The following is a 70,382-nucleotide window of genomic DNA, read 5'->3' as shown; positions in this document are numbered from 1 at the left end:
GTGCGGACAAGGGGTAAATGGTTAAAAAAAAACACTTTTTAAAGAGAGTCATGAGCAAATTTATCCGATATGGTAGATACAGCCGATCTGTGCTGATAGCAATCCAATACTGTATCGATTTCCAGGTTGACCGATACATGTTTCGATACCGTGCACTAAAACCATGAGCAAGGGCGTCATTTGCGCATTTTATGGGGGGTGGAGTGGTCATTTCACCCCATGTTTGTGGGTGTAGGATACACTCTTGTACAAAATTTATTTTTTCCAAACGTTTATTTGTGATTCGTAATATCATTTTTGCAAGCAACCATTGTTTTTTTTTATGAGAGCAAGCAACCATATTGTTATTATGGAATGGATCATATTAATGGTAAATTTGTCAAAAAATAAATAAATTAAAACTTTTTATTGAAATAGAAAGCAAAATCATCCTATATGACCTGATACTTATTAATATTGGCCGAGGTTGATACGGATCCTGATACCGAAATTAATAAGCATGACTATTATTAAAATAATAATAATAATAATAAAGAAACTTTCCTTATTTGCTATGAATTGAGTTTCCCATCATGAATGAAGAATCCTTTCACCAATGTCATCATTCTTGTTTGATTGAACTAAGGAGGAATGTTTCCAATTATATATGTACAACAACAAGGGTGGGAGTTTATTATGACCCAATAGTCCATTCACGATGTCATACCACTAAGGTTGAGGGGATTCTTCCTTCTCTATGAATGAAGGAAAACCTTACCTTTGTCTACCCACATCCTAATAGATATTCGTCACATGTCAAGTTGAATCTAATTGAAACTTTATGGATAGATAACCCAAAGGTCCCAATTACAATTAAATTGAGTAGATTAGGTGATAAAATAAAACTTTGAATAAAAAATAATGGCTGAATATGAATGCAAAAGACTATGGCATGATAAGGTGTATGTTTGAATATGAATTCAAAACTTAACATGAGATCACTCTCTGGGGTAGCACTTATTTTTTCCACATGGAAGGACAATGTGATAGTTTCAACCATATAGATATCTAGGGTATTATTTAGATTGGCCGCATGTCAAACATATATCTTTGCTCTCCTCAATTGTCCATGCACTCATATAGTAAACCTAGAATTTTCAATGCTTCATTTTTTCACTTGACAAATTTTATCTCGATCGAAAACTTGACATGTGAATAAAGAACTTTGCAGACTAGTTGTCCACAAAATTTCAAACCCAACCTAATCTACCACATGGGTCTATATTTGTAGTGGATTAGAGGCACCCTCTAGAATTCTTGGATAATATAAATCTTATCGAAAAACTATAAATCATGTATGCTATTTGTTTTGTTTTGTTTATTGTTGTTTGGGTCAATACTAAATCTAGAAATTAAAAAGAAGGCATACACCAATACCCAAGACTTCCACCATTGCGGGTCTGGGGAGGGTCATTATTGAGTTCAACTGCTAAATCTAGCAATTGAACTCACTAACTAAGCTAATTGACAGTTTGCATGCTCCTTGTCCCTCTTACATGGGGGCACCAATGTGCAATTGCACCTTGTGGTTTGGTCAAGTTTAATCTTTTTTTTTTTTGTGGGGGGGGGGGGGGGGTGGGTGGGGGCAAGATTTCATTAAGAGAAAAGGTTCGCGAAGAATCTCATGCGGCTAGAAAGAAGAGATCCTCTATTTAGGAGGATTGATGGTGGTTCACCAGCCATAACCGATAAAGGCAAAGGTTTGAGGCACAAGTGGGTAGAAGGTGAGGCTCGAAAATGAGCTCTCTTTGAGCATAACAAAAATAAACATGGTCAAAGTTATGTACAATGGAAAGGATATCTTGAATTATGGAGATTGTTGCCCAGTCGACCACCATATTAGAATTGTTCAATGCAGTGATCATAGATGCACAATCATTTTTTTTATAACAAGATATTTCAACCCAGGTTGTTGTAGGCAAAACTACGGTCCAAGGATCAAACCATGGTTCCGTAGGGAAACCAATTAGGGTATTGCATGCCCTGGGTTATCCCATGGTGTCTCATGGGTGCCCCATTTTAATTTTAGGGTTTTCCATGGTCGCCCATGGGAACGCTGGTGCATCCCTAATAGGGTTTCTCCTTCCCTCATGTGTCTCACGCAATTATTAGAACACATTAGGGACAGAGAAAATACATCTCTAGTCGTCACATGGCAAGAGGGATCCATCCCATACTTGAATGCGCAGCGGAAATAAATCGATTCGAGTTTCTTTCGCATCCCATAAATATTAAACAATTAAAACAGAAGGAATTAATAACGAATTGCTAACATGGTGAGCCTCAAGTGTTGCTCCTCCAATAGACAATGGTTCTTCCTCCAATGAGCACTCCAAGTAAATAGATCTGAACCTCTAAATGGCGCTACCAAGGTTCTTCAAGCCAATCCCATATGCTCTCAAATTCTTCAGCACAGATCTAGGGTTTCACAAAACCTAACTCTTAATTGCAGTAGAGAGGAAATAGAAGAAGAAGAAGAAGAGAGATCACAAGAGGGAGAGAGAGTGACCAAAACGCAGGAGAGAGGGGGCCAGGCTGAAACGCTGAGCACTGTCCCCCTCCTGCATTTTCTGGTCTTTATATAGAGCTAGGGTTTTAATTAATCCCTGGATGGATTACTTTAATCCCAGTGAGAGTCTGTCTTTCTCTCTCTCAGTTTGACAGTTCTATTTAAACTCAAAGTGCTTCTAAAAGGGGAAGAAGCAGAATCTAATATGGAAAGCATTAATTAGTTACTTTATTTAATATTTATGAATAATTATAATTAGCACCATATCCATTAATTAAATAAAGAACCAACTAAAATAGCAAATTCCAAATAACTCCCTATATGCTAACAATTTATCATATACAACCCCCCCACTAATCAACACCATCATTATAAAATCTAGGGCATGTACACATGTACTACCAAACCCCAATCCATAGTACATGTCCATATACGAGCGTCTGTGCATCTGATCAGATCCCGCAAAACTCGATAAAACAATTTGTTCAAATAATTATAAATAATCAATCATTTTATGTAAAATAGATTTTTTGCAAAAACCATTTCCAAAACGGCACTGGATCCAGATTTCGATCCAACCATACACAGACAGTCTCAATCTTGGTGTTCTCCAATCGGGCAATGGTGACCATGTTGGATAACTCCTTCACTCACAAAGTGTTCACGCATTCCCAGAACACCGGCTTTGACTCGCTTGAGTCTTAGTCATTGATGAACCAAAGAATGCGATCACACTTTGCAGTGATAGGGTTCCCTTAGGTACAGGGTGTCGGTGACACATGTCTATCCCTTCCTACATCTGGTAATAATACATGAGGGAATCGACAAAGTAGATTATTCGCCAATGCAGACATCAAACATGTGAGCACTCGCATTCGTACCCTGACATCACATGTCTAGGCATACCCAAGGCGACGATCATATGATAAGGGTGCCTAGCCCAAACCCTAGTCGTGACTACCATTTTAAGTAAAACTTAGGGACACATAATGCTCAAAAAATTTATATCACATGTGATAATATCAAACTAAAATGTATAAATGTTCAATACAAAGGTGAACCGGGTTGAACCAGACCGAGCAGGGTTTGATGGACGCACACTCGTCCAACAGTTGTGAGCAAGGAGGGCGTCTCTGATGGATTCCGCTTCCATGGAGGAAGGTGGGAAAAAACTGTCCGATACATATTTTGTTGCCAATAAAGAAACTCCAAATTTTATTTTTTTTACAACAAAACCTCTGCCTCCTAGAGATGTAGGTGAGGACCACGCTACGTTTGTGATTATCTTAACAAAATGGTATGAGATGATCGACGAAGGGGTTGTAGGAGGTGTGGGATGATTATTCACATTTTGTGATTGCAATGAGTAATGATTCGATTGTCTTCCATTACATGTTGAGATGCCACCAAAGTGTTGGTCCAAGAGGGGGTTGATGCAGTTGAATACTGCCCAGTTTTGTGTCTTCCAAATCTGCTACAAGAGTCCAAATAATGTCAACGAATTTAGGGAATTTCTTAGCAACTGACTTCAAGGAGGAGAACCAATTCTTGAAAATCATGACTATTGGCAGAGGATACATCAAAACGGAGGGGGAATGTAGCCAGCTTGATGCAACATGTGGCAAATGAATAATGTATAAGTGAACGTTTCATCACAACGAATACAAATATGGCATGCCCAAAATTGAGAGAGATGTGAAAATAAATTGGTGTTAACTGCCAGGAAGTTAGAAGTGCATCTCCAAATAAAAAGTTTCAACTTTGACATCAAGTCCAGCTTCCATAGTTTAGACTAGGAATTGTCCAGTATAGAGTGGCCTACATGGTGACTGTTCGAATATTTGGCTTGAAGTGTAATATAGTAGACTGATCGAACGTACACCGAATCTGCCTTTCTTCTGTGGGTGCCCACAACCAATTATCCTTAATAGAGTTTGTGCGCAAAGGGATTCTAAGAATCTCTTTACTTCCTGAGAGGAGAATAGAGATATGATAAAGGAGGTTCGCCAACATTTGTAGGTTGGGTAGATGAGTTCAGCAACCATTGTGGCTCCATTTGGACGTGAGCTGCTTGTGATTTTGCTCGCGAGTAGATACCCATCCCAACCTTTTGACGAAGGCCTTGAGATAAGAGCTATCTCCATTTCAGAAGGTTGTGCCAGTCCCATGAACTGTTGTAGCGGGCCTTTGGCCTCGAGGATGGAAGATGGGGACTATTTTCCCTCAAGAACCTTAGCCCATAATGTCCCAATGTTGCCCATCAGTCTCCATCATTGGCGTGATTGTAATCTTTAGTTAAAACATCCGAAGTCTTTGAAACCCAATCCACCTTCCTTTTTGCTTTTGCTTAGGTTTTCCCATTTGACCTAATAAACTCCTTTACTTTTACTATATTTTCACCAGAACTCATGACAAATTAAAGTTGGGAACGTGAAAATGGACATGGCGTATGTCGGCATACTATTTGCAACTGCTTTAATGAACATCTCTATGATTGCGGTTGATAGTAGACTTCCCCACCATCTTATGAGCTTTCCTTAGGATGCGTTTGGTTGGAGGATCCTTCGGAGATGGATTCAATGGAATCCGGATTCCCAAATTTTTTGAGTGTTTGGTTTTTGGGAATCCGGTTCCGTGTTGGATTCCAAGAATCCATGAAAATCCAATTTTTAATGTAAATTTGAGAATCCACAAGAATTCGCGCCCTTGAAGTGAATTCCAAATCGAGTCCAGGATTCTAGGCCTTCATATAAATGACATGGATTCTTGTGGACTCCAAAACTCGGGATTGAAACGAAGCACTCCATTACCAAAAAAAAAAAAAACGAAACACTCCCATCTCTCGATTGCTAGGGTTTGGTCTTCAGCGGCTCTTCTCGTTTCTTCTCCAAGGAACCGAAGACGATGCTAGTGTCTGCAACTCTCTTTCTCTGTCTGGTTTGGAACGAAGGTTCTTCATCCAAGCGCATTAACAACTAGTGTCTGCAACTCTCTTTCTCTCTTTGGTTTGAAACGAATATTCTTCAGCCATCTCGAAACGAAGACGAATCTGCAACTTCGAGAAATCACGACTCTCTTTCTCTCTCTGGTCTTCAGCCATCTCTTCTCCAAGGAACCGAAGACGATCTGCAACTCCAAGGAAGCGCAGGTTCGTTTCTGCTCTCTCCCTCTTTATCGTTCTCGTTTTTTGTCTCTGTGATGAAGCAAATCTGCAACTCCAACTGCAAGTTCTTCTCTGCTCTGTCCCTCTCTATCGTTCTCGTTTTTTGTCTGTGTCTCTCTCTCGGTGTCTATGTAGTTGGGTTTTAAAAAAAAAAATTGGAATTATTGATTGCTGACTAATTTTTTCCCCATTTCAGGTTCTACGAAGTTTAATATACTCATTTCTCACCAGTTCAGGTTAGTTCTCCATTATTTTCCCTTCTTCCTGACAGTACCCTGTTTTTACCCTTTTTTTTTAGCTATGTAATTCTTCCGTAACTTCTTATTTCCTTTTGCTTTTGAACCAAGAGCTTAAGTGCTACCTCTTGGTACCAATTCTCACTGAATCTGATAAAAAAAAGAGTCAGATTTAATCCTTTCATGTCTGTCGAACTAGTTGCTGTAGTTTACTTTAGTATACAATTTAGTGGATTAATGTTGAATCTATATTCTGTTCACAGTGAACATCCCTTTCATCTCAATCTTCTTGTCTTTTCTTTTATTTAAACAAGCTTCATTATTAGATTTAGTCTATTTTGCTTCCTAGTTGTTTTGATCGATTTCTCTAATGGTCAGAGAAGTGACAGAATGTGGTCTCAGATATTGATGCCAAATTAATCCGCTATTCTTTCCTGTAATCTGTCTTTTGTTTAATTGCTTCTACTTGTAGATCTTGAAACTTGATTAATTGCTCTCTCGGTGTCTATGTAGTTAGGAACCCAGTGTGAGGTATCCTTCTTGAATGCTTCTTTTTTGTTAGGGGTTCTGTTCCCATATCTTCTTGTTTTCTTTGTATTCGTCCGGCTGGGAATACCTTTAGCTCGCCAATATAATTGTGAATAGTTGGAAGAATTTAGAGAGAATAATCTTTTCCTCCACCTTTTCTCACCTTTTAAATAAAATCCCCTTAAAATGAATCACAAGGAATTTCAAAATGTTTATGTCCTCAAACATTTGGTTGTCTAGAAACATAGAATTTTCTATTACCCATTTATGTCTTGGGCATTCAGTTATTGACTGAGGTCATTTTATTGTTTAATTATTCACTATTTGTTTGTTAAGTGAAGATTCAATTCTTTGAACTTAGCCACATGTACTTACCCTATCGTCTAGTATGGGGCATATGACAAGTCCTGATTTTTTCATGGATTTTAACCCTATAAAAGCCTCTTGCATTTAGAAGCTGGCCAATCCCACTCAATTTTACAAGGGATGAGACCACTAGTATATGAGGCAATTGAAGTATAAAAGATTCAAAAGAATAAAAGTTTAATGCTAAGTAACCATAGGATCTAAACTTCATGACTTACAACCCTGCTCCTGCATGGAGATGAACACTTTCTAGTTCCTTACTCTGAGGTGTTCACCAATACAGACAATATCCTCCAACCTCATAATCATTTAATCCTCCAAAAGCCAAAGTCCATATGCATCTGGATGACAGAGATGACATAGCTATAATTGGACTGGCCTTTATGAAAAGACTAAGAGTACCAATCATGGATCTTAGAAATATAATAACATATCCACAGCTTCTTCCAGAGTTTCACACAAATCATGTCCCATATAATAACACACCCCTCATCAAGCCTTTTGCTGTTTTACAATCTAAACTACCAGCATCCTATAACCAAATCAGGGCACACCCAACGCATGAGGAGAACCACCAGAACCACCAGACTAGAAAACCCCCTTGCGGTTCTGGTTTTGAGGTGTAACAATGGTTTAGTTCTGGTTCTCCAAGTGTGGATTAGTTTAAGGCGTGTTTATCTTCTTTTTTTTTTTGTTAATTAGTTTCCTTGTAAAGGCTGGAATCCTTGCTATAAATTCCAATCCTTTTTCTATTCTGTTTTGGCAAATCCTAGTCAGTATAGGACACCTCCTATAGTTTGTGATTAGGAGAGGAGTTTTCCTGGTTTATGTCCTCAAACATTTGGTTGGGCTTGATCAGCCCCTACCGGGCAAAAAACTGGTTGGACTGATACATAATGTGGACAACAATACCCTACTTGTGCTGAGATTAAAATTTGAAGTTGGGTGTTGCCTTGTGATATAACCTAATTTATATCAAATAAATGAATAGTTTAGAACCATGGAGCAAGGCGCCACCAGTTTTTACAAACTAGTTTTAAAGGACACACTAAATGAGCCTCTTAGTACCCTCTTTGTACTGAAATTTTACTTGTTCTAACAATCTATTTTTGCTGATTTTTATAACCACTGATCAGAATTGATTGCTCGTATTGTTAATTCTGTACTCTGATTTCTATTTTGAGTAGTGAATTTACAGTTTTTTACCCCTCTCCTAGCTCCAATAGGATTAGATCTTAATTTCTGATCTGACCCTTGGACTGAGTTGAAGGAGTGCTCGCAAATACTCCTTGAGTACACTTAAAAGGCATTCTTTCACTTTCATCATTTTCTTATCCACTTCCACACATCAGGATTTCCTGCCCCAGGACCCAGTTCCTACTACAAGTAGGCATTTACCCTCATTTCCTCAAGATCAACTTTCTCCTCCACCATAGTTCACTTCACACTACAGGATGACCATACTATTGCTCTAGAAAGGTATACATTCTCTCATTATCACTGACCCGGTTGTAGATGCTGAGAAGACTTCACCTAAGAGATTAATACTTGCTCCATATGTCACCACATAACTTTACATTTGAACAATCTATTGGGACGCTGAGGAAACAGTTCAATTTGCTACACAATACCCAGAAAGGGTTTGTTACTGATTCAAAAATCAGAACACCATATTTGTGGAAATAAGCCTGAAGCCATCCATTTAAGCCTGAATCTGTTGCATTCTATTTGCAAGTGAGACAAGTATAGGAAACTAGGAAATAAGCCTGAAGCCATCCATTTAAGAAAGCTTTTTTGAGGTTCATTTTGCGGGAACTACCATCTCAAGCTCACCTTAACTCAAGATGCATTTTCCAAGCTCCACTTGATGGGTCTTTAGCTCAAATTGGTAGAGCGTTTGGAACATGCGCATGTTCCAGGGATGGTGGTTCGAATCCACCAAGGCCCTTTTTATTCAGCTGTTCATAGCATAGTCAGTTATGACACTAATCCACACAAGAACCCAAATTTAATGACATCTTTGAAATTCCACAAAAAATTTATATGTATGTACTTAAATTAAATGGATATGGATTTTTTACCATATGTAGAGAACTCTGTTGTTTGAAAATGCCCATACTATGAGTTTTGCTTTTTTAAAGTAACATAACACCAATTAGTGTTAATTTTGTAATTTTTATGGACACATGAAAAATTGGGAAAGACTTTCTTTTGAGAATTTTAATCCAATTTTTTTATTATATTATTTTTTATAAAGTCATATTAAATATATGCATATGTTGTATAACAAAACAAGGTTAAAATATTTTTCTAGACAAAATTCATGTAGAATCCAACTGACAGACTCAGGGTAACCAAACAGTCGTACATATGGATTCAGTCAGATTCCACTTGACAGAACCAGGGCAACCAAACAGTTTTTCAGCTGGATTCCACTTGACAGATTTTGGATAACCAAACAGGTTTTTTATCAGAATCCAAATCCACATGAACCAGATTCTTAAGAACCCGATCCAATTTAAGAATCCGACTCCTACGACACCTTCAACCAAATGCGTCCTTAGATTCTTTCCATAAGTGCGGAGAACAGTTGTCTTTTGCTTATAACAAAGCATGATGGAAGACCCAAGTATTTTCCATGTTGGGTAATGATTTTCAAACCTAGAGCCACTGCCACATTGTGTCGGAAAGAGGGGTTCATTCGTGGGTTGAAGAGAACAAGAACGAGTTAAAGAGAACACTTGATGATTTGTCCATGTGGAGTTTCTGACCCGAGGCTTGGCAGTAATAGAGATCAATTGCATGAGTGTGGTACTTTCAGTGATCCAAGTCCTAGAGAACAACATGCAGTCGGCGGCGAAAAAATATGAAATTCCTGAGGGCATTGCCTGCTGATGCTAAAACCTGAGATGATGTTGGATGATTTTCCTTGGAAGAGATAACTCGAGAATGCTTGTTAACATATGATGAAGAGGTAGGAGATGAGGGGGCAGCCTTGACTCAGCCCGCAGTGGGGATAACCTGTCCAACAGTCTTGCCATTAATTTGGGTTTTCTTTCATTGGATTTGATTTGTATATTTGACACCACCTTAAAGACCACTAGTAGCTTTTCACCCAAAAAAACAGACCACTATTAGCCGGCAGTGCATATCCATTATTTTCAGTTTGTCATTCCCCCCTTAAAATGCGTAAAAACACGTGCACATCTATGATCTATTCATCCCAAGAAAAACAAACGTCTTCGTTCTTTAAGCTGCAAGCACTGCTTAGTTAGCAGTCAAGTCTTTCACGAAAAGCATGAGCAGCGAAGGCCTGGGCAGAGACGACCGAATCAGATAGAGTCAAACCCACTCCCCAGAGGCCCAGACTACCAGAGCGGCAAGAGCCCGCTATAAATTTCACCTCAAATTTCAAACAGACCCTTTCAGCGCGCCCTTTCCTCATAACTTTACCTTATTAAATGCATTCCAATTTTGGAATTTTATCTCTCTCTCTCTCACAGTCATCCGCTTCAGACAATTACATCAGCACACCCTGTTCTTCTCGCTCCGACACTCTCTGATCGGAACGTTCGCTGAACCCGCTCTTCAGTTTTCCACTCTTAAAAGTCTTAAACATAGTAGTGAAGGGGTGCGCACGGTAACTCCAACGGCTCTCTCTACAGCTCAGCTTTTTCCAGGGCGAGATTCCGTATGAATCACACAGATCAGTTGCAGATATTGCCAGTAGATCTACTAGGGTTCTTCCGACTCCGAAGTTAGGGTTTTTGTTATCTTTTAAACGGTATTTTGTTTATTTGATTCAATGGCTTCTGAAACCCTAGAAGATAAGAAGCCCGACGAAGACGTGCCCGCCGAAGAGAAAGCAGTTGCTGAAGAAAGAGATGAAGAGAAAGGAACTTCTGAGACGGCGGAGAAGGATGTTTCCGAGGAGGAGAAAGTGAAAGAAGTAGAAGAGGAACAAGAGACTGTGGAGGAAGAGAAGAAGACTGATGAGGATGTAGAACCAAGCGAGAAGGCCAAAACAAGTCGAAAGCGCAGCTCGAAGAAAGGTGGTGGTGGTGGGGAGTTGAAGAAATCGGGGGAAGAATCAGCTCAGAAGCAGCCAAAAAAGAGGAATTTGATATCTAAGGAACCGGTCACACCTGTGGACAGACCTGCTCGAGAGAGGAAATCCGTTGAACGGTACTCGGCATTGTCTTCTGAAAAGGTTCCTGCAACTAAGGGGCTGTCAATTGAGAAGGTGTGGCGGTACTCACATAATGTTTACTTGAATCCGTTTCAATTCTCTTTGCCTTTCGGTTCACAATTTAGTTTTATGCTGAAACGGTATCGTATTTCGTATGTGGTGTCAGGGTCGTGGTACTCAGCTTAAAGATATTCCCAACGGTACATTTTTCTTTTTATCTTCTTCTTTCGTTTCCTTAGTTTAATCCCCGCTTATTTCATTCATCAATGTGTTTTCTCAACTCGAAGTCAGGTAATACAAATTTTGGTTAAACTGTAATTGTTAATTGGGACCCAGATGAAGAATGCTGCTACTATGTGTGATTAGTACTTATATATGATTTGCTGGAGGAAATTTCTCTTAGGTTTTATGTCTTCTCCCCTTGTTTTGCACAACCTATTGTACGTCTGAATTCTCTTTACAGGTATAAGGTGATGAAAAAAATGTACGAGTGGTGTTTCTAAAATGAATCCCCATCTCCCCAACACCTTTTTCCTGTGCGCTTCGTAAACTCTACTTTCTTTATGATGAACTTTAAAGGTGTGTTGGTTGCATGTCTTTTTGTTTTAATTATTCAATTTGTGGAACTAAAGCTCTGTTTTTTTTTTTCTTTTTAAAAATATTGTTGGATATAATCCTAGATATTTTTATCCCATAATATTTATTACACTCTTTTTAAGTATTGAAATTTAAAGGATTTCCTTGGTCTCCATGGAAGTCTTTTGGAAACCATTTTTGCTGCCACAACACAGTAACTTGGCCTTGCTCAATTTTACCTAAACAGCTATCTTCAAAATTCCTCCCCCTTCTTGTGAGCATTGAGTTATGGAATCCTCTTTACTGAATAAAAAAAAAGAGCAATGTGGAAAATATTTGTATTGATCTAAGAACATTGGTTTAACAAAGTTTTGAAGAAGGGGCTACATATCTGGACTGATTTTATATATATATATATATTTCCTTTTCTGGAACATGTTTATTAATAAATATACATTTTCACCGTTAATCCAATATGTTACCAAAAGACATGAAAAACTGTTATAGCTAATACCAACAAAATCACGAAAAGAAACAAGAACAAAGCAAAAGAACACAGAGATATAACGTGGTTCACACATCAGTATGCTGTGCTACATCCACGGGCGAAGACGAAGATGATTCACTATGCAAATTGGAGAAAAGATTACAATGGAACTCTCAAGAACACCCAAATCGATGCTGCTGCTCTCTCTTAGAAACCCTAGAACGAAAACCCCAAATCTTACTCTCATTTTTACAATAAAGCGGGTAAGGAACATAAATACTCCTCCATCGGATCCGGGTCGATCCATCGGGTCGGGTCGGGTCGAACCGTACCGCAGGGGCAAAGCCCCCGCACCCCCAACAAGATCAGTGATGGGCTCTGGGCTTGGGCCTATCAGCCCTTTGCTACTATCACAGATCTCAAAAAAAGTTCCATTCAGGTCACCACAAAAAATGTCGGAGCAGGTCATTCTTCGAAATGGGTCCAAGAATTTGAGACATACATAACAAATCTCCACCTTGGCTTGAATTCTCCTCTAACAAGCAAACACATAGCTGAAATCTTCATCCTCTCCAATAGCCCTTCCAAAAGGGCTCAACTAAAATGTGGCAAACTCCAATCAAGTTCAAGCAATGCTCGAACTTGATAGCACATAAAGGCTTTGTCAACATATCAGCTGGATTGTCTTCAGTACCAATCTTCAACACTTGAATATTGCCTTGAGCAACTATCTCTCTTACAAAATGATACCGAACATCAATGTGTTTCGTCCTCTCATGATACATCTGATCTCTAGTCAAGTGAATAGCACTTTGGCTATCATAGTGGACAACAGTCACATCATGAATCATGCTGAGCTCTCCCAACAAACCTCTAAGCCAAATAGCTTCGTTAACTGCCTCAGTCACTGCCATATACTCTGCTTCAGTAGTAGATAATGCAACTGTAGCCTGTAAAGTAGCTTTCCAACTAATTGCACATCCTCCAAGAGTAAATACATAACCTGTGAGTGATCTCCTCTTGTCAAGATCACCTGCATAATCTGAATCAACATAACCAGATAAGCTGTCACTATTCCTTCCAAACTCCAAGCAAACACCAGAGGTCCCCTTCAAATGTCTAAGTATCCATTTCACTGCTTCCCAGTGAGTTTTACCTGGACATGACAGGTACCTACTCACCACACTGACTGCCTGTGAAATGTCAGGACGTGTACAACACATAGCATACATAATGGAACCAACTGCACTAGAGTATGAAACATGTGACATGTACTTCACCTCTTCATCTGTCTGAGGTGATAGAGCAACTGAAAGTCTAAAATGAGATGCAATAGGAGTACTTATAGGTTTGGCATCTTTCATGCCAAAACACTCCAATACCTTCTGAATGTATTTCTGTTGAGATAGCCACAGATTCCCTGCTCTTCTATCCCGCTTAATTTCCATACCAAGAATCTTTCTTGCTGCCCCCAAATCCTTTATCTCAAATTCAAAATTTAACAGTTGCTTCAACCTATTAATCTCATTCATATCTTTGGCTGCAACCAACATATCATCAACATATAATAGCAAATATATGAATGAGCCATCAAAGAGTTCTCTGAAATATACACAACAGTCATGTTGGCACCTATTGTAACCAAAACTTGCCATAACAGAATCAAACCTCGTATACCACTGTCTGGGAGACTACTTCAAACCATAAAGAGACTTCTTCAATAAGCATACATGGTCCTCCTTACCCTCAGTAACAAAACCCTCAGGTTGATACATATAAATCTGTTCTTCCAATTCACCATGCAAGAATGCTGTTTTCACATCGAGTTGCTCCAACTCCAAATCATGCATGGCAACTAAAGCAAACAAGACACGAATAGAGCTATGCTTAACAACAGGTGAGAAAACATCATTAAAATCAACACCATATACCTGACTGTAGCCCTTTGCAACCAATCTTACTTTGTACTTAGCACCTTCAACACTTGAGGTAGATTCCTTCCTTTTGAAAACCCATTTGCAGCCAACAATTTTCTTCCCTCTTGGCGGCTTGACAAGCTCCCAATTCTGATTTTTATGAAGAGATTCAATCTCCTCATTCATGGCAATCGACCACTTTGTGGAATCAACTGAAGAAATAGCTTCTGAATATGTTGCAGGCTCACTATTTTCAATTGTATCTGCAACAGACAATGCATAAGCAACAATTTCAGCATGCCCATATTTTTGTGGTGGTCTAACATTCCTTTTTGGTCTATGCTTGGCAATGCTATACCGTTCTTCTTCTTGATCCCCTTGAGCTTCATCTTCTTCAGTGAAAGTAGGTAGCTGAACTGAAGAAGATTTTGATTTGTTTGAAGATGTTCCATCAATTTCAAACTCCACCTTCTCCCCAGAAATTTTCTGGCTTTCATCACACTGAATGTGAGTTTCTTTCCTAGGATGCAACATAGTAGACTCATCAAAAGTAACATCTCTGCTAACAAGAAATTTAGGAGACTTTGGATTAGGGCACCACAACCTGAATCCCTTCACTCCAGATCCATACCCAAGAAAAATACATTTCTTGGCCCTAGGTTCCAACTTCCCATCATTCACATGTACATAAGCAGGACATCCAAAAAACTTAAAATTTGAGTAGTCTACAGGCTTACCTGACCAGACCTCCTCTGGAGTCTTGCACTCAATAGCTGTACAAGGAGACCTATTCACCAACTACGTTGCTGTGTTTACTACTTCTGCCCAAAACTCCTTGCCCAATCCTGCATTTGACAACATACACCTTGCCTTTTCTAACAAGGTTTTGTTCATACGTTTTGCAACTCCATTTGCTGGGGTGTCTTCACAACTGTGTGGTGTCTTGCAATCCCTTCATTCTTGCAGAACTCATTGAAATCACCTTCATAGAATTCTAGGCCATTGTCGGTTCTCAACCTCTTAATTTGCTTCCCGGTCTGTTTCTCAAGCAAAATTTTCCACTGCTTAAAAGTAACAAATACTTCAATTTTGTGCTTCAAGAAATAGACCCAGACCTTCCTAGAAAAATCATCAATGAAAGTGAGCAAATATCTAGCACCGTTCCCCTTGGAGGGTCCCCAAAGATCTGAATGAATGTAGTCCAAAGTTCCCTTGGTCCTGTGAATAGCTGTATTGAAGCTGACCCTCTTCTGCTTCCCAAACACACAATGTTCACAGAACTCCATTTTACCTGTACTCTGACCACATAATAGACCTCTTTTACTCAATGATGCCATCCCTCTTTCACTCATATGACCTAATCTCATGTGCCATAAATTTGTAGTATCAGACTCAGACATAGATGATGAAGCTGCTGCAACTGAACCAGTGATGGTAGTACCCTGCAACACATACAGACTACCAATCTTCACTCCTTTCATCAACAAGAGAGCACCCTTACTGATCCTCATGACTCCACCTTCAGCTGTATATTTGCACTCATTTGAATCAAGAGTGCCTAAACTGATGAGGTTCTTCTTCAAGTCAGGAACATGCCTAACATTAGACAAGGTTCTGATAATGCCATCATGCATCTTAATTCTGACTGTCCCCTTTCCAACTGTTTTACAAGAAGCATTGTTGCCCATCAACACAACTCCACCTTGAACTGATTCATATGTGGAGAACCATTCACAGTTAAGACACATATGGTAGGAACACCCAGAATCAAGAATCCATTCATCATGTGATCTGATTTTATCATCAGTCACCAAAAGCATTTCAGAATCATTCTCATCTGCAGCAATACTAGCCTCTTCATAGCTTTCTTTCTTCTGTTGGTTTTGGGCACCACCACTTGCCTTTTGCTTATTTAAAAGCTTGTAGCATTCAGATTTAATGTGCCCCTTCTTCTTGCAGTAATTGCAAGACATTCTTATGCCTAGATTTTGATCTAGCCTTCTTGTCACTGTCTGAACCTCTTTCAGAAGTTCTCCCCCTAACCACCAAACCAACACCCTTTGATTTACTTGATGTCAACTCATCATCAATTTCCTGCTTGCTTAGCAGATTCGTTTTGACATCCTCAACAGAGATGGTCTCTCTACCATAAATCATGGTGTCCCTAAAACTCTTATATGATGGAGGCAGGGAACATAACAATAATAGAGCTAAATCTTCATCATCAATTTTTACATCTACTGCTTTCAAATCAGTAACAATAGAATTGAAATCAGAAATATGGGATTTAAGTGAACTACCTTCACCCATACGAAGGGTATACAAACGTTGCTTTAATCTCAGCCTATTGGTGAGGGATTTGGTGAGATACAGGTTCTCCAACTTCGACCACAACTCGGCAGCTTTCTTCTCTGAGAGAACTTCTTGCAAAACGTCATTTGAAAGACATAACTGGATAGCCGAAAGGGCTTTGATATCCATCTTGTTCCACTCCTCCTCAGACATAGTTGCAGGTTTCTTCGCCTTCCCAAGTAGGGCTTCCCTCAAGTCTTGCTGTGCAAGAATAGCCATCATCCGAACTTGCCATAAGCTGAAGCTAATGCTCCCATCGAACTTGTCTATCAAATTTCGTTGATGTAGGAGCCATGGATGCAGTGATCGAAGCAACCAAGAGCTCTGATACCAGTTTGTTATAGCTAACACCAACAAAATCACGAAAAGAAACAAGAACAAAGCAAAAGAACACAGAGATATAACGTGGTTCACACACCAGTATGGTGTGCTACATCCACGGGCGAAGACGAAGATGATTCACTATGCAAATTGGAGAAAAGATTACAATGGAACTCTCAAGAACACCTAAATCGGTGCTGCTGCTCTCTCTCAGAAACCGTAGAACGAAAACCCTAAATCTTACTCTCATTTTTACAATAAAGCGGGTAAGGAACATAAATACTCCTCCATCGGATCCGGGTCGATCCATCAGGTTGGGTTGAACCGTTCACCCCCGCACCCCCAACGAGATCAGTGAAGGGCTTTGCTACCATCACAGATCTCAGAAAAAGTTCCATTTGGGTCGCAACCAAAAATGTCGGAGCGGGTCATTCTTCGAAATGGATCCAAGAATTCGAGACATACATAACAAAAACTAAAAATAAGAAAGCCGAAAAATAGGTATTATGTAGTGTAAAGTCCTTTAACTATGTCAGTCAGAGCGATGAGATCCTGGTTCAGTCCTGACAACAGAATCAGAATCCTTACTAGATAAGATCGTAGGGAAGTGAGATCAGTAAATAAAAACAAGGGTGGTATCGATTGAGAGAATAGGGGAAAAAAGATGTGATAGATGGTAGAATCTCTCATTCACACCTCATGGTTTCTCACTTCACATAGGATTCTCTCCTAAACTGTTTCTCTTAGCTATTGGCAAAAACCAGAACCAAGATTTCATTCAAATTCTGTTGTTCCATTAACTTATAGGCAGCTCTTTATTTAGAATGGCTAGGGGGAGGGGTTCTAGACTCTTATGAGGACTTCCTCCTAGACTTTTTTCACCAATTAATGAACTTTATTGATGCAGTATCACTTGGCTGGTTGGACCAGCATGATAGGATTTCGAGACCCAAACCCAAACAGAACCGGTTTAATGGTTTTTGGTCCAATAAGGGTTGGAATTAGTTTATTTATTTAGGAGTTTATTTACTTTAGTCTTTTATTTAGAGTTGAGTACGTAGGAGTTAGAGTTAGAGTTTCATAGTCTAACTAGGAGTCATGTTATTTTCCCTTTATATACTTGCATGTAACCCAACAATGGGCATAGTGAATTGAATAGAAGTTTGAGTTTTACTCTTTGAGAATGTTTGATTGTGCGATGTCTTTTCCCTTTCCCTGCAACTATTTCCTTCTCTGAACAAACCCTAGGAGCTAAGGTATCCCGCAATAGGACAGGACCACAGGTTGTAACACCCTAATATGGACTTAGGACAAGGGCTGGAATTTGCACAACTTTACATTCAGCATGAGAAATAAATAATAGAATTTACCACCAACAATATATCACCATAAATCAAATGAATAATCACCACAAGCTTTAGGAAACAAATCTAGCAAATAATATGATTAGATCCAAAAAGCTAGATAAGAAGATTCAAGGCATTGCATTCAACTAATCCTTAAGCATGCATAACAGTCCACGGATTGATAAACCACCAATTAGAAGCACTAGGAATAATAATCAATATCTAGACAATGCAACCAATTAAAAATAGGTACTGTTTTGGAGCTGAAAAGGGAGGGAAGACCATGCAAGCATAAATATATAATTCTGTTTTAAGGTTAGGAAGCAGGGACATGTTGTAAGGGATTGAACTAGGGTTGGGATTCTCAAAATAAAAATCAGAGAATGGGCTGGGAAGGCTAACGATAGGTCTGGGATGGGAGACAGGGGTTTCGATTGAGATTTAAGTTGGGGACAAGGGCTTCATCAGCAGGGGAATGGAGGGAGTAATGTTTAATGGGGCTGGGGGTGCTTCGGTTACAAGGACAGGGGGGGGGGGGGGAAACAGGATTTTGGCAGCAGCAGGGGGGAAAAAAGGATTCACGACAGCAACAGGGGGGGGGAAAGGAGTTACGACAGCAGGGGAAAAAAAACAAGAAGAGAAAGGAGAGCCGTGGGGGAGGGAAGAGAAAGAAAGAGAGAGAGAGAATTACCTTGAGAGAGAGATAGAATCGTAGAAGGGGAGGGGGGACTGCTCTTGCCGCAAGTCTTTCTTCAATATTCATTCATTCATTAATCTCAATACGTTGGTCGTTGGTTACACATCTATTTATAGAACCCAAAAATAAAGACTCCTAATTACTTACTAAAACCAGGCTAACTAAAATAGAAACCCAATAAAACTAAAATTGGAAATTTCCCTACGTGTCTCATAACTACCTTAAAATATAAGATTACATAGTACTTTCCCAAATAAACTAAACTTCCTAAAATCCTACTAGATCCAAACACTCAAACTAGACCCGGTTCAATTGGGTTTGGGTCGGCCCGGTCCAAGATTGTCCTGCATCATTCTCCTACCGGCCCCTCCACCAATTTGGTATTAGAGACGAAGGATCCATCTCCTTCATTGTCAATCTCTCTCATCTCTTTCTCCTTCTTCCCAAACTTCCTTTACCACTACTGTTCTACGGTAACAGTAACCCCATCTCTTCTCCTTCTTTTTCTATTTTTTCCCATTGCTGTTCTACTGTTACAGCAGTCCCCATCTTCCCGCCGCAACCTCACTTTGTTCCCACACCAGAAAAAAAAAAGCTGCATATCACCCTCCACGGTCCCACCTCCCATCCCTCTCCTTCAGCCCCACTGAAACCCCTACCCCACCTTTTTCCTTCCCCTTCTATCTCGCTGTTATAGCGAAAAAAAAACCCACTACCTCAAGCCCCCTTCCCTTCTGCCATGACATACCCCCCTTCGCTTCCATAGAAACCCTTGCCCTCATGTTCCGCCAGAAACCAGAAAAAAGGAAGCAAGAAGAGAAGAATAGAACCAGAAACAGAAGAACAACATAAATTTGAGAAGAGAAGAAGAAAACAGGTAGCAAGAGACAGAATCTTAAAAAAAAAGAGACGGAAGAAGAATTTCAGAGGAAGAAGAATAAGTCGGACATACCTGGTCCATTCTCGCCTTGCAGTGCTCCTCGTCGGTCTTCAAGTCCTAGTCAAACTCCTCCAGCCGTTGTAGGAGTTGATCTCTTCCAGCGTCCTTCTCCAAGTTGGAATTCTTCCAGCGCCATTCTCACCTCTAGAGGTCGAATACGACTCAGACTACCAATTAGAAAGAAATTTTTTTAAAACACCATTTTTTTCATAACACCCCTCACTCATTAAGTTGTACTTATATCTCTTACATTTTTTTATTTTCCAGAATTACCCTTCTATATACTCTTTTCCTATTCCTATCTTGTTCCAAGTTTACCCTTTTCCATTCGTTATATTTTATTTTTTGGACTTCCATTAATTACAACTCTGCCATCACTGTATAAATTTCTACTTATTTACTGTTTTGCCATTACCCCTGTGAGTGTTTCTTCTTTAGCATAACCATGGTAGCCAACAGTGAACTTCCCCAATAGTTCAATTCTTATAAGGCTGAACCGATGCAAAATTTGATACTCTCACTGCTCTGTCAATTCCATTAAGACAATGATGGAATCTATGCAACTTATATTGATCAACTCCACTTACTTGGAAGACCCATCTTTGTTGAAGACTCCATTTATTCTCTTTCTTCTCCAGTAGCTCCATCTAGACCATTGAACCAACCCATCAACCGGTCTAGATAAAAGCCACCAAACCCAACAATCTCCACCTTGGCTTTTATCGTAGCCACCTTGAAGACTTGTTGAAAAAACATATTTAACCACGTCTTCACCCTGCACATCGCTAGTGCTAGTCCCTCGAATGGTTGAACACCCATCATTTTGGTCTCATGCTTCACCCAACACATCTCTAGTGCTAGTCCCTCGAATGGAGAACCCTCATTGTTTTTGGCCCATTCTTCATCCTACACATCTCTAGTGCTAGTACCTTGAATGGAGAACCTTCACCATTTTAGCCTCATTCTTCACTTGACACATCTCTAGTGTTAGTACCTTGAATGACCGAACCTTCATTAGACATGCCCCTGTAGTCCCTCGACCACCGTCTTCATTTCAAGGAGGCATCATTTTTCCTCGAACCATGTTGGAGGAGTGCCTAACGCACCTTTCCTATCCTATAACATACAACGTTCCCTTGGTGATCCAAGGAAACACCCTCCATTTTTTTTCTTCAAGAAATCTCCTCCACTACTCTCAACAACACCGTGCTTTCTCACCATCAACCCAATCCATCAACTCTATGGGATGTGAGAAACGCACAAAAACGGTACGTGCAAGATCAACCAAAAACACAAAAAAGAAACAAGCACATACACAAAGAAGAGAGAAGAGATTTACATGGTTCAGCAAAACCGCCTACATCCACGGATTGTGATCCAATTTTCACTATGAATCAAGAGAAGAGAAAATAGTACAACCTTTGCGATTTGACACCCGAACCCAAGCACCCATGTACACCCTTCTCTCATCTCTCATTTACTCTACATACCAACCTTGGCTTCTTGTTTAGTCCTTGTACACATGTTGCTCCCACATTGTACCCCTTGGACTCTCACTTGGATCAACACTTGAATCAACACTAGCCTCACTTTGGAAGACACCTCTCTCTTTTATAAGGCTCATCACAACTTAGTGGATTTCTCTCTCCTTAGAGAAAACCCACTCTCTCTCCTCTTCTACCTTGTTGAGCAAGACAATGATTTTCTCTCTCCTCAATGCTTGTTCAACAAGATTTGACTTTCTCTCTCCTCAGAGGAAGCCCACTCACTCTCTCTCCTCAATTCTTAATGTCTTCAACCAACAACCCACTTCTACTCTCTTGGAAGTTCCAACATTGTTGAAGACAAACTTTGTGATGAAGAGCGACCAGGCCATTAGACACTTAAGGGTATAACCTTTAATTAATAAGTCTGGAGAATTTTACAAATGACCATCGCATACGTTTTTGGGAGGTCTTGTAAGAAGGTTAAAGGACAGATTTAAAATGAATCTCAGGGATTTGTCGCCGCTGGATGGTGCAATATTTGTTTGTAAAAGAAAATAAAAATAAGGAAGAGGGGAAGAGAAGAGATAGCATGTGCCACAGTGGTGTCATGACTGTAGGTTTTCTGGTAATCACACTCAGGCATCGAAAGAATTAATTGATTCTTTATGCAACACCAAAATGGGGTATATAAGACCTTGTGATTCCTAACTAACTATGATTGTGCAGATAGAAATTCAGTAAAAAGCTGAAATGTTGGAAGTACCATGGCCATAATTTTCCCAAATCAGCTGCGATTGAAAGCATTTTGGTTTTGTTGGATATGTAATTGAAAAACCTTTAATATGAGATGAAATCCATGCAAATGAATCAGTTTTTGGGTCATTGTAAAATTTCTGTCTGTTTCGTTGCCCAAATATCGAAGCTTAGTAAAAGGTTGTTCTCACATGTTGGGGAAAGTAAGCTTAAGGATGGGAGTGGAAAAAAATTGTTTTCTGATTGTTGTTCGTTAGGCAACAGGAAGTAATGAAGTTATGGTATGTGAATAATCTGTCCAATTTACGCGTATCTTGCAACTACTCATCATTGTCAGTTAGGGAAACGTGCTGTTACAACGAATGTAGTGCACTTTAACTTTGCTTTGGTTTTTTTCCCCCCATTACTCTCGACACAACCAAATGGAACCTAAAGAGAAGTGCTGGATATAGTTTTGAAATTCAATTGGATCTTAGAAATGGGATAAAGACCAACTAGGATATAATAATTGGCAAACCGAAACTTAATATTATACTGAAATTTATCAGCCTCAAATCTTTTTTTTTTTTTTTTGGTAAAAATTTATCAGCCTCAAATCCGATGCTACATAAAACCAATAGACCCAAAATGCAAAAAATGCAGCTGTTACACCAAACTGGATTACAAAATCTGAAACCATTTGACCAACTAAACCACTGCCAGAGTGCCAGGTACATTTTCCCCCCCTTCTATTTGATGCTATGGAGGTGTCATTGTTGGGAGAGGCTCCTATTTGTCCATACAGCAAGAAATTGATTCCTATCTATGGTTATTGCTCTGTGTATTCTAACTCCTTAGGCTATTTATAGCCAGTGAGTCACCGTTGCCATTAGTTATTCAATGCTTTTACATTATATATAAAAATGGAGAGCAGCAAATTTGTCTTGGATACATATCAATTTAACTTGTAAAATGAAAGTTGTGTCATTATTTCATTCTTAGTGATTTGTTCTCTCTGTGCTTTGTTTCAAAGTTACCAGTTAGTGATGATGTTGTATTATGTTTAAAAGTAAATGAACTAAGTTACCAGTGAGATTATATTTTATTATGTTGAACAGTGGAACCATGGCATTGTAGCTCTTGGTAGTTGAGCACAATAAAGCAACTAGTTCAATATATTTTCTTTTTCGTAATTATGTGCTTTTTTTTTGGCCTATTAATTTTTTCACTTTAATAGCTTAAGCAATTTTTCTACTGCTCTTCAGTTAGACACCAGGAACCCTTATACTGATTGTATTCACTTTGACACCAGGGACAGTTATCTCCTTAAATGTATAGGCACTATCTGTTAGTCTTATTGGATTTTATCTTATCTTTCTTGTTACAGAAATGTGACCTGTTTGTGAGTCTCTCTGATATTGTGAACTGTTTCAGTGGCTTTCAAGTTGTCAAAGAGAAAACCTGATGAAAACCTGCAGTTGCTTCACACAATTCTTTTTGGAAAGAAAGCCAAGGTGAAGTTTCCTTTTGCTGGATTTCTATACCGATTGACCAAATCTGTTTTCAAATTTAGTTTGTCTTTATTGTACCTGTGTAGTTTATTTTCTTCATATTCAACGGAGTTAGTTTTTCAGTGCCCCTGTAATATTTAAAAGGTTGTGAAAACATGCATGCCTTGCAGGTGCACATTTTGAAGAGAAATATAGGCCAGTTTTCTGGCTATGTGTGGCTTCAGAATGAGGTATTTTCTTTAATCTTAGGTTCTCTTTGGTTTGATTTCAATTTTGCATTCAGGGGTTGATCTCAAATTTTTTGTCTGTTTGGTATGGTTTTTACACCCTGTTTATTGGAAATAGAAACCGAAATTCCGATTTTGAGATTTCTATTTCGTTGCTCTTTCTCTCTCTCTCTGCCCCTGCTCCACTGCTTCTCCTTCTTCCCTGAATGACACCTCACCTTTTGACCATTCTCGCAGGAGTTCTGTTTCCACCTTGCAAACCTGCCCCCACCCCTGCTTGCAAACCCCCTCCCTGCCTTGCCCTCTCCCACACCCCCACCCTGCCCCCTTCAAATCCACCCCACCCCTGTTTGCCAACCCCCTCCTTGCTCTGCCCTCTTCCCCCACCCTGCACCCTGCAAATCCGTCCCACCCCTGCTTGCAAACCCCACATCAAAGGAAGGATTCATAATCTGTAAACACTAAACAGAGAAGAGAAAAGGACAAGCACCACCCTTCTAGAGTGTCACTTCTCTATCTCATTGGACCTGCACAATTTCTTGGTCTATAATCAGATGAAAAACCAAAGCAAATCACTCCTTTTTTTTCGTGAGTTTCTTTTCCTTGTCAATCGTTACTGCAATGTGTAACCTGAGACCGGTACTTGAGCCACGACAGAATCCGTAGATTTCGTTGAACTTTGAGAGGCCCCAAAGAGGACTGTAAAGTTTGGATATAGAAAGCTTGAGTTCCTTCACCGTCTTCCCTGACATGTTGGTCAACACTGTCGAGTATCTGTTGTAGGTTCTTCCCTTTGAGGTCCATGAGGTTGTTGCCTTTTGCTTGATTGTTAATGGAACAGTTGGATTTGGTTTGGTAACAACAACCTTAGCCGGAGAAAGCCTGTGGATCATAGAACACATCCATGATTATCAAGGTTTCTCTCTCTCTCACACACACACTCACTCATTCCCACAGATGGGAAATAAATCGAAATCGTAATGCAGTAACCAAACAATTTTGATTTCTTGACCACAACCTATTCGGTGACTTATTTTTAGAACCAATCAAAATCCAACCAAAAAGAGCCTTCTTGTCAAAATCTTTTGCAATCACAGATATACTCATCAACGGATTTTTGGTAAGAAAGAAAGTGTTATGTAAATGAAATTGTAAATGAAATTTTGATGTATTTTCATGTTGAAACTGTTGAAGTGAGTGAGGGTCATAATTTTTTCTGCTTTATTGATTGACCATAATCTCCTCTGCAGGAAAAACAACGGACAAAAGTGAAAGAAAAGATTGACAAATTTATCAAAGAAAAATTGTTGGACTTCTGTGATGTGCTTGATATTCCAGTTTCCAAGGCCACTACAAGAAAGGTTGGTAACAATTTCTGATGTTCTCTATTGCCTTGCTGTTTATTATGCAAAACATTTATTTTATCTGGTTGAGCTATACTTTCAGGAAGAGCTGTCAGCAAAGTTATTGGAATTTTTGGAATCTCCACATGCTACTACCGAAGTCTTGCTTGCAGACAAGGAAGAGGTTTTACATTTGGCCTATGTTTTAATATTAGGTATAAGTTATACTTTTGATAATCTTATTTTTTTTACTTTCTTGCTATCTGTCACAGAAAGGTAAAAAACGAAAGAGGAAGGCGACTGCTGGTACAAGAGTAACATCTGGCAAAGCATCTGGACATGGATCAAACAAGGTTCCCTCTCCACCTTCACCCACCCCACCCCCCCCCCCCCCTTTCCAAAAAAAAAAAAGAGAAAAAAAAAGAAAAGAAAAGAGAAGTATCTTATTGTGGCTGCGGTGCTTGACTTCTTCTCTGTTATGTGTTAATGGAAACTAATATCCTTAAAAATTAATACTCTACCTGTAAGCTGTGGGATTCCAAGTACAACAGGACAAATTTAGGAAATAGGACACATGACAATATCAGAATAAGAAACCAGCAATCAAGAGAAGAAGAAGAGACTGAGGAAAGAAGAGAAGGGAGGCTGCTAGAGAGTCTAACAACCGATTTTTCTAATTATATTTATAGAAAACAGAGGTCAAAGATAGCTCTCCTATTCAGACTAGGAAAGAGCAAAAGAGAAAAGAAAGTAAACTAATAACTAAACCCAAAATCTTAGAACAACTAGGAAAGAAGAAATAAAGGAGAAAAACATAATCCACGATAGAGGGGCTCCCCCTATCATGCTATACATGATTACACCCATGGTTTAACAGGACAGATGAATATGGCAGAAAATAAGGATAGAAATTGTAAAAAATACTGAAATCACTTGGATTTGTTGACATCTGTTACTACTTTCTATTGATAAGAAGTGCCATATTGATAAGCTTTGTGTTGCAGAGATGAGGATGTTAAGATGGATGTGTGGAAAAACAAGGAAGGACAAAGTATAGAATGAACAGATTAGATTGGACTTGGGGGTAGCCCCGATCAATGACAAACTACGAGAGAGTCGTTTAAGGTGGTATGATCATATTCAACAGAGGCCGACGGATGCCCCAGTAAAGAGGAGTGATATGATTCCGATTGAAGGAGCTAAAAGAGCTAGGGGTAGACCTAAAATGACCATAGGAGAAGTGGTGAGGAAGGACATGCATAGGCTAGGGCTTGTCCCAAGTATGACCTCGGACAGAGCCTATTGGAGGGCAAGGATCCATGTTGCTAGCCCCATTTAGCTGAGATTCTCTTGATGGGCTGTGCTATGTCTATTTCCTCTTATTATCTTTCTTCTTTCATTGTTCATTTTTCTATTTATTTCCCATCTTTCATTTGTTTGTCCTTGTTTTTATTTTATATATATATATATATATAGTTAAAACTCTGTTTTCCCTACTTTGTTTTGCTTGGATCCATGTAGCCGACCCCATTAAGTTGGGATAAGGCTGAGTTTGTTGTTGCTGTTACTACTTTCTATTGCAACGTTTAAACTCACCTGAACTTGTTGAAATCTGTTCTATCGGTGTGTTGCCACTCATTCATCTCAACATTTTGATCTCAACTACATTCACTCTATTTCTATGTCTATTTATTTTCCAAATTTAGCTATAAAACATATAGATGTGAAAAATACATCGATGTTAAAAAAATTTAGAGTAGTCACATTTCTTTGCCTCAAGCATTTTTTGCTTGGAAATGACAATAATGCGGTCCTGTTGACTTGAACCGAGAATGGGAGAATGGCTTGAATGATCTATAAGATCAGTCAAGCTCTCTATTTATAGTAGTAAAAGAGATAACAAGGGAAAACACTATTCACGTGAACAGTGTCACATCCCTAATTACATTTCTACCCTTGCTCATAAATACATAAATAAAGAATAAATAAAACACCCAAAAGACCAGACTGGATTACATATTCCAACACTCCCCCGCAAGCTGGATTATACAAATAAGAGAAGAAAGAAAAACCAGCTTGAACTAAAAAGAAAAAAATAACTCCATAATAATGCTAATACTTCCCCTCAAGTTGGTGCATACAAGGTACTAATGCTCACCTTAACAAAATGGAAAGAAACTAAGTTGCAGTAGAATCCAGCTTGACAGAGATGAATGTAGCTCCCAAATAAACCTTCAAGAACTTTAAATATAGATCTTCAAAAAACTGGGCAGACTTGATCAACAAAAAAAGGTAGCTTTCACCAATCTTCTATAGCTATCCAGTGATGAATCTCTGACTGATAATCTTGAAGACAAGCAACTAGGGCAGCAAGCAGCGGAAACAAATGAATCAGGTAGCGGAAAAGATCAACCCAACTGTAGAACCTCATATAGGCAGGCAATAACCAAACATCTTCAATACTCTTCATCTCCCCCTTACAGCAAATTCAACCCAATAAAGAAGGATTCCCAATAGCAATGGTTGAAACACTGATCTTCTATGTTTTGCACCAAGTATTCCTGCACGTTCTGCTTCTACAATGTCTGTAGGTGTGCTGTACATAATCTCTCCCTCACGTGTAGTAGTACACGTGGACATAACAGAGATAATGTAAGAGATAAGGCAAAAATATAATATTCCAGAATTTTCCAAAAGGTGCTAAGGGAATGGAAAAGGAAGAAATGGCAATTTAAAGAATACCATTATCGTCCAAAGTCGTTATGGGTATATGCCAAAGGTATGTTAGGGGAGATGGTGAAGTGAAAAGAAAAGTTGTGGGATAATGAATTATGGAGAAAAATAATGCAACATAGAAATTGTCCACCATCTTCAAACGACCAAACAAACTCGGATGGAAACTCTTGCAGGGGACAAACACCGAACTCCAATATTCACATCTGATAAGTATACAGATCTAATTTGAAGTAAGGAAAGGCTCCAATCTTCAAGGCTTGATCAATCTTCAAACAAGGAAGAATAAGTGTGCAAAACTCCAATTTATAAACTCCCTCATGCTAAATAGAGCGGACGAAGATATCTGGACAGAATTGATGTAATAAACTTCAACAAAAAACTTGGATAAGATCTGAATTAGTAACACTGCTAGGAACAAGCTCCAAAGTAAGCCGGATATGAAGCAGTAGAAGAGCTTCGCACAACTGAATAGGTTCGTAGTTGCAACCAATAACCATGGAACAATGCTGTTGTAATCCCAAATAAGCTGATCTCCAAGGTAGTAAATTCGAGTCTTCAACAATGAAAGAAATTCGAACTCCAATAGTAGGATATTCAGACTCAATAATAGGGCAGCAGTAGTCCTCATAAAGGCAGCAGTAACATGTCAACCAGTCATGCTTACAGAAGCCAATCAATAGAGCAAGGTATGTAGTAAAGCTTGATAGAACCAGCAAGTATAAATTAATTAACCCAACAGATCCATAGGTAGTTGAAGCAGCAAGCCACATAAGAACACGTAAAAGAATAGGTTGATAAATGATGAAATCGAGCCATAAGTGTGAACCTGAATTTTTTTTCAAAATAAATCCATGAATGATGCTGAAATTTGGGTCGAGTACTCCTCTGATGGTTGCAAAACTCTCCTCAAAAAATCAGCAAGAGAGGACTGCCTTAACCCTTAGATCGATTATAGTCAGGGTTTTGTAAAAAACCTGAAAGTTGAGATCGATTGTAGGGAAAGGGGGCTTCATAAAAGAGATGATGATTTGTCAAAGATTGTTGATGGTGTGTAATAGATGCTGTCCAGAGCTGCTTGAATGGATCTCCAATACGAATAGCCAACATCTTTTTGTGATTGAGACTTGATCTTCAAGAGGGAGAAACACAAAAAAAATGCAGAAAAATAGGGCAACAACTATCACACGAAATAGAACTTCTTCAAGCCATGAATAGTTGAAGTAGGTTGCGTCTCTTGATGGTAGAAACACCTCCAAAAAACTCTAGCAGCAGCAAATAATCCTAACCCAAAAAATTGATTTGTGTCATGATTTTGTAAAACCTTGAAAATAAGGATCGATTGGGGTTAGGGGTCTTCAAACACTTGGAAAGAGGCCAATATTGAGGTCGAGTGGTCCTTGTAGATGAAGTAATCAGCCCTCCAAAAATCAGCAAAAGCTAAAACCTGTAACCCTAATTTCGATTGGAGTTAGGGTTTTAGCAGGTAACTAAATTAGCAGGTTAAGAAAGTTTTGCTGTAGAAACAAATCCAGCTATTAGAAAGGGTCCAAACTTAGGTCGAGTATGGCTTGTAGTAGTAGGGAATCACCCCCAAAAAATTAGCTGCATCTGAAAAGGGAAACCCTAAAATCGATTGGAGTCAGGGTTTTGAAAAACCCTGACAAGTTGAGATCGATTAGGGTAGGGGCTGAAAAGGTTAATGAAAGATGGAGAAATAGAAAAAAGGAAAGGAGGTCAATGGAATAGGGTAGGAAGGTGCTGGAAAAGAGAGCAAAGGGAGCTCCAATGGTGGAAGGTCAACCTTCAATAGTGATAGGAAGTTGATCTCTAAAAAATTCTGGAAAGCTCCAATGCACAAAGATGGTTCCAGCAGAATTTTAATGGAAAAAAAAGATTGATTGGAGGAGGGCAGCAACTAAATCATTGGTTAAGGTTTTTTACCTCATTAGTGCTGCCCCCTTACAAGGATGAGAAGAAGAAAACCAGAAGGAGGAGAAGCCGAGAAAGAGAGAAGAAGGAAGAAGTCTATTGGAGAGGAGTAGGGTTTTTTCCTCTTTTTCTAACCTAGACCAGACTAGCTCTGATGCCATGTTGACTTGAACCAAGAATGGGAGAATGGCTTGAATGATCTATAAGATCAGTCAAGCTCTCTATTTATAGTAGTAAAAGAAATAACAAGGGAAAATACTATTCACGACACTGTTCACGTGAGCAGTGTCACGTCCCTAATTACATTTCTACCTTTGCTCATAAATACATAAATAAAGAATAAATAAAACACCCAAAAGACCATAATACCCCCACGGTATTCTGGATTACATATTCCAACAGGTCCTATTGCTATTTTAGTTATGGAATTATTGACCTTGCTTAATTTTTATGCTCATGATCTTTTCCAAGGCCATATCAACTGCAGCTGACTGAAGCTCCGTTTATGCGAGAATCTTAATGGCCTGTTTCTGTGACATGAGATTATAGTTAGTAAGGCTCTATATGGCAACATTTCTGTGTTTTTTAAGTGTTTTTGGTTCGGCATAGTCTTATGTGTTTGTGTTTTTTGAGCGTTTCTGGGTCCTGAAATGCTATATGGTAACATTGAAAAAAAAGCGTTTTTGTAACCAAGAGAAAACAGAATCTGTATGGGTCACACTTGATAGAATCGTTTCTGTTGTCTACCCCCTTCTTTTTCTTCTTCCTACCACTCCACCCTTCCCTACCCCCTTCTTCTTCCTGCAATCCCATCCTCTGCTACAACACCACTCCCCTGCGCTACTCCCCTGAAATGGCATTTTCCGGCCTCCATGACAGGTTCAATTGATTCCCCACATCTAGGACACCCCTGCAATCCCTCCCGCCCCACCCCTTCCCTCCCTCCCCAAGCGTACAGATTCCAATTCAGAGTTCCGACCCGTCCAAAACATGACTCCACCTCCCTTTGTCCCTAGTCTTAGATCGGAACTAGATCCTCTTCTTGAACCCAACGCACCCCCTCCTCATTCTCGTGTCCATCTAATATGGGTTGTTCTGAGATATGAAGTGGGAGGAGAGAAGGACGGCGAAGATGACGACAAAGTAGTTAATGTCGGAGCATTGCTCGGGAGTGAAGATCTTCCACCCGTTCACGGATGCGTAGGCTCAGATCGGAACTAGATCCTCTTCTTGAACCCAACGCTTTCCAACAAGTCTAAGATTGCTTAAATCTGATTTATATTGAAGGAGTTATGTACCGGTCAAACTTAATTCGGTCTGCGCGAATGCTGTCAAACTCGTTCTGAATGAAAATATATTTTTGGACATCAAAACAAATGAATATTTTACCGCAATTTTGGTTTCTAGCAATGTTTTACCATATTAAGATTTATGGAATTTTTAGATTTGAGAAAAACCCCAGCATTAGAAAGTTGAAAATTGCACCTACCGCCGAAAATCCAGTTTTTGTTCTTGAATTGGGGGTTGACTTTTTTTTCCTTTTGGAATTTGATTTTTTAACTATTTTTATTGGATTCATATAGGGGGGTAATTGCTTATTTATGAATAATATCTTAAGTAAATGATATTATGCATAGATGAGTGTCTATCTTGTTTGTCTTGGTTCCTGGCATAGATAGGTGTCTGTATACCAAGATTTCCCAACAAGATCTCGAGATCTGGCACTCATATAAAGGACCTACATGGGCATTTTCCTAGGTCAAACCGAGATCTCGGCGAGATATTGACATTTTGAGAGTCGTAGGCAGTCTCGTCTCAGGATTTCGAAAAACCGAGAAACTCGGCGAGATCTCGTGAGTTCTCGAACTATGCTGTATTCTCTCCACTTGCCCAGTCTATTCATAATCTCAATGAAAATAAATAAAATAAGGAGATTCTACATTTTCAACTCTGCTCTAATTGTACTTCCAGTATAAAAGACTAACCTAATTATGATTGATCCGAGATTCAACTGAGCAACCAAGAAGTCCAGATTTATTGAAGATCTTCAATGTGGGGTGCTTAGTACAAAAACTATCTTGTGCTCACTCTAAATAATAAAACTGGGATCTTATATAAATGATATAATTTAGAGTTATTGAAAAATAAAAAAATATGATAAAGATGCTTTTGCGTCATTCTCTCTCTAAAAGCTGCATTTGCTCTTGCATCATTATCTCTCAACTTTAGAAATATGCTTTTCTTTAGAGATATGGTACTTATTTGTAAAATTGTTTTCCACATACAACATTACTTCATTGTGTATATTTATACTGTAGTTTTTCAGGTGGTTCTCTCTCGTGCTTGCTTGCTCACCTGCATTTCCTTCTGATGATATTGTTTTTCCCTTTACCTTTTGCTTTTCTACAATAGAAACGGAAACAAAGCCCTGAAACTACAAATAAAGAAAAGCATATCTCTAAAGTTGAGGAAGAAGTTGAGGATGAAGATGAATCTGGTTCTGCTGGCACTAGAGATGATCCTGATGAAGGTGATGACAGTGATAGGGTTCAGAAGGAAGAGAGTAGTGATGAGGGTGAGAGTGAATCAGAGAATGCCGAAGACAAAACAAATGAGCATATGGAAAGCGTAAAAGGCTCTATTAAGAACATCAAGGGCTCTGAGGCCAAGGCCAAGACCAAGACCAAAGCTACTCATGTCAAAATGAGAACACCAACAAAATCTGTAAAATCCTCTGCAAAATCTGTAAAAGGCTCTTCAACACCTTCTTTCAAAAAAGGTGCTGCTACTGATGATAGAGTTTCTGCTTCACCTACTAAATCCAAGGCATCAGCAATTAAAAAAGGGTCAGAGGATGACAAGAGAAGTGCAAAGCATAAGGGTACACCAGTGAAAGACAAATCAACAAGCAAAAAACAGCCACGCAAGTCTGGGGCAAAGGTTTCTGTGAAGGATCAAGGTATGTTATCATTTACCTTATACCCCCTCTGCCCCGGAGATTTTCTAAGGAAGATCTAAATGTGGACTTGATTGTACATATTGTTTATTCTCAGTTAACCGGGCACTGTTTTTATCCTTTGATATAGGTTGTGGGTTGTGCAGTGTGCACTTCTAATAAGTTTCAGCCGTTGGGTATTATAGTCTTTTAAGTTTGCAGATGTTTCACTTGCATAGATATCAAACGTTCATATTTCTCGTGGTGTTCAGAATTTTGCTTTTTGTAGCTTTTCTTGATTCAAATCAGCCTCAGCTGGGAAACAGCATTCAACCAATCACCTTGGATTTTCTCAATTCCATTCTGTTACAAGCTCTTATCTTTTAAGTTTAGTTTCTTTAAAGAACCACACAGTTGCTACCTGCTCTGTACCTGTCTTTGGTAATTATATGTTTTTGCCATTAGGAGCTGGTAAGGCTAGCAAGAAGGCGAAGGCTGAGCCAAGCAGAGGAGCAATGCATGCTGTAGTCAATGATATAATGAAAGAAGTGGATTTCAATACAGTGAGTAATATCCGATTCAGTATTATGTCTTCTGCTATTAATGGTTCTGTTGTTCATTAAATCCCTGTATCTCTTTTTGCAGGCAACCTTGTCAGATATTATCAGGCAACTAGGTATGATCCCCTTATTTTGCATATATCTGTTTTATGACGAAATTAATGTGCCCTAATTGATATTAAGGTTTTAATTGGTCTCTATCCTAGCTGCACCACTTGCAAACATGTAATTTTGTGCAGTTAATGTAAACTGAGTTGGGGTCAACATTTGTTTATGCATTGGGATTCGATCGGCCGTGGTTGATACTGAAACCTGATCAATACTGTATCGGTGATACCCGGACAGGGGAGGGCAAAATGGTCTGATCTGGCCTGATACAGCCGATACATTCCGGTAACACCGATACTGATACTGTACGCTAAAACCATGAGGGTCAGAGCCCATATGTATCATAAACTTGTGCGCCTGATTCATTTAATAGCTATTGTTTGTGCTCTTGAGTGGTTTGGTGTTTTTGTTTACCTCCCGTTGGTACTTACATAGGTCATAATCCACTTGTTTGGTTAGGAACCCACTTTGGTATGGATCTAATGCACAGAAAGGCAGAAGTGAAGGGTATAATTGAAGAAGTTATAAACAACATGACTGATGAGGAGGATGGTGAGGATGATGAGAATACTGAACAAGCTGAGGGTGAAGCTGATGATAAGGCAGACGAAGAAAATGACGACTAGCTCATTCAAATTAGGGGGAACCCTGGTGAGCATGTACTAATCTCATGGGGTAGTTTCTGAGCTTTCTAACTGGACCTTTATGGTTCATTTGAGGTACTTAGGTGATTGGTCTGCAGCCCTGCACAGGGGTTCTGGAGAAGGGGGGGGGGTTTAACATTAGTTTTCATAAGTCATAAAGATTTAGCCATTTCATCTGGATGTAGCTTATTCGGCTTGTGTACAATAGACCTGTATTTATGTTCTTCCAATACATTATCTTTAGCCTTATCTTGTCTCTCTTAGAAAATTTATCTTTAGCCTTATCTTGTCTCTTTTAGAAAATTGTTCTCCACTTGAAGTTTGCGTACTCAATACTTGGGTTGGCTGAAATGCATGGAATGATGGGACTGGGTTACCAGGGCGACTTTAATGGTGCCTTGACTTATTTCTATGAGGAGATAATGGAGGATTAATGTAGGGATATCTTTGGTCATACCGTCATGGGAAAGGTCCTCCCTTGGATTAATTACATCACTTTTTTTTTGGGTAACTGGATTACATAACAAAGTTTAGGTTCTTTCTCCTACACTTTGCATGGTCTAAATAAATGGAATCAGGATCTGGATAGGACATTGCCGATTTCGATCCGGTTCAGATCAAATCGACTTGGATCAAAACCTGGAATTGGTGTTGTGATTCTCTTTTAAGTTTTTTGTTTTTTTTTCCTCTACCAAGGATTAGACGAGCTGGATTGGCCGGAATTGCAATCAGCTTCTGCTGATCTGTTCCCCATGCTTGAAACCCCGACACTGTTAGGATTTTTATCTTGAATTTTCTATAGTTGAATAAAAAACTTTTACCTAAATTCTCCTGTGGGTTAAGACTTAAACTTTCTAAATTTATAGATGATAATATGCTCAGATGCCCAACAAAATTTGAATGTTAGCAGATCTGCAATGTGTCACATATTTGGGTATAAGGCCTCTCTACCATAGTTAGTAAGTTCGGGAATGCAATAACATGGGAACAGATATGTACGTCAGTCAAATGGACTGTATGGCAATAAGATTTTTCAAAAAATCCGGTGCAATAATACGATACGATAATAATATGGTACGTGTTTAATATGGTTGCTCTGTAAAAATCTGGGAGCAAAAATATGGACATATATTCATTATGCAACATATATGTACACCTAATAAACATAATAATAGCATTTACTGGTGTAACTAAATATATAGTTTGATTGGTAACTGAAGGGCCAGGGATTAGTTAGGTTGGGTTGGTTCATTTTGGAAAATGTCCAGCTTGAATACAGTTGGAGTTGCAATTACACCAATAGGTGGGATCAAAACTTCCAACCCACGTTCAATAAGAAAGATATCCGTCAAGGTGACATGGAAACAGTGTTTTAAAACCCAAAAACACTCCTCAACTTGAAACTCAGTTGTTTTTGGATCTTATAATTTCTCTGTTTCCATCTCTTTTTCTCTGTTGCTGTTTCCGTGAGTCTTCTGCATCGAGTTATTGTTTGTTTGTTACTGTTTTGAAATAAACAATAGAGGAACAAGAAGGACAGGACGATTAAACTCCTGGTCGAGACTTTAGAAGATCAATTAAAGCTGGGAAGAAGAGAAATTGATTAATCAGTTGGGTTATCACGTGTGATCTTTAAGTAGAATAATAAATCAAACCCCTAGCTTTGATCTTTCTTCTTCTCCATTATTATTACCTTTTTAAAAGGAAAATTTTCTTCTTCTTTGACTGATGACCGAGGTAGTGCGATGGAGATTGGTGGGTTGAGGACTTGAGGGTCTATTGTCTGACGTCAGTCGACTTTTGAAGATTTCTTGTGGACTCAACTGAAGAAGAGGCGAGGAGTGGATCCACATCCTCTACTTCCATAACTTGTACTTCCATCCTACTTCCACGGCTTCTTAACGTGCCACCTGTCTTTATGAGAATCCAACGGCCTACATTCAATTAATTCAATTTTTTTTGAAAATCTGATGAGACCCTCTTTGAACCGATTTAAACCCCCAAAACCAAACCCACTTCTAATCGAACCACTTTCACTCAATCTAAACTCATCTCCATTTCATTTGAACGAAAAGCCCTAAAAGTCTCTGCAACTCATCGCTCCATGAAAGCAACTCTGCAACTCATCGCAGCACATCCGGGAGAATCTCTCGATCGCTCGACACCGTCTCACTATTAAAATCGCAAGAGATGATGATTCAAGCTCTGTAGAGCCTCTTCATCTGCAACTCATCGCTCCATGAAACCGTCTCAGTTTTAATGGGTAGAGGCAGCAAAGTATCTTCATCCCTTTGAATTTTGCAGAGAGGGTTACAATATTATAACTGATAGAGTTCATATGTGGTTGAGCTTCTGCACAGGACTAATTTCTTCCCCTTTCTTTTCCTTTAAAAATATGACTTATTAACACAATTTTACACAGATCTCTTTGGTTCAGGGAAGTGAGGAAAGGGTATTAAATCTCAGAGAGACTTAACTGGTATTCTATTTTTGGATCAAATATTGAATGATGATGTAAAAATTGCATATGGACTTAACCGGTGTTCTGTTTTTGGATCAAACTAAACCATCTCAGTATTTTGGATCAAATCTCAGAGAGACTTAAATGATGTTCTGTTTTTGGAAACCAAGGTAGAACAAGGAAAGCGATGAGATTAAAACATAATCCAAGTCCACACTTAAACCAAAACCGCAATGCAGAGTTCTTTTGGAATTTGATTCACTAGGAAGAGAGAGAGCGAGAGAGAGAGAAAAGAAACCAATTATTATAGATTCGAGTGAAAGAAAGAAAGGGGTTAAAAAAGGAAAAAGAAAATGAAGCGAGGAAGAGGGGAGATGGTCTTCTCCAATGCGAAAGCCAAATTCGTAGAGCTTGGATGCAATAAAAAGGACTACAGAGTAGCAAGCAGAGCTCACTGAGTGGGTAAAGTGTGAGGGAAAAAAGATTCTCTATGAAAGGAATAAAGGAATTACAGAGAGAAAACTAGGTAGTAAACTAATCAAAGAGAGAAAGAAATGCAGTTTTGAGGGCAAAGACAAAGTTGGAAGACACAAAACAAACAAAGGAGAACCAATTACCAAAATTGTCTTAAACCTAAGTTTAAAGCTACGAAAACCGCTCAAAGTTGTAAAAAATACCAATAAAAAATGAGAATGTTTAGAAAGGGAAAAGAAATAATTTGAGAGGAGCAGAAACTAGAAAGAATTTGTCTCATGTTCTGGATTTATGTTTTGACAGAGGGAGACGAAGAGGGAGATTTGTGTTCTTTGTATTGGATTTTCTTTTCCATTTTTTTCATTGATTTTAGAGTAGTTGAATATCTCTCCTTTATACTTCTATACATAGTTTGAAGGCCGGAGTTGCTCTGAGTTTTGGGAAGAAGAGAAGAAGGGAGTGGAACCCCTACCGGATTTCGTTAGATCGCCACGGCTATGAACAATGAATCAGATTCTCTGAGTTTTTCGTATGAAGAGGAGACTTTCAGTTCGATGTTCTTTGGTCTGAGTTTTTCGGAAGAAGAAGAGGAAGTAGAAGGGTTTTCAAACGTCGGCCGAACTCTGCGAACTCACCTTCTTCCCAGATCGAGTAGCTTGGTTCATGGAAGAGGCTCTACAGAGCTTGAAGAGGAGAAGAATGGCTTTGAAAAGTCTGAGACGGTGCCATAGAAGAGGAGAAGAGGGGCTTTGAAACGTCAGCCGAACTCTGCAATCTCACCGGAATTGTTTTGAACAGCAACGGCAGTTTGATGTTCAAGGGAGAAGAAAGCAGCAATGGCGGTTTGATGTTCGTTTGAGAAGAAGGGTTTGAACAAAACGATGTAGAGGATATTAAGTTAGGGTTGTGGGCTGGGTTTGGTTTGATCTATAAGAACCGGTTGGGTTGGTTTGAGTGGGGTTTATGGTGGTTCAGACAGGGTTCAGGTGAAATTCAAAAAAATTTGAATTCATTCATTCCCAGCCATTGGATGCTCATAAAGACAGGTGGCACGCTGACAAGCCGTGGAAGTAGGATGGAAGTACAAGTAATCGAAGTAGAGGATGTGGATCCGACGAGGAGTTGGGCTACTGAGGTTCTCTTTTTTTTTTTCTTTTTTTTTCTGAAGAAGAGGCGAGGAGTAGAATAATAATTTTTTTTTTTTGAGTTGGCCACTGCAATCGCCGGCCTGAAGAACACAAGAAGAGGAAGAAGAGACAGAGAGGAATCGAGATTGAGAACTGAGAAGCAGCCGCTGGACGGCTGGAGTTTCTTTGATTTTCCGCTGGAAAAGACGAGGGTTGGGTTTGGTTTTGGTAAGTGGTAGATTTTAATTTTTTGTTTTATCTAACGGTTAGATCGAATTTAGTTTTTTTTTTTTTTTTTTTTTTTTTTTTAATATTTAAGTAAACGTATTACAACCTTATAATACGAGTATCATTTATGTATAATATGTTAGGTCTTTAAATCCGTGTATTTATTTGACTTTGAAATATTATATGTAATACGGTGCATTTTTCATTAAAATGTTTAGATATATGTATAATATATGTATAATACACGTATTTATTAACTATGCTCTCAACCATGGGGGGAATTATTATGTGGTTCCAAGTATAATGAAATTGAGGGGAAGCAAAACTCTCACAAGAAAATGGAAGCTTTTGCAATTAAACTTTTCTAGTAGTTATACAATCAATGTTAATATTGATTACTTTGTTGGGACTGTGGTTGGAGGATTAGAAGAAGAAGAAGAAGAAGTGAAGAGAAGCTTCATATTTTTGTTTTCATTTTACTATTGTTTTAATTTCATGTTTTTATCTTCACTTTATTTGCAACCACATGAAGCCTCTATGACCACTGGGGGTAGGGGCGGTAGGGTGCACTGGGTTTCATGGTGCTGTCATCGACAAACCAACATGATGTGCTGTTATTGAGTAGCCAACATGATCGTTTTGCCTTTGGGGCAGAATTTTGGGTTGACCTCTATACAATGCAGAGGTGGGTATCTTGAGTAATTGAGATGCCAGGCATACATCAGCCTTATATTAATGTCATAATAATTTTGTCATTTTATGATAATATATATATATATATATATATATATATATATATATATATATATATATATATATATTTGTTTGGGAGAAGTGTTTTCTGTGTGTGTGGGTGGCGTGGGGAAGGGAGCGTAGGGGTCACACATACAGTGGCATCTCGGGGGTGGGATTTTTGCCTTTCATTGTGGGTGGAATGGTCATTTTGTCCCCATTATGTCTGGGTATGGCCTGCACCCCAAAGAGAACATTTTTCTATATTTTTTTTTATGCCACCGGTGGAAAATGTTCTATGTAATCAGCACGGTGACGTGGAGATTTAACCCTTGAAGAAATTGATTTTTGGTATGGTATCAATTCCCAAGCTCGCCCGATTATGGTGGTTTTGACCTGATCAGCTTTTCATGTGGCTTAAATGATGGATAACGGAGGCCTAGTAAGTAAAATTCTACCTCATGATCATAACCAAGTTACATAGACAAGATAACAGGGTTTGTTCAACGAATTTAGACCCAATAAACTAATAAGTTTCAGGGTCTTTGGGTGGCTATGCTATATAATATGCTCCTATCCTGTGCATATGCAGCGTCAGACTCAAGGTGGCGTACTTTGATCGCCTTACCCTTGCCTAAGCGACTTGCCTGAGCAGGGGTAAGACAGTCAAAACGTGTTGCCTTGAGCCTGACGCTGCACATGCAGCCCGATTGCCCGAATACACATGATCTTTTTCGCCTTATGTAGGGCTTAGTCATTTAATAATAAAATTAAGGGAAGGGGTTTGCTAGTAGGTTGCGTGGCTCCTGACTAGTGTAGAGATCGATAGACCTAGGAACATGTGCATAGGCATCCAAGGGGAGGAGAGAAATGGGGTGGTGATATTATTGCCCCATGTGAGAGGGTTTACTTTTATCATTTCCCAAGGTTCTAATATAAGTCCTCTTTTAGACTCCAATAATGACCTTTTTTGGCAGGTTGGTACCTCCACTATATAGAGAAAAATTATAGGCCCCCTCTTTCATGATAGCCACATCCAATAGGCACAAGTCCAACCAACAAATTTGCCATTGTAAAGAGAAAAAACAGTCCACATGTAAAGTTGGGAGTAAATTCCGCATTTGACATGTTCCCAATTAAAGGAGCGAGTTTATCTCGAAGCCGCAATAAAGAAAATCTTTAACATTGGATGAGTGTCATGGAACAGTAGAAAATGTTTCGAACATCCAATAAATTGTAAGAGTACTAATGACATAGATGGGTGGGTGTTTCCTTCGTCGTTGATGAAGGAAAACTTCTCCATTCAAGATACCCCTCATTTCTTTCATTTTTGGTGATCCTTCATCTATTGGATCGCTTTGCCCTCATCAACCCTCCAAGTCCAAGTGCTTTCATGAAAGAAAAAAATTAGAAAAGAAGAATCCCTCCTACAAGTGTGGCTGAGATGGAGCGTATTGAAGCTGGCAATCTGGATTCTGGATCGATCCAGTTTCTCAGTTGACATACCACATGCATGGCCAAATCAATACAGTAAAACTGCAGTCCATATGTACAGCCAGACTTGTATCCTTTCTTGCTATAAATCCCATTTATTCTGCCTTGGGAACTTGCGTGGCCTACTTTTCCTTGCTTTTTGAAGTTCTGAAGGTGGCACAATCAGGCAATGAGAACACCGATTTTCTTCTTCTTTTTCTTTGAGTTCTTTCTTATCTTGTTTTTGTTTGTTGGGGTTTTGGGAAATGTGAAGACCCCAAAAAAAGGAAGTGAAAATAAAGACACCCATACCTAGAGCAAGTGACGAAGTGATCCAATTCCGGTTTTTATTTTTTCTTGTACAATTGAAGGCACTTCATTGCTCCAATTTATCGAACCATTGACCATCACCCACTGTAGGCAATGCCAGCTGCCTGCCTAATGGATTAATGGTGGAGAGGACTGACGACTGAGGGCATATCTACCCAGTGACCACATCTGCCGCCCTCCCACCCACCCACCCACCCACCCACATGTTCATCGGTGTGAGGACTAATTATCAACCGATGCAGGGATTAAAATCCTCTACAGTTTGGGTCTGAGAACTCGACATGTGGTGCCGAGTTCAAGAAAAACCAAAAAAAAATTGGGTCAATCGAGCTTGGCACTGTTGGATGAAGCATCTTTCATATGTTGAGTTCTCAGACCCGAACTGCAACGCACCGTAAGATGCCCGGACTTCAGAGGATTTTTTTGAAGTTAGCTTTAGTGTTTAAAAAATTAGAAAGTTATTAGTCGAATTGGGCGATCCAGATCAGAAATGGCCGTGACTCATTCGATCTTCTGAATATTTTGGAGCAATCGAATCTAGGATTTTTCGGACATGATTGTTGAATTTTCATAATCTGGGGGGCCAATTCTACTAGTGTTTGAGATCGATTCTGATCTGATTCATATCAAAATCAGCAAGTAGGGATTCGTTCGCCACTCGATTCCGAGCTTTAATAGAATTGGTCGAGTAGAATCGATTGGAATCAATTAGATTCTACCTTATACTAGAAATGCAATACGAATTGAACCCTTTGGATGGATCAGAATTGGGACTAGTCTTGGGATTGGGATCCTCTGTTGCTGCTTGCTCATGCGGTTGATGACCTCACACAAGCAGGACGTGGGTAGGGCGGTCATTTCACCCATGCCTGTGTGAGATTGCGGGCAGATGGTAGCAGAGGATCTAAATCCTCAGCGTTGGCCCATTTTGATTCAAATCGGCTGATCCTCTCCCGATTTTTGAACCCTGCCCTCTTGACCTCCAAATACATCAAATATGCTTGCCTGACCCCACCGGCTCATTTTTGGATCCGAATCTGATCTTGAATTTTAAACCCTCGCCCAAGAAATCCCAACATATATCAAGTGCATGTCTGTCAGAATTTCTGACTCAGAACTCTGACCCCAGCAGCTAGGGATGTTCAACTTCCATACCCACACTCGTTTAATCACACAAACAAATCACACGCAACAACATTAGTAACAGCAATTTAACCAAATTAATTAATAATTTCTTTTAAAAAGGAAAAAGGGAGAATGTAGGGAGAATGTTCTCCCTGCCACAGCGCAGCCTGCATCCATCCATGTACATGGGCAGCTTGTGCAGGGGAGTAGGGTGGTCATTGTGCCCACCCCCATGTGCCTGGGTGCAGGCTGTGCTGCGGCACAGAGAACAACATCCAAAATAAAAAATTAGAGAAATTAGAAGGATTAGTTCCTGTGTCACAAAGAATGATAATATTGATTTACATAAGACAAAAGATTATTATGATACTCATATGATTGTAAGCTACAAAGACAATGAGGTCTATCTACCCTCATGGTTACACAAGGCATGACTCTTTAAAGAAATAATCCACTCCATGAAAAGGTTGGATACACTGTCAGTGTACCATAAACTAGTGCCCACCGGCAGACGGCAGTAGCGTGTCTAGCTATCTCTCTCTTTCCTCTTTTGAAATGACCGTTTTGCCTCTCTTGTATGACACTCCTTCCTGCAGCTACTCACTAGTTCCTATCCCTTCTTTGTTTATTTAAAAAAAAAAAGAAAATACCAAATACACGAAACTCCCACCACTACGAAGCCTGGGGAATGTCATTATGTACACAGCCTTACCTGCTTTGATAGATAGACTATTTTTAAACTCAAATCCACGATCACTTGTCACAATGGAACAGGCTTAGTGTTGCACCAAGCCCTGACATCTTCAGATGAGAGAGGAATCTAAATCTTTAACCCTCCCACCGGGATCAGTCATCACATACAGTGGCTGATTAGTAACCCGGCCAATTGTTTGTTACCTCTGGTTCTACTGCTACCAGTCCACCACGGGGCGTTACATACATGGATTTATGTATCGGTATCCTATCGGTCATTTTTTTTTTATTTTTTTTGGGTAGAAATCCTATCGGTCATATCGATGGTGATCAATACCAATACGCCATCGATATATATATATCAGCTGATACAGTCAAAAATGGTGTTTTTAATTAAAATGACTTTTGTACCGGAATCCGCTCAATGTAGACCACTATGAACCGATCTGTATCGGTACTGTGAACTAAAAACTTGGTTCCATCTGTTCTTTTCATCATTACTGACTGTTTTTCTTCCATTACTCAGTAATACAACAGGACAGACGTGAGAAGAGCAACTTCAGCAAATTTGGGATGCCAACCACACCAACCATCAAACTCTCTCTCTCCAGTCTCCACCCCAGAATCAGATACTGCTTACGGGTGATGTTTTGGAACAGTCAACCATGGCAAGTAGCCAACTCCCACCAATAGGAGATTTGAAAAAAGCAAAATCTGCAAACAAAAAATTATGTTCAAAGCCATACCCAAACGGAGAGCTTGTATCATTTCTCTCTCCCTTCTCTTCCTTCAATTTCTTCCCCCAATAATTTTCTGTCGTTTTCATATTCTTAAACAAGAAGATTAACAATTTAGACCCAACTTAGCCATCCTTTGCTCTCTGTATATATAACTCCCTGAACCCCTTTCACGATAACAGCTACTGCAGGTTTCAGTTTCACACATGCATTTTTAAGAGACCATTTTTTTTCTTTCTGTCAGGTATCTTTCCTCTTGGGTTCTTTAGATTTCTCTTCTGCATTTCATCCTCATCTTCTCCCACAGCTTTTAAATTGCAATAAAACATTAACAACTCTGTGCTCTGTTTATGCTTGGGGTTCAGCATATTTACACATGGTTTGTCTTCTCAATCACATGTCTATCACATTTAAGTGCATTGAATAGAAGCTATTTTTTTCTTTCTCCTCTTGGGAAGAAATGAAAACGATCCACTTTTCTTTCTACCACTCCATAGTTGACAAATTCTTCCATCTGGTTAGCTAACTTTTCCAATATATTATTGCTTCTCTTCTTCTACATTACAGTCCCAGGTTCAGGTGATCAGGTCTCAGAGCTTGAAGAGAGTGTTTCAATGGAGATATCCAATGGGCATGTGATTGAACTTAGTGTCGAGCAAGGAGAGCCAATATTGGTTCCTCCAGCAGAGGAGACACAGAAGGGTTTGTACTTCTTGTCAAACCTTGACCAGAATATTGCAGTGATTGTTCGAACTATTTACTGCTTCAAGTCTGATGAGAAGGGGAATGAGCAAGCAGGTCAAGTCATCAAGGATGCCTTGGCAAAAGTTCTTGTTCACTACTACCCACTTGCAGGGAGGCTCACAATCAGTTCAGAGGGGAAGCTTATTGTGGATTGTACAGGGGAAGGTGCTGTTTTTGTTGATGCAAAGGCAAACTGTACTATGGATGAGATAGGGAACATCACAAAACCTGACCCAGTAACCCTAAGTAAGCTGGTTTATGACATTCCTGGTGCAAAGAACATACTTGAGATTCCTCCTTTAGTGGCTCAGGTTTGTAAATCCATCTTAAGTATTATTTTGCAGAAACAGATCTCCCATGGAAGATTTTTACTATAATATAGTGCATAACATGTTCAAGAGATGCATGTATTTAACAAAGTTGTGCATACAGGTGGGCTCTCCTATATGTACAACTTAATTCATATATTCATATGCTTGCTCAAAATATGTTAAAATCTCTTGATGGAAAACAACCAGATTTTGTTTTTGTATTGAATTTGAAATAAGAGTACCCTTCAAGCTTATGATGAAGCTAGACTTGGAAGAACTGTACTGATTATAGTTACTCTTTAGAAGGAGTTTCTTCCGAAATTTGACTCATGACAGAAGCAGAGGTATTTTGGTTTATTGAAGCATCAAGATTGTCCAGTCACTCATCTTTTGCACTCTTTAGTTTCTATGTAAGATATAAATTTTTTCATTCAAAATTTTCAAAAATATGGGAAATGAGATTTCATTCAGTACTCTTCCACCCCCCCCACTTTTTTTTTTTTTTTGTGGTTGTTTTTAAGCCCCTTGCTTGATTGCAGTGGGATCTTATAGATAACATCTTTATCTTCCAGGTGACTAAGTTCAAGTGTGGAGGATTTGTTCTTGGCCTATGTCTGAACCACTGTATGTTTGATGGGATTGGGGCTATGGAGTTTGTGAATTCATGGGGTGAAACTGCCAGAGGTTTGCAGCTAAGTGTTCCACCTTACCTTAACAGAAGCATCCTAAAAGCCCGGGACCTACCAAAGATAGAGTTTGCTCACCATGAATTTGCAGAAATAGAAGATATATCAAACACTGCCAACCTTTACCAGGAAGAAATGCTCTATAAGTCCTTCTCTTTTGACTCTGATAAACTTGAACAACTGAAGATGAATGTCATGAAAGAAGGAATTCTGGAGAAGTGCACTACTTTTGAAGCTCTCTCTGCATTTGTATGGAGAGCACGTAGCCAAGCACTAAAATTGAAGCCTGAACAACAGACAAAGCTTCTTTTTGCTGTGGATGGAAGGTCTAGATTTGATCCACCATTACCAAAGGGGTACTTTGGGAATGGAATTGTGTTAACAAATTCTCTATGCTGTGCAGGTGAGCTACTGGATAACCAACTATCATATACGGTTGGGTTAGTTCAGAAAGCAGTGCAGATGGTGAGTGATGGGTATATGAGATCAGCCATTGATTATTTTGAAATAACAAGAACTAGGCCTTCTTTGGCAGCTACCCTTTTGATAACTACCTGGTCTAGGCTCTCTTTCCACATCACAGATTTTGGATGGGGAGAACCTCTTCTATCAGGGCCTGTTGCACTGCCTGAGAAGGAAGTGATCTTGTTCCTATCTCATGGAAAAGAGAGGAAAGGCATAAATGTTCTACTTGGGTTGCCTGCCTCTGCTATGAAGATCTTCCAAGAAATTATGCAAATTTGATAAAAGATAACATTTGTCCTAGATTGTGTGTTTCTGGCCGAATAAATAACATTCCTGCGGCCACTTCTTGCACAGGTTCTGTTCAAAGAGGAGGAAGACACTCTACAGTAGTAATATGTATGGTTAAAACAAGAAGCAGATGTGTTTGTGGAAGTTTTAAGTTTCTTATGTGTTTCCTGTTTTCCCTAACAATGTGAAATTTCATTGTTGGGAGCTTTAAGTTGAACATCTGCAGGTTTATATAATAGTTCTGTATAAGATTAGTTTCATTGCCATATTTCAACTGTTTCAGTAAACTTGTAGTGTGTGTTCAGTTCAATAATTTATGGGGAGATCCATTTACATATTATATTTTGTTTTACTGTTATCACCCAAATTCTATTTGAGTTCAAAATCATGGTTGAAAGGGAAAACTAACCAAACCAAGTTTGATTTGGAAGAAATCAATGTATTACAATTGCAAGCTTATTTGTTTGCAAACTCTCATTGTTCGAACTCAAATCACATTCATTCTCCCTGTAGTGGTATTCATATAAGGGAAAAAGAACGCTAACCAGTCGTGTGGTTCCTGCACCTAGATACAGGACCGGACAAAATTACCACTCAGCCCCCAGTAAATAAAATATCCTATTCAGTCAAATGCTCCTGCATGCCTTCTTATTGGCTCCAGCACTAATGCAGGCACTACATCGCTATACAGCACAGTGATCTTGCCCTTCATATAAATTCTGCAATGGGCTTTAAAGCCCAGATTGTCTAAGCTCGGATGGGCTGGCTTCGGCTTTGGTTCAGATACATTGGGATTATATTTATTTATTTATTTTTTAACCCGAATATTACCTGGGATCCGGGGCAGCCCCCAAGATTTTATTAAACTGAACCAAAATTAATGATGACTACAATGGGGATTCTCGCCTAACCCCAAACCCAATCGAGGACAAAAAAAAAACCAGGATAAACAAAGCACTCGATCACTCAAAGAAAGAGCTCCCTCCCAAACCCAAACAAACACAGTTACATTCTTAACACTGGAAGACCACTAGCATCCTCATTAGAAATCCGCCGGAGATCCTGAGGTAAACTAGATTCTCCATGAAACAAAGAATCAGATGCTGACTCACAAGCCAGATTTGCTAGGTAATCCACTGTTCTATTGCCTTCACGGTATGTGAAAGAGATCATTGGTCTAAGAAAGTCAATCAGCTCCAACACTTCTTGAAACCAGCCCTATTAAAACGGGTTTATTTATGAAGCTTTACGCATTTGCCAATGCTTCTACACGTGAATTTGAATTTTTTTTGGGGGTGTTAATTGGACCTGGTTCGTGATGCCCACTCGGGGTTGCCTCCCCCTACCCACGAGAAGGAGAGAGAGAGAGCGACTCTCCCTCCCCTCTTTCCCACTCTAATTATGACTTCGCAAGGGTGGAGGCTTTGGATGTGGTTATATAAACCCTCTTAAAACCCTAAGGCCACATACAACAAAAGTTTGATTCTCTCCTGTCACTCTTGCTCTCCAAGTCTTTGTGTATTTTTGTGGGATTCCATCTTTTTCCAAGGATTTGTTGTGTGAAGTTCTCTGTGGAGAAGCCTTGTGAAGATTGTTCGTGGCAGTGGTGTTAGTAATCAAAACTTGGTTCTTGATCTCTTCCGCTGCCTTCCCATATCCGTTCAGGTAAAGATTCGAACTGTATCCATGGGATTATTAATTTGTTTACTTGGGGAATAGGTAAATCCAAGGAAAGTTGACCTCTTGACCTCTAATTGGTGGGGGGTGTTGGTCCTTACCACTGAGCCCCTCCTTGGGATTTTATTAGGCAATAAGAGGCAATTTAGACGGTGTAGATGCGAAGTGTACTCCTGATCATAGCACATTTTTTACCATATGACATGCAAATTAAGCAAATTTGAATTGTTGAATCTTGACAAGGCATCATGTACTCCTATGGATTTTAATCCTCTCCAATTCCTTAAAGTGTGCAGTGCGGCAGTGCTAGGAGGAGATGTCGACACCTTGCTGCTCGGACATCCAATGGTCCGAACTCATTGATATCCATCGTTGGATATCCGAGCTGCCAGGTGTCAACATCTCCACTTAGCACTACTACACTGCACACTTTTGAATTGGAGTGGATTATTTTCCGTACTTCTATACCCACTTTAGAGCTTAGTATAATTGTATGACCTATCTTGTATTGCATATTTTATGCTGTATTTTCAAACGTACAACGGTGCCTATCGTTTTCTTTAATTGGACTCAAACTTAATACATAAGTAAGAGGTGGGACTTACTGGTCACCAATTTTCAGACCCCACTTTTGACTCACCAGTACTAGACAAATTATGTCATTGGTACTTCATTAGGATGCAACTAGTTGGAGTTTGGATCACCTACATGTATGTGTATACTTCACGTATGGTTAGGTGACGTAGATTTTCTTTTTGAATAGGAAGACCAATCGTATCTTTCCTCTTACTGCTTTTTTTTTAATTTTTCTTGCTTGTTTTGGTAAGATATGATTAGTAATACCTAATTGGTAGATAATTAATATCATTAAAATGGAAAAACGGTTTTTGCGTGGCCCAAATGTTAATGTTTATCCTGCACTAGATAGAGAGGACATGGTCAATTTGACATGGTCAATTTAGTGTTATTTCAAATTTTGCCACCCATTGCCGTGGGTAGGTTCATGAATGTCTACTAGTAGTCATTACCATGCACTCTTCCAACTCCTGAAATTTTCAAACTCTATATTTGATTTGGTTTCAGGTTGGAGTTTTATCGAACGGTAATAAAACGAAATCAAACTAGCCGACCTAATACACCAGCCGAAATAAAAATTGAACCGATAAATAGCCGAGATCAGGCTAATGGTAACTTGGTAAGAAATAAAAAATAAATACAAAAAAAAGATATTCTCATCAATTTTCTTATGTATACACGTAAATTCGAAACCAAATTAGACAGAATCCGATAACAAATCCAATAAAAAATCGGATCAAAACCAAAAACAACCGAAATGATTTTTGATTTTGAATTGGACCAACACCGAATCAAACCGGTTCAGCCTGACCGAAACGACTACTTGACAGTTGACACAGACAGTCTTTATCCTTCCAAAGCATCATAATATGATCATAGCATGATTGATAGAGAATTGGAGATATGGTTCTTATACACACAGAGACATAACACAACACACACATAGGTTGATTACACTGTTGCACAAGTTTCCCACCAGACATGAATGATCGAAGAAAGTACACATATGCAGCCATATAGTAGGGCTTTGAAATCTGAAATAGTAACTAGGGCAAATCAAGAGTGAATGCCAACATTGGCTCTCTCTCTCTATCTCTTGATCTCAACACAAATCAATTATGTAGAATTCAGAAACATTTCATGGCTAACATCCGAGATGGACCGAGAAGGTGATAAGAAGCATACCCCTTGGCAACACTGCAACCTTACGGGCCTTCTCTCAGTCATTTCAGAAAACACTTTATAGAAGAGATCGACATCACAAGGAAGTGAAAGAGGGCCTTGGCTGCTGTAACCGTACTCGAGTTCTGCCTCTTCCAGAAGCATCTTGAAGAGCGGATGGTTGATATACTCTGTTTTGATCACGAAACGCTGTCTCTGCGGCCCAACATAGACCGTGAAGCATCCTTCTGGTGCAACTTGGCGTCTCTTGCTGCTGCGTTTGCTGCTATTGCTCTCGTCTGGGGAGTTGGCACTGCGTGGCCATGATCTACTCTTCGATATGGGCGTAGGTGACAATCTATTTCTATTGCCACGATTACCCATTGATCTGCATCGTTCCCATGTCTTGCAGATCAGACCTTTCCTCCCTCTGTTCTTCTCTGCTACTTCCATCTCTTTGATGAGACCACGAGTACTCAACAAGGTCGATGGATTTGAAAATATATGAACAAAGAGATCCAATTGACGACTGGAACTTCTTCAATTGGTGGGTATTAAAGATGAATAGAGAATAGAACTTCTAACCTCTGTCGTAGACCAAATGGAACATATTTTTGATCCTTGGTCTCATCGTGTTACTCATTTCTCTCCTGAAAACTTTGAATCAGAGCCTTGATTGTCGTTTCCAATAAGAGAAGCCAATCAGTAGTATAAGGGTAAGGAGAGATTTTTTTTCAAAAGATGTCTCAGACCCCATTGGGGAAACAGAAGAATATCACAATCCTGATGAAGAAGCTAAAACCACGAGAGGGAAAATATAAAGGGGGCACTAGCAGAAGAGAACCTCACGAGTTAAGCCCTCAAAGTCTGATCAATTGCGTCTTTAGCTGGGCAATATCTTCATAGACGAAGCCACAGTTATAAATCCATAGCTCACCTATTATGGTTGTCAGCCATCACGAACAAGTCGAGCTTATTTATCAATGAAGAAAAAAACAGAAAAGCCAAATTTTCTTACAATTATTCTCTATTTGTAAAATCCTTTCTCTCCTCGACATGAAGAGGCTAATTTCTGAGAATTCAACACCTGACGAAATGAACAATTATTCTTTATTTCCAGTTGTTGGATGGGACCCGAGAAGGTAGGGATCCAGATAGTCTGCGCTGCCCGGTCTGAGCGGCGCACAAATAGGGTGCAGCGCAATTACCGCCTTACCCCCGCTCAGGCAAGGTGCTCGAGCAAGGGTAAGGCGGTCATTGTAGCATGTCCTGTTTGTGCGTCGCTCAGGCTACTACGAACGGCACGTCGTAGAGGATCTGAATTCAGAAGGTAGTCAATGTGCTCATCTCTCCTAAATAATTTTTGTGATGGGAGAAGATTTTCTGAGTGGCCAGGGAAAGGTAGGCTCAAGGCTTTTAGTTCACGGGATATCAATACTAGGGGTGTAAATGAATAACTGAAATCCGTTTTTGAATTCGTGTCCGTATCCATTTAATACTATCTGAATCCGTCCGAAAGCTAAACGGATGCAGATATGGATAGGCCATAGCTATCCAAAAAGCTATATTTATATGTAAATGGATAAAATATCTGATCCGTATCCGTGTCTGTATCCGTTTAGCACTATCCGAATCCGTTCGAAAATCAATCGGATGCGGATGCGGATATAGCATTATCCGAGCCAAATTCGATCCGTTTACATCCCTAACTAATACCATACTGGATTCTGGATTTAGATCCTTTGCAGACATCGTTCTACGTGCAACTCCCAAATCGCCACCTTAGCATAAATGCCCATCCAATGGTTAGACATCGAGTACATAAAAAATGTGGTTCAAATATAATAAAAAAAACTCATATAAATATCGATAAGGATGGGCCACCAGTCTGTATAAAATCCACTTTTTTTTTTTTTATTTTAAAAAAACCTACATTTTGGATTGACTGATACTTGTAGGTGCCAAATCGGTATGGGTCACCATCGATGCTAATAGGGCTGATACAATATTGATATCTAAATCTATGGATAGGGATACGGTAGTACCCTCTCTTTCTCCATTCTTCACATGAACCGCCGCATCTTATTGGTTTGTTCCTATATGCCACTTGCTTAGAAAAGATAATACAAATATAAACACTAGTCTCTATCGTGGATGTAAGCAGCCTCTTTTTCTCTTTTAACGGGTTATCGATGTCTTGAACATTCGGTTTGTTGTTTTTGATGTATTCAAAGGATCTTGATCGATTAGAGTTCATTCCAAAATCTAGCATGCATGAACGACAGCGAGTGGGAAGCATTTAATAGAAAAACTTATATACTAAGTTCTCCTTCAATGGAAGAATTTCTTTTCCACTGATGATGTGACTTTGGCTATTTTCTTTTTATGTGAAAAAATGTATTTATAAACTTGAAAAACAAATATACAAGTACTATTTAAGATGATTAGCTCAAACTCTAAAAGCCAATGAGTGAGGAAAAAAGAGTCTATGATTGAATTGAATTCCAAATTACGATATCATTATTTTATGTTGAACTAATCAATGTCTGGCATTCAATTAAGTTTTGCATTGAGTTTTCCTCCACCCAATCCTTCACCATGGCAATTGGCACCGTTAGTTTGGATCATGTAATACAGAGCAAGAGTTAATGATAACACAAGAATTCAATCACGTAGTCATATCACCATAAAGATCTAGCAATAAAACTAGTCGATGACCTTATATCCTGAAAGCTATTTGCCACATGGCAACATGATGATCAAATTCAATGGACATACCATCCACATCATTATTAGTACATTGAGAAGTTTCTTCTTTATTTTTTTGGACATGAAACTGGGAAATATATTAAGAGAAGTTTTACTACAAATTGATTTCTCCATGTGCAACATGGAAAAATGGTTATAAACTCAATCTAGGCATCTTTGATCGAAGGGGTTAAAACTTTGAAGGACAAAAGTATAGCATATAAATAAATATAATGGATCATATTGGTTTTGAACTTGACTTGTGGCTAATCCTTGGGGACAGACCATGGCTCAAGATATTAGAATCGACACCAGAATTTGTCACCGTTGATTTCAATCCGAATTGGAAAGAATCGGACTGAATCAATCACAAAATACTTAGAATCACCTAAAAATCCATTACTGATATCGATCAGAAATTACATTTCCCTTTGTTTCCTATGTTACGAGATGGAGCATGAGATTTGTGAATGTTATATAAAGCTTTTTGTTATTTTTGCCGTAATTAACAATAATTATAGCTTATGTAGGCAGATCTCAATTCTCATAGACTTGTAATCACATATCTCAAATTCTTATAATTCTTGATTACCAAATATATTTTCTTTGATAATATTTACAACTCAGCATAACCTAACTACCAACCCTTAATCGCGACAAGTTTCATGATATTTTAGAGAATTAGTATTATAGCAATATACTAAAAAATAATTAATATTAGGGAAAATTTCACGGACACACCCCTAAAAGTATCTAATATCTCAGAAACTTATCATAATTGGTCAAAATGTCACAGTCACCTCAAACGTTAAGCACAGTTGGTACCCAAAGATGAAATATCCATTTTACCCCTTAGTTATTTAAATAAAAGAACAAAACTGTCATTTCATCTTCTTCCTTAAATATCCATTTTACCCCTTAGTTATTTAAATAAAAGGACAAAACTGTCATTTCGACTTCTTCCCTCTATGGCTTCGGCTCCGGCGATGCTCCCTCCACTGCCGATGTCATCTCTGTGAAACCTTCCCAATTTTGCGCTTCTTCGTTTGACCAAAGGTCTCTGCTTTTTCTTCTTCTTCTCCTCCCTATCTCTGTCATGACGAGAAGAGTTCTCTGCATTTCTTCGATCTCTCAGATGATTTTCTCATCTAGTTTTTCTCCCAAGCACATGAGTACCAGTTAGCAAAACATGCTGTACTGGAAATGATCCATCACTCGCACGGGTTCCCCAGATTCAACATGATGTCTCAACCGTTCAGTTAATATCTCTAAGACCCATTTGCGAGCTTGAGCAAAGGATTTAACCGGAGAAGGGTGGAGGATCTCGGAGGTGAGATTCGACGGATGAGTCGCCACAGAGGGCCATCGGGGGCGGAGTTGATGTTGTGTTGGTGCTATTGATGATGCGAATGGGATCCATGGCTGGTGGGCGGTCGGCAAAAGTAGCACCGTGCTTGATGGGCAAGGGAGTGGCTCGTGATGAAGATCGATGATCGTGAGGCGATTTGGAGGGTGAAGATGGGGCCATACTTAGTGGCGGAGGTTGCTGAGGAATTGCTCAATTTGTGAGGACAATGATCCCTGAAGCCAGAGGAGACTGCCGATTAAGGCTACTTTATTAGGCCCTGGTGGAAGAGAGAGATTTGTTTGGTTGGATTTGTTGTGAAAAACTAGTTCAACTAATAGTTTGAGGGTTGCACAGAGGCAGAACGAGAGGATGAGGACGAGCCAGAACTCCATTAATGGGGATTTTGGACTTTGGAGAGTAATCACTCTCAAAATAAGTGGGCCAAGTGGCTGAACCGGTAAGGGCGAAATGGATATTGAAGGTGCGGTTGGTAGAGTAATCACCCTCTTCTAAGTTCTACCTCTCTCCTCCTCCTCCTCTTTCTGTTTCTCTCTTTCATCAAGAAAGTAGGAGATAGAGAGTGATTCCAGAAAAAGAGTCCGAGATTTAGGGCTCCAAAATCGTGGAAGAAAGAAGAATGGAGGGGGAAGAGTATGGAAAGAGAAATGTCTGCTAGCAAGCGAGCAAGTAAAAAACAGTAAACGAAGAGATGAAAAGGCGGAGGAGACTGGAGAGGGTGGTGGCGGGGTTGCAGGGGAGCAAGAGGAGGGCTGGAGGTGGTGGCGGCGGAAGAAACAGCAGGAGGAGAGGAAGAAGGGGAGAAAAAAGGAATAAAAAAAAATATTGAATAAAAACAAGGGCAAAATTGTCTTTTTAAAAAACTAACTTTTAACATCATTAATTCATCATTAAGGGTATTATAGGGATTTCACTGTGATAAGGGTAATTTCACCATTTAAAAAGAGTTAACAGATATTTAACTGTAGAGGCTAACGGAGTGGACTAAATTGAAATAAATTTATAAAAATAAGGGGTATCTGTGACATTTTGATCAAGTATGATAAGTTTCTGAGATATTGGATACTTTTAGGGGTGTCTGTGAAAATTTCCCTTAATATTAAATTGAAACTTTCCTGCCCTTTAGGCTGCCACAATGATTATCTTGTTTTAAAAATAAATATATTTTTTTTGAGGAAAAGAACGCTATTCGGTCGTACGCCTTGCGTGTATCCCACACCTAGACAAATAAATCACATTGGGTGCTAGAAAATTATCGCTTTGCCCCAATATAAAGGAGGAAATCTCAGTCGCCCAAGGCGCTTTGTGTATCTAGGTGTGGGATCCATACAAGACGTACGATCAGGTAGCATTCTACTAACCATTTCTTTTATATTGAGTAAGTTGGTTATTTATTTTATGAGAGAAAGTTCTCTGTCCGGGAGTGTGGCCTACCTCAGCATTCTCATGAGTCTATCTCTCTCCTCCCCATATGAAAGGATCACCTCTGCTCCCTTGTTTTGAGGAGGAGAGAGTTTGACACGTCACTCCCGAACAGAGAACTACTTCCCTTGTTTTATATTCTATAGTAAATGATTAAGAGCTGAGGTTTCTTAATAGTATTGTAACTTGGACTTTGGCTATTTCTCAATATTATTAGTATATATATCCGTCCATATTGCTGACTTTGCAATTTGTATCTATTTGAATTTGAAGCAGAATGGTAGGTTTCTTTGTCACTTTCTTCTTTCTCAATCGTTAATTAATTGGTGGGAAAAAGTTTTCTGTCCGGGAGTCTGGCCTACGCCAGCACTCCCATCAGTCTATCTCTCTCCTCCCCATGTGAAAAGATACCTCTATCCCCTTATTTTAAGGAGGAGAGAGATAGACACATGGGAGTGCTGGCGTAGGCCACACTCTCGTACAGAAAATTGTTTCCCTTAATTGGTTGGGGAAAAAGTTTGCTGTGCCGGCAGAGAAGGGTGCACTCTAGCACACTCTCTTTCTCTTTCTATTTCTCTCATTCTCACATGAAATGATCTTATTGCCTTTCTATATATAAATTCATTCAATCACATCTCATTAGTGTGCTTCTCTATGCCACTCGCTCATAAAACCCTTAATGACAAACCACGAATGTGGCTGGATGAGCTTTTCTTGTGATGAGTGGTGCAAAGGGTTTTTTTTATTTTTTCCATTTGTCAACTGAAGAAGCCTAGAAGTACTGTTTGATGGAACCATAATTTCAGTTCCTCTTGACTCCTCGATGTGAACAAAAAGAAACCAAAGAAATGGTGGCCCTATGGGCTTTGAAAGTTTCTGTCTCCAGGGATCTTCTAGAGATTGTATTTCAATTTTCTCTCAAAGGTTTAATAAATTTTCTCCCACTGTTGTTGATTGACATCAGACACAAAAACACGCATGCACAAACTCTTTCTACGATGGGGTTGCTTTTCTTACTTTTTAGTGAACAAAACTGTTTTTATAGGATTCATTGTTTAAATATTTGCCATTTGGCCACTCTCTCTGATGGGGTTTAAATTTTGTGAAAAAAAGAATAGATTCTAAAACTGATTTGTCAATTGATAAAATAAAGATTTAAAAATATTAAGACTACATGAGAGTGTATAATAATAGTGAATTTTTTTTTTTGGTAAAAAGTATAATAGTTAGTATTAGATGGAGTACCGTGAATGTGTATGAGCATATACATGGAGACCATATCTTCTTTATCCAAAGGTCGGAATATCCATACCATCTGTCCATATGGTATAATGAGGATATTGACCATATGTATTAACAAAGATTAGTATTGACTAAGCTCTTTTAGATTAAAAATCAACCATTAAGATTAATTTTAGTGCAAAAGATCCTAAATCTATTTTTCAGCCAAAATCACAAAAAGAAAAAACAACCTAAGGGCTGTAATGGATTGAAACTACCGAAACAAAAAAATTCACATTATTATATGCTGTGCATGCCATTGAAATTTATCATTTTCCCTTAATTATTTTAGGGGTAGCGTACTCTCTCTTGCCGGCTCAAATAACCTTTCTTCATAATAATTTTAGGGGTAAATTATAGCTAACGAATCCTATGTTTGAAAAATCCTACATTTAGAGTATCTCACGTTTTAAAAATGAACACAGTTTTTCTCCACCCATAGATGATAGTTAACCCACCATCCTAGGGTTCATAAATCACTTCTAGGGTTTTATTATGTTTCAAAATATCCTCTTGATACCCATTCCTGCCCTCTCTCGCCCCTCTCTGAATGGGATCCCATTCACCATGGGTGGAGGGAAACTCCATTCTTCACAATTATGTTTGGGGTTCTTGTATATTTTGCTTTGGCCCCCATCATTGCGTCTCCCTCCCTTGCGACCCACCCCTCCCCACCCCAACCCCCACCCCCACCCCCACCCCCACCCCCGTCCTTGACGTACTGCCCACTGCAACCCCCACCCCCTACAACTCCGCAACTTCTGCGCCACCCCTCGTCTGCAACTCTTGCATCCACCCCGTCCTCTTCCTGGCGCCCCCACCCCCTCTTCTCCCCCTTGCCTCCACCCTCCTCTTCTTCCCCTTTCTATAAAGCTCCCTTGCATATTACTGAATTCAACTCTCATCATTGACCAGTGACCAGTCTCTGATGTAGTTCAAAGGGGCCCCACATTTGAGCCTCTCCATCGGTCTTCATTTTACCATAAAAAAGCCCAACTTTCAAATCTATGGAGCAGGCCAGAAACCTTAACCTTAAACATTAACAACCTTACACTATGATGAAACCTTTGGTCTTAAATGATGAAAAATTAAATCATAAACCATCCTTAAACCTCGAGCTATGAAATCCAGACCTTAAACTTGGAATCAATTAACTTTATAGAATCTCGATCACAGATATGGAACCCTCCGTGAAGAAGCTGCCAAAGGCAAGAGGTAGGAAGAGAGATTGTTGGGGAAACAGATTCACCACGTACTTTTGAAGGGAGCGTCAAAGATAAAAGAGAGAAATTCTCGGAGATGGAGAAAGAAGAGATGTTGTATTTAAATTGTTTTAGATGTTAAAGTTTCAAAACCATTCCCCCAGTTGTTTTGGTAACGTGAGTTGAAGTGTTGAAGCATTCTTAATGCTTTATAAAAAGCTAAAAAGTAAAACAACACTTTTTTAGTCCCATATTGTTCAACTACGCGAGTGAGAATTTGGATTTGAGATGCTTTTCAGATACATGCAAGGTTCCTAATCTCGGGATAGGTAAGGATCAACACCGATCCAATATCGATTTGGATCAGTCAAAATCATCTTAGATCGGTCACAAATGATTAAAATCTACGTTTTATCGGATCGATTGTTGTCGGTCTAAAAATATTAAAAAATTAAGAGAAAAAAAAAACATTAGATTGAAAAAACAGTAATCGCTTCTCTAATCTTATTTTTTAGGTTGAGGTTATATCCTCCTCGGAAAATTATCCTCTCCAATTCCTTAAAGTGTGGCAGTACGGCAATGCTAGGTGGAGATATCGACACCTAACAGCTGCTGCATCCAATGGTCCATATCAATGAGATCGGACCGTTGGATGCGGCAGCTGCCAGGTGTCGACATCTCCACCTAGCACTGCCACACTTTAGGAATTGGAGAGGATAATAATCCATTTTCCACCTCCTCAACCTCACCCACTATCGTCATTATTTTAAAAGCTCCTGGCATTGTGGGATCGAATCAATGTTTTCAAGGAATGAAATCTTCCCAAAATAGATTCTTAGTCCAAAATGGTAAGATCCCCCCTTTTCACTCTCGGATTTGAGATTAAATCTCCAAATGACAGTGTGGAAGACTCAATCTCTAAATAACAGCGTGGAAGAGTTATTCCATCTAGATTCGTTGGGCTTACCACACTACCTAGCCCAAATGATGACATAGTTATGGTCTATTGGGCTTCCTAAGCTATCCAAGCCCATACCATACAAATCAAACCTAATACTGGAAATAACAGCCCAAATCTGTCCTACTGAGTAATTAAAGCTTCCAGCTCAAGTGGCTATCCGAAAATGCCTCATAATAGGGTGTCGACCTGTTGGTCTTGGTCAATCGGGCCTAATTGGGGAAAAGGATTCTGTCCAACCGTGGCGGGAGTTGAAGCATCGAGCCCAACTAAACGACAGCAAAAACAGGGGTGGGGTGGGGTGGTCATTTCACAGGTGGGTCCCACCTGGGCCTCACATGTGAAATGACCACCCCCTGTCTTTGGGGTGGTTTCTGAGCGCTCGACCTTCTAGCTTCCGCCACAGCTGGACAGGAGCCAGGTCCGGCCTAATTGGTCCCCATAAGAAGGCAGGGGTGTGCTGGGCGCATGTACAATAGTACTCTATAATGGGGAGTAGTTTTCTGCAGGGAGTGTGGCCTACACCAGCATTTCTATGTGTGTATCTCTCTCCTCCTCAAAACAAGGGGCAGAGGTGTCTTCATATGGGGAGCAGAGAGATAGACTCATGGGAGTGCTGGCGTAGGCCACACTCCCACTTCAGGATAGAGTTCTTTTTCCGTTCTTTTAGGACCCAATTCTTTATCGAAGGATTTGTTGGACTTATAAAAACATTCCTAAACCGAGATTATAGATATGTCTCAACTCTCAACTCTCAACTGTTGAGCAGTCCTAAATTCCTAACCTTATGACCTTTGTCTTAGTTTTCCCGCCCCCTTATGCGTGGGAGTGCCTCTCCCCCTTTCTTTTCTATTCTTTCTTTTTTTTTTTTCTCCTATTTTTACTCAATTGCTCAACTCTCCCTCTACAACCTTCTGATATTTTTTTCTCTCCTTCCTCCTTTTTTTTCACGCACAGTTTCTCCCTTACCTCTCCTTCTTATATCTCCTATTTTTTTCTCCTCTTGCATTCCCCCCCCCTCTCTCTCTAGAATGTTCTCTGTGCCACAGCACAGGCTGCGCCCAAGCCAATGGGAGCGTGTGCAGGGGGGCAGGGTGGTCATTGCCCCCCCCCTAGGGCTTTTTTAGTATAATTTAAAACACCATCTCGATACCATTCCTTATTAATCTTGTCTTAAACTTGAGGACAAGAAGTCTGAAAACTTCTTTTGTTTTTATTATTTGAGCATGTTCTTCATGAATTTTGGAAATAGTCTCAGATTTTATTGGTATAATGTTTTTTCTACCATTATGTTTCTGCAACCTTTGCAAGAACTGCTAGACAACTCTTTAGATGAGATATTTGTTTCGTTGTAATATTTCCTCCGGTCATTTGATAGAACACCTTATCTCTAATTCTTCCTTTCATGAACTAACATTTTCTATGACAAATATGCAATTGAGCTGCATATGCTAATGTAAAATATGCTAAAAGAAGGATCCATACCTTCAACCAGCAACATTCTGCTTTCATCTTTCATGTTTTTTAGCATTATTTCCATTAGCATATGTAGGTCTATGAAAATGTGTTACATAAATAGAATGAGATGGACATAGTATGTACAGGGTCGGGTTGGGTCTGGCCGGGATCAGCTTAATGCCTCAGCCCAAGCCCGGCCTCGGGCTTCAAAATCCCAGCCCAAAGCCCGCCCTAAGTGTTGAACAGTTCAGCCCAAGCCCGGTCCAGGCTCAGGGTGGCTTGAGCGGGTTAGCTTTTTGGTGCACAGATCTTTGCCATTTGACATGAGGGTGTTGAAATGACTAAAATCCCCTTATTTTATGCTGCGGCCGTTAGGCCGTACATAAAAACCCTCTAAACAAAATATAAATGATACCAAAGACAACCTCTTTTTCATGCAATGCTTCATTATTTGCCATGTGCAAGTACATTAGTGAGGACTTGACAACTATGTGAATGGTACAATCTCACTTTATAATGTGTAGTAGATCTGGCTAAAAATATGCTATTTTTATATTTGGGCGATTGTTCTTTGACGGGGAGCGCAGGCTTTGCCCAGACACATGGTGCGGTCATTTCATCTATTCAAGGGACGGAATGGTCATTTTGCCTAAAGAGAGAGAGGCATATTTAATAATCATATTTAATTTGACATAAAACAAACACTTGAATGATCCAAACACTTGAATTTGACATTGTCAATTCCACACTAGATTAGTCGATCTAGTTTGATAATAATCATATTTAATATGTTGTTAAGTTAATTATACAATTATTCTTGGTAATGAATGTAAAAACTTTTCATTTTACGTTTGTTTTAATTTTAATTCACTGCACATCTAACCAAACAGTATTAATTCGATGATCTGGAAACTAGTTATGGACACAAACTGATCCTAGTTTGTATCCTATTATCGACTGGATTATTGACAGTTAAAAAAGATTTATTTTTCAATACATAAGTTTTACTAAAAAATATCATCTTTTAACTAAAACTAGAGTAGAACGATATGCATTCATTTCATTTGTTATATATAGGCTGTGTTTGGTATGCATTCTAAGTCAATGTTACATTCTTGGGCGATAAAAACAACTATTTCTATCATCCGAGAATGCAAAATCGTTCTATAATGCATTCTAAGAATGCATACCAAATGCTGTCATAGTTTTGACATGGAGACGAGACACATGGCTGCTCAAAGTTTTTTTCCTTGGAATGATTTTTAGTTTTGTTGGAACTAGGGATATCAAAATCTAGCTCATACCAACGAAATTGATCCAAATCGATATGAGTTTATTGGATAATGTTTTGGTTTGAGGTTTTATGACACTGAAACCAGATCGGACGACACCGAAATTGACAAAATACTAAATCGATCTTAAAAATCTAACTAAAACCGAAACAATCCGATAAAAAACGGATAGCAGCCCTAAATTCATATAAAAGCACACATTTCCCCCTTATTAATATATGAGTAATTTACACATACCACCCCTGAGGTTTGATAAAAGAATAATTTTATCCCCCCAGTTTCGGTTGGACGAATGATACGGTGGCAGCCGAAGAAGACGATGCCTTAATTTCAATTTTACGAATCGCAATGGTGCCCCAAATCGTTTGGTTTGAAAGCAAATAACCTCACCAAACTCATTTTTTACCAGGTTCAAAGAACATCAAAGAAGCATTGAAACCCTATTCTTCCTAATAGCTACAGTTCCTGTGTTCCTCAAAGATCCGCTAATAGTTTCAATCCTACTTCCACCAACCACTCTGTAACCTATTAAAATGGTAAAAATTGAAGACAAAAGTTATAAAACTTGCAGCGTTTTCTGTATGAATAGGGTTTCAATCCGTTGACAAGCTCAAAAGTTTCAGGTAAACATCATTGCACCGAGTCTCCTTCCTTTTGATAAATGTTCTTAATTCTAACTACTTTTTTTAATTCTTTAAATTCTAATGCAACTTTTCTGATTCTCGGCGTTTAGTTTAGTTTCGTGGGTTCATAAATCTATACTCTGTCCAAATTAAGAACATTCCAAGTGTTGAAGATGAGTTGCAGGTTTTTTTTTAATTTTTTTTATGAGAGTAATTTTATCATTTCATGTCATATTCTTAACACTGTTAGTCATGAACTAACGGAATGGACTTATTTGTTACTGTTTGCAAACCTCAGGGGGGTACGCAAAATTTTCAAAACTGAAGGATAAAATTATCCTTTTGTCAAACCTCAGGGGTGGTATGTGTAAATTACCCTTAATATATTTACATGGTAAACCGATAATAAGCTTATAAGAAACTAAAACCCAATCACACCCAAACCAGTGCACTCTTATTGGATCATGTTTTTAACTCGATCATTCTCACACCAAAATCGGTCCAAACCAACCTATTGACACTCCTATTTGGAACCCAAAATTCTTCTGCTTTCTGTCTAGTCTAGAAAAGGATCTAAACAAAAAGTAGAAACTAAAATTGAAGCCATTTTTGTTTGACAAGAAAAAGGAAGAATAGTAGGAATATTATGCTTTTCTAGTTATTTGTTTTTTTATAGAAAAAAAAAAAGGAATATTCTTCTTTCAAATTTTGAAATCACTTTGGAGAAAGTGAAATTCTCTTACTTTATTCTTGCAAAGTTTCTTTCCAAAATTGTAAGATTTATAAGATATTTAGGTAAAGTCTCTCTCATTGGACAACAAAACCTACACCTACTAACATGATTATTATTAATTTTTGGGAGAATGTTCTCTGTGCTGCAGTGCAGGCTGCGCCTAGGTACATGTGCTTGCCACTCAAGAGGACAGGGTAGTCATTGCACCCACCCCCATGTGTCTGGGCGCAGCCTGCGCTGCGGCACAGAGAACATCACCCCTTTTTTTTTTTTAAAAAAAAAAATGAATAAGAAACCCCTACAACGGGCATAGGCTATCTGCTTTCTTATTAATCTTCTCCTACGAATTTTTATTTCTGACTTCTTTTAAAAAAAAAAGGCATATACAAACCTTGCCGCACAAATAAATGATGTAACTATTCTTATTCTGATTGTTGGATAGAGAGAGATCATGGCCTAGGTTAGCCATGTGTCAAACTTCAGATTCTAATTCACTCAAATATCCTTTTATATAGTGGCATGCATATCCTTTTATATAGTGGCATGCATTCCATTTCTGTCCATGATCCTAGATTTAAAAAAATATGTTGTGACATGGATTACTCCGATTATAACTTAAATTTGACATGTAGAGCATCCGAGCATAGTTGAAAAAATTAGGTTTTTTCGACTCGACTCGTCGATTCATGTATTTTTGTAATATTTTTAAATCTTTCTTTTTGAAGTAGGGTCATTACTCTCTTTCAAATAGTAGACTTTTCAACCATTTTTGTTCTTGCTAGTGCCCCAAAAATTCTTGGATTTCTTGCAACATGAGATAGAATGCCATAATTTTTATTTGTATTTATTTTTTAATGATGCTGCTGGGAAATCTACACAGATAGAATCACATATTTGGTAACTAGATGCTATGGAGGTTCCCACTCTAGTATCTATTTGGATTCATGTAGCTACTATGATAACAACGGGTGTTTTCATGATAGCAAAGTCCCACCTATGGGCTATGGCTTTTATTGTTATTACTTTTATAGGAGCTATGTCATTCTTCGAGTGAAGAGGGATTAACGTTATGATTCTCGAACTTGAGACCTCCTAATGCGCATGAACATGAAGCGTGTCATGACTCACCAACTGAGCTAGGTAGATGTTGGTAAACAACCCCCCTTCCCCTTTTTTTCTTCTTCTTCGGTGTGAATGGATTAAAAAAAAAAATCCCCTATTGGATTGCCGGATGGACGGTTCGGATTTTTTCAAGCCCCCCTGCGGCCCTGCCCCTCGAGAAGCTCTCTCTCTCTCTCTTTCTCACGTACACACGTGCACACATACACTCAGTCAAGTACATAAGCTCCTATTCATTCATTCTCATCGTACACATCTCAATCAAACGCACGCATGCACGGCCTCCGATGGAGATTGAAGAGAGATCCGAAGGTGCGGAGCGAAAATTCTAAATTTTTCAGTTCCGATTGATCCAACGATTAAAGACTTGTTCGGTGAGTGTGTAGTAGTTGTATACATTAATCCTTGAAAATTAACTGAAAAGGCCGCTTTTCTAATTGCATTTTTCTGGTTTGTCAAACCATTAAAATGGGGTTCATATATTTCCAGAACATCATCTGTAAAATTTGTTCTTTCGACTGGTGAAATCCGGCGTTGTTTTGCTATTTCGATGATTGTTCGAACACGAACTCACCGTGATTTCTCACCTACTCGTCGTTTAGTTTCCGTGTTAGAACTTTAGTTTCCAGTACCTATCCTGTTTTCAAGGATGTTTGTGGTTTCGAAGACAAAACTCCTTTTCGAGCAGCTTCTGCTTTTACTGCGACGTTTTGTTTTTTCTTAAGAAACTGTAAAAATAAAAAATAAAAAAGCGCGTTAGTCCTTTGTTCATATGCTCTGAGGTAATCGGAGAAAATGTTTTTCCGAAAGGCTTTCCTATTTTGGTCGCTTGGGTGGTAAGGGTTAGCTAGCTGTAGTTTCCTCCTCCTCCACCTCCTGTAAGCTAACTTTCCTTTCTCGTGCTTCTTCACAAGCTCAGCTGATTTCGAACAGCTTTTGCTTGATTGCGCTGTTTCAAGTATTGTTGAGCTCGTCTTCCGATGAATTTTTTTTTCCAAGTCAAATCTCTACAGTTTTCAGTGTTTTGTTTTCATTGAATCGGTGATTCGGTGGTGGTTTTTTGTTTTTGACTCATCTTTAATTTAAGAGACGGGAGCGGTACTATTTAATAGTGTATTTATACTACTTCTACTTTCTGTTCCACTGCTTTGGTTCCTTCATTGAGTTTCAGAGGAGTCTGCTTCCCTCTTTTTTAGGCTTCAGTTCCAGTAACCATAGGCAGAAGCTGGTTCAGATTCACAAGGATCAAGCTAGTAGTCTACTTGAAACCATCATTCGCTCTTCAAAGCTTATCCACCTTCCCCGTGCCAGCCGCTGTTTTCTCCTCTCTTTGGAGATAGAGAAATTAGCCGCAACGAGTAGTTCCATTGGGAGGATCAATTGTTTGTTAATCTAGATCATCATGAAATTCTTCAGGTGCACGAAGAGTTTCAGGAGTTATCCGGATTGTGTTTTTTCTTCTCTCCAACGAAATTACGAGACGATGAAGAACCTCTCAAGTCGGCGAATCGCTATATTTGCAATCGCGGTGGCCTTCACACTCGGACTAGTGCTTATGCTTCATACCGGTATGTACGTGCGTCGAAGTCGAATCATAAACTTTTAATTATGCGATCGTTTGTCTATTCCGTTCCAAATTCTTCTCCACCTTCGTTGAATCCTCTTTTTCCTGATTCGTTACTGTATTTCCTTTATTTTACTACCCTTGTTATTCTCTAGTTGGTTTGCCTTTTCTTATCCGGTGGCTTCTCTTCTGCAACTCGGATGTCTTCTTGTTCTAGTTTTCATACATCTTAAGAAGATAAGGGTTAGCTGACCATGACGGAAGATTGAGAGAATAAGAATTTAAAAATCCTTTGGTGACTGCTGTATTTATTGTGTCTGTGCAGGTATGCAGCATTCGCAGTTGCGTTCAGTGGATTCGAGACCCGTGAGGATCCGCAAACAAAACAGTCTCATCTCTTCTTCGTCTTCTTCTTCGCATCGCAAACTTCTCCATACTGGTATGAAGAAAATCGTTACTCGAAACCTGTTAGTAAAGTCTGTTTATTTTTCTTCTTAGTTTGTTTCGTGTGGAAATGCGAAAATCAGATGAGATCAGGAAAAGCGTGTTGCCTCTGGAAAGTGTAAACTGTATAAGATCGTGTCGGCTTTTTTTCATTCAACCCAATCGGCGTAGTGCTGATTTGGGCTGCTGATGCCCAGATGATGCCGATACGAAATCGTATGTTTTGTCTCTTTTGTCAGTGGCGGGTCATGCCGATACATGTTGGCTCGTAGTATCGACTGATGTCGGATAAAAGTAGTTCTTTTCAAAAAATAAAAATTTTGTGTACTCTTAGCAGTCGTATCAGCCTGCCAATACTGGTACGAATCAATCGATACGAGTCGATCTGATACCAATACCTGTAAAAGCGTGCTCCCCTTCCTCTGTGACTCTGTGCAACGCTACCCTCCCCTTGAGAACCAAATTAGAATGTCGAACTGAATCTGAAGGCGCATGTTAGGTGGGACGGTTTGGGCCTAGGTCTCGCTTTTACTTATTGCAAGTTACTGTTACAGACTTACAGGTATTATTTAAAAAAAAAATGTAATTTACACTGCCTAATGCTTAGAGAAATAATGTTTGGGGTACTTCATGTTTGATTTATTATGTTGAAATACCTTGTGTTTCATGAATATTATGTTCTGATTTTTTTTTATATTTTTAATTTTACATAGATATTATGTTTTTGTGCCCAACAATGCGTCATAATATCCACCTATAGAAGACTGTGGCTGACCATTGGAGGAGATAGGTGGGAGGTATGACAATGCTGTGCTCTTTCGAGGCTGTAAAGAAAGATAGCATAGATTCTGTCAAAAGAGGAGGTGGTGATGGTGGTGTTATAAGCAAAGTTAGGATTGAGTTCCTTGTCTGGCTGCATAGTATATGTTAGTGTCTCCTTATATTTCTCTCTCTTCTCACAATAGGAGTAGATATGTCATTTAATGAGAGGGACGATAGTTAGACACAAGGAGAAATAATTGTCACCTCTAATTTGCTGTCCACTTCAATTTCCTCCAATTCTTCACGTAAGACTAGAATGATCACCCTTCCCCAGCTATAGGGGGAATTGGAGCGGACAGCGAATTGGAGGGGATAACGATTCCACAAGGAGGCAATAATATATTCTACATAGTCCGACAACATTCTTTTTGAATCCTTAATAGAATAACCTTAATATAAAATGGGAGAGTGTTTCTTGTATGGGAGGAAACACCCAATGAATGCCTCCGAAAAAGAATCATTCCATGGTGGTAAAGAGGTCATTTCAAGGGAGGGGAGGTGTGAAATAGACATGGGGAAACAAACTTACAATAAAAATGAAAAATGCTTAAGACTGAATGAAATAAGAAATAAATTTACAATAAAAATCTAAAAATCTTTAAAATGAGTTACAAAACAGTTCTTTATATATATATATTTTTATGGATATTTTAGTGAAAAAATTCCACCAAAAACCAAAAGACTAGTGATCCTAATCGGCCGATCTGAATCTGACTTGGATCCAACGACGAATACCAATTTCCATCCCAAAATCAATCAAGGATCTATATTGGCCTCGATGATACCGTTCGGCCAATCCCACACCGATACCTCAATCCATGAGAGGAGAGGTGAGAGTTGAGCATTGAGATAGTTTCAGGTTCAGTAGTCAGATAGACAGAGACACAATTGTCTGGTTGCTATTTAAGATTTGGGATTTTTAATCATATCGAGCCCACGAATAGGTAGAGACTTAAGAGAGTAGAGTATAGATTACCGTGCTGTGCTTTCATAGAAACTTTACAAGAACCTGTTTATAAGAGAAACGGCGGAAAGCAAAAGGCCTCAGTCCAGACTCCAGAACAGCAGAACGTCATGGCCTACTTTAAGACGGCCTTTACATCTCTGAATTCTTCCTCCGCCTTTTTTCTCCCCTTTGCCTTTTCCTCCGTATCCGTTCTCAAAAAGTGAGTTTTGTCCCGAGAGTACTGTGATCTTATTTGTTTATTGGAGTAGATATTCCTTTTTTATTTTATACTTTTTTACATTTGGAAAAAGAGGAGGAAAATATACGAAAAAGGTCCTGTTTCTAATCAATTTTTTTGCATTCTTATCCAAAAGAAAATCAAATCTTTTTTTTGCATATATTAGATGTGTTTGAGGAGCCAGTATCACGTTGACGTACGTAAACATATGAGAATGGTTTATAGTCCTTCAGATGGAATTCACTTTGTGGAACTCACATCAGGTGTATTCCATCTGAACGGCTGTGAGTAGTTCTCATACATTCATATACCAATTCATTAACCAAATGGGTTCCTGGTCTCCTCTCTGATATGTTAAGGTAGAAAAACGAGGACGGAAAGAGAAAATAGGAATCCAAGTAGAGGTGTCAAATGGTCTGCTGGTTCCAGTTTCTAATTAATTTTTTGCATATATTAGATGTGTTCGATTACAAAAATTAAAACCCTGATTTTGGTCTTTTATCAATTTCTTTCCGTCTCTCATTAATTTTGTTTTGATTTTTATGTATAAAAAAAAGAAAAATTATAAACAAATATTGAATTTTATTGAATCTCGTGATTCTTATAATTTTTCTTCCTATTTCAATCCAAATATTCTTATTGGCTGGTTCCATCAATTTTAAATTGATAATCGATCATTTTTTATTTGATATGATTTTTATTTCAATTATGGATTGATTTCATAAACTAGTTAACAAATAGATTTTTGGTCAAGCAATTGAAATTGTTGTGGTTGCATCAATCTGAAATATTTCAAGAATAAAAAATCCATTTGCTAGTTCATTTTTGATAATAGATTTTCTATATTTTTTTTGGAGGGGTGGGGGGAGACAGGGCCGGTCAGCTGGGTAGGTGTTGGTGGTGGTGTTGTGAAGGCATGTGGTGAGAGCATCAAGAGAAGAAAAATAATGGTTTTTTTTATATTCTTAACATAAAATTACTGTTTTGCCTATCAAATTAATTATGTGCTTATTAAAAAACAAAGTGAAAGTAATTTTCACTCCTCAACTATTTTAAAATTTCTATTTCACTGAAATATGATCCAAAAATCAAACCAAAATTTCTGAAATAAGAAATTACTTCATAAAATTAAAATATAAATCATACCAAATAATGCCTTAGTTAGTTCAGTTGGTCCGGTTTCAATTTTAACACCCTTAAATTCAGGAATAGAATTCAATCAAAAATAATAATAATTCAGGAATAGAAGGTATCTTGATTAATTTTCTGAAAAATAATTAATCATCCATTAATTTGATGACCACAGCGGGAGCGGGAGCGGCGGAGACGAACCGTGCGTGGGGAGAGAAGTGTTCGAGATCAGACATAGTGGTGAACCAGGGACCGACGTCTCCACTGCCGAATGGGATCCCAACGTATACGGTGGAGATAGTTAACGCGTGCTCCACGGGTTGTGAAATCTCGGACATTCACGTCAGTTGCGGCTGGTTCAGCTCCGCTCGCCTCATCAATCCAAAGCTGTTCAAACGGCTCCACCATGACGACTGCCTCGTCAACGACGGAAAGCCCCTCCCAAACGGCGCCATCCTCTCCTTCAAGTACGCCAACTCTTTCCCTTACCCACTCGCCGTCTCTTCCGTCGTCTGCGGCGGTTGAGGCTATGTGGATTGTGGATAAAAAAATAACAAAAGGACCGCTAATTTCCCATTTTTTTTAATGGGTATGTTTTGCTTTTGCTTTTTATTGCTCTGTGAGCTTCATACTTACAGCTGTATAGGATCGGAAATTTTGGTTATTAACGGCAAGGGGAATTTTGTCTTTGCTTTTGTTTCTTATACTCCATTAATGATGGAGTAAAAGAGAAGATGTAGGAGAGGTTACTGTAGTTAATGTGCTGTTGCAAAACATTTAATGTAATACTCTGATGGACGGTGCTACACTGAGTTCATGCAATCAGTGGGGTTGGCGTGGAGGATTAGATGTACATGTTGGTCTGGTTTTCTTTCTATGTTTGTTGTTTGTACATAACAGATGTGGGAAAAAAAATTTACTGTTTACATGTGGGAAACTGATGAAGCAAAAAGTATTGAATTTAGGGTTTTATTGTGAAGTATTGGACTATTAATGAGGAGAGGAATGTTTTGTTCATAAAGAGAATGATTCTTCCTTCTGATTACATGAATGTAATTCTTCGTTGTGATTAAATTATTAAATATATGTAAAGGTATGTACGATAGTATAAGGCACTATTTGATAACACTCCAAGAAACATGTTTGTCTGTTTTTCTATTCTAAGAAACGGAAAAACACCCCAAAAGGCGTATGGTAAATCTGTTTTATTTCTAATATTTTTTGAAATAGAAATAAGAATTTATGTGTCATAGAACATATTTGAAAAAACATGTTTGAGTTGTTTTTCTGTTTCTTAGAACAAACTTTAAAAAACTGTGCCCGATAATTTTGGCCAAAAAAATTGGTTCCAAGAGAGAGAGAACCACACTCTCTACTCTCTTCTTCATCCTCACAAGCCTCACAGGAAAACTAGCAAACTTATGTCTTGGTCAAGCCTAATTTGATGTGCGTGAATGCTGTCAAAATCCAATAGGGGGGTTATTTGCTTATTTATGAATAATATCTTAACTAAATGAAATAACAAATATTTCATTTACTTAAATGATGTTACACATAAATAAGAGTCTAGCCTGGTTTCTTGCATAAATAAGTGTTTGTCCTAATTTTGAGTTAGGTTTCCTCAAGTTTTAATGGGCATAAATGTCGAAACTTACGAAATTACCAACATCTCGATTGAAACTAGTCAAAACCATGCATTTTTTTTCAAGTACCTGGCCAACTCATCTTGGAAATTGGCGAGACCGAGATATACAAGTTTCCACTAAGATTTGTTTCCATGCTTATGCAATGGACTTGAAAGTCTGATTTGAGGTATTAAAGCTACCCTTAGCGATGTCTCTTACTCAAAATAATGGAGTCTGGTCTAACC

The 70,382-nt window shown here is 39.0% G+C and overlaps 4 protein-coding genes across 8 annotated transcripts; 3 read left to right on the top strand and 1 right to left on the bottom strand.

The window, feature by feature from the left end:
- The first annotated feature begins 10,485 nt into the window (after positions 1 to 10,485).
- On the top strand, positions 10,486 to 33,878 carry LOC122670827 (ABC transporter F family member 4-like). 5 transcript variants are annotated; one of them, XM_043867832.1, is made up of 11 exons: positions 10,486 to 11,084; positions 11,197 to 11,230; positions 23,319 to 23,398; positions 23,566 to 23,625; positions 24,873 to 24,983; positions 25,069 to 25,146; positions 25,229 to 25,318; positions 32,043 to 32,589; positions 33,031 to 33,128; positions 33,211 to 33,241; positions 33,693 to 33,878. In XM_043867832.1, exons 1-11 carry the CDS (start codon positions 10,647 to 10,649, stop codon positions 33,857 to 33,859), a joined length of 1,734 nt encoding a protein of 577 aa, XP_043723767.1. In that variant the 5' UTR covers positions 10,486 to 10,646; the 3' UTR covers positions 33,860 to 33,878. The 5 variants fall into 5 exon arrangements, with proteins under 5 accessions (XP_043723767.1, XP_043723768.1, XP_043723765.1 ...); XM_043867833.1 differs by having other exon boundaries at positions 25,069 to 25,149; positions 25,238 to 25,318; XM_043867830.1 differs by having other exon boundaries at positions 24,861 to 24,983; positions 33,034 to 33,128.
- Positions 33,879 to 43,492: 9,614 nt separating this feature from the next.
- Positions 43,493 to 59,353, top strand: LOC122638324 (omega-hydroxypalmitate O-feruloyl transferase-like). Its single transcript, XM_043831231.1, has 4 exons — positions 43,493 to 43,501; positions 43,831 to 44,312; positions 44,885 to 45,757; positions 59,336 to 59,353. Exons 2-3 carry the CDS (start codon positions 43,872 to 43,874, stop codon positions 45,740 to 45,742), a joined length of 1,299 nt encoding a protein of 432 aa, XP_043687166.1. The 5' UTR covers positions 43,493 to 43,501; positions 43,831 to 43,871; the 3' UTR covers positions 45,743 to 45,757; positions 59,336 to 59,353.
- On the bottom strand, positions 49,080 to 49,645 carry LOC122638326 (auxin-responsive protein SAUR71-like). Its single transcript, XM_043831232.1, has one exon. The coding sequence runs from the start codon at positions 49,616 to 49,618 to the stop codon at positions 49,121 to 49,123; it is 498 nt and encodes a 165-aa protein (XP_043687167.1). The 5' UTR covers positions 49,619 to 49,645; the 3' UTR covers positions 49,080 to 49,120.
- Positions 59,354 to 68,635: 9,282 nt separating the features above from the next.
- Positions 68,636 to 69,037, top strand: LOC122671137 (protein TAPETUM DETERMINANT 1-like). The gene has a single exon (XM_043868234.1). The coding sequence runs from the start codon at positions 68,678 to 68,680 to the stop codon at positions 69,035 to 69,037; it is 360 nt and encodes a 119-aa protein (XP_043724169.1). The 5' UTR covers positions 68,636 to 68,677.
- Positions 69,038 to 70,382: the final 1,345 nt, after the last annotated feature.

Source organism: Telopea speciosissima, chromosome 8 (genome assembly GCF_018873765.1).
Source record: "Telopea speciosissima isolate NSW1024214 ecotype Mountain lineage chromosome 8, Tspe_v1, whole genome shotgun sequence".
Lineage (NCBI taxonomy): Eukaryota > Viridiplantae > Streptophyta > Magnoliopsida > Proteales > Proteaceae > Telopea > Telopea speciosissima.
The sequence above is the reverse complement of the archived record's forward strand: the minus strand, read 5'-3'. Positions and strand labels throughout refer to the sequence as shown.

Bases quoted from the DNA above. Each gene is read 5' to 3' on its own strand.
- LOC122670827 (XM_043867829.1), top strand. From the start codon at position 10,647: ATGGCTTCTGAAACCCTAGAAGATAAGAAGCCCGACGAAGACGTGCCC. The intron at 11,085-11,196 runs GTGTGGCGGTAC...ATGTGGTGTCAG, and splicing joins AGGGGCTGTCAATTGAGAAG to GGTCGTGGTACTCAGCTTAA. The intron at 32,590-33,030 runs GTATGTTATCAT...TTTTGCCATTAG, and splicing joins GGTTTCTGTGAAGGATCAAG to GAGCTGGTAAGGCTAGCAAG.
- LOC122638324 (XM_043831231.1), top strand. From the start codon at position 43,872: ATGGAGATATCCAATGGGCATGTGATTGAACTTAGTGTCGAGCAAGGA. The intron at 44,313-44,884 runs GTTTGTAAATCC...TTTATCTTCCAG, and splicing joins TTCCTCCTTTAGTGGCTCAG to GTGACTAAGTTCAAGTGTGG.
- LOC122638326 (XM_043831232.1), bottom strand. From the start codon at position 49,618: ATGGAAGTAGCAGAGAAGAACAGAGGGAGGAAAGGTCTGATCTGCAAG.
- LOC122671137 (XM_043868234.1), top strand. From the start codon at position 68,678: ATGACCACAGCGGGAGCGGGAGCGGCGGAGACGAACCGTGCGTGGGGA.